The following is a 72,089-nucleotide window of genomic DNA, read 5'->3' as shown; positions in this document are numbered from 1 at the left end:
GCTGGATGTCAAAGTTGAAGAACGAGGACAATCATCAACTCAAATGCCCATGAGAGAAGGCTTTAAGAGGCATTGTATGTGGTGCGACAGCCAACAACATGACAAGAGGGAGTGTTCTGCCCTTCGTGAGGCTGAAGCACAGAAGCTCGTCTTTTGGAAAGATGGAAAAATTCATGTAGCTAAAACTGGTATTCCGCGGGAGCAAAATTTTGGCAATGGTGAAATGAAGAAAATATTAGAAGATTTAGCTGTAATGAATGTCTACACGGCAATTGATACAGCTATCTATGGGTTGCAAATTGAGCCAACCAAATCAAGTTTGAAAGTATGTAAAGATATTGTGCAATCTAAAGTATGGATGTAGGTACTAGATCAAATGGAACGTGGTAAAGCAACCAAAGAAGATTTGGCTAATGCTAGTCAGTGCATTAGAGGAATAACTAGTTGAAAAGAACTGGTGGATTCTTTTTCCACCTTTGTACATTTGGCTAACATCAATCATAAATAAATTTTAATTGAAGAAAAGAGAAGAAGAGAATATGAACCAGGGCCTTCCTCTTCTGGCCCTCCAAAAAATGGGTAACTAGAAGAATGCCTGAATAACCAAAGCTTGTTGAAAATATAACCCCAGATCAAGAGATGGAAGATGCGCCACAAACAAAGAAGATCGAAGGAAAGAAGAAAGGCAAGCAGCCAGGCTACAAATTGCAGTCTGACATAGAATCTACAATCAATCTCAAACAAGTCCTAGAAGAACGAATTCTAGGAAGAAAAATTGAATTCACCTTAGGCGAAATTCTTGGCATTGCCAAATGTGAATTCCATGATGTAATTATTAATGTAATCAAAAGGAAAAGAAAATATGTTGATGATGAAGCTGAAGAAACAGTGTATTCTTCGAGTTTTTGTGCAGGATGAAGAGAAGCTAACTTCACAAGGAATTCATCTTGAAGAAGTTAAAGAATTAATTACAGCAATTGAAGTAGAAGATAAAGAGATCATGAATGCAAAAATTAAAGAAGTGAAAGCTGAAAATGTAATGGTCGGCTGGTCCAAACCAGTTGGGCAGTCCACCTCTCAAAAAGAAGGCTATCTACAACACATACATGAGGAGGAAGAGGCTCGGTTCATTCCAAGTAGTCACTACTCCCATACGCATTGGGCAAGAGCAACAACGGAGAGAGTCATCAAAATTGGAGAAAAAGAAACACCATGTATTGCACTCTTAGATCATGGCTCGGAGATAAACGTCATGGCAAGGAGTCTCTATGAAAGTGGTGAATGGCCCATAGATGTTGATCTAGGATGGAAAATGAGAGCTGCATATAACTCTTTTGGAGAGTTATATGCTGCATGTCCTAATGTGCAGGTAACTATTGGAGACATAAAATACAATTTTCACTTTTTTATTCAAGACTCTTGTAGTTACCCTATCATTCTTGGGGAACCTTACATTTCTGAAGCCCACGTGGAAACAAAATCTCTTGATGATGGTTCTTCCTATACTCGAATTCGAAGCAAGGATAATGAAAGAGCTATCCAATTTCTTACTGTGTGTGTTAACCATCATCGAAACAGAGATCGATTGCATGATTATCATGTGCCTCTTAATGCCCGAGAATTCAAGGGTTTTCGGGTTGCACTACTATAAAAGGAGGCTATGGTAGTGCGTCATGTGAAAAGATTGAACGTCCTTATGCTACAGAGATCGACTACGTGATTATCCTGTGCCTCCTAATGCCCGAGAATTCAAGGGTTTTCGAGTTGTAGTACTATAAAAGGAGGCTATGGTAGTGCGTCATGTAAAAAGATTGAACCTCCTTATGCTACAAAAACTGTGTCTCTAGCAAATTTGTATGTATGTACAACCAATAGTATGGGTTGTTATAAGCCTTTTCCGACCATGACTAAAGCGAAAAGAAAATATTTATGTCATGTAAAAGGGGAGCTGAAAACTTATGACATGATGGTTGAAAATGAAGACATTTCAAGCATTTTTTTGGGACTGATTACTACTGACACATTGGTTGAAATATATGCAACTACTCATGCAAAAAATCAGGCTAAAAATTAGTCCATAGAAGTATGTACATTGGATTTTTATCAAACAGTTCAAGAATTTGTTGAGCAGGAAGACATTGGTTTACTCAACAAGGTTGAAGTGCAAGTGGAGACAAAATACAAGATAGTAGATAAGAAGTCAAACTTGTGGCAGTCCCACTGCTTGAAGGGCTTGCTGATAGGGTAACAAATCAGCAAAGTCTTTGTGATCCTTCCAACATTGGTCACAAGTTCACATCTAAAAGTATAAAATAACTCAAAATAGGTGAAAATTCTTTCCTTTCGTCGGCTAAAAAACACTCTTTTATGCAAATGCTAATGAAACATGGAAAAGCTTTTGCATTTCAACCAAGTGAAATAGGATGTGTGGATCCAAATATTGTGGCTCCTATGGTCATTTTTATGATCCCACATGTCACTTGGAACCTCAAGCCCATTCCCATTCCAAAGGATGCATTTGCCCAAATTATTGAAACTCCTAAATGAGAAGATCAGAATGAAGATTTTAGAACCTTCTTCAGCACCTTACTCAAATTGGTGGTTTACCGTATCCAAAAAAAAAGGATCTTTATGATTCATCCAAGATTTAGATCCTGTTAATTGTGTCACAAACCCCAAATTTTGGTTCGGGTCCAATTGTTGATGAGTTTGCTGAAGCTTTTGCAGGTAGAGCAATTTATTCTATGAGCGACCTATATTCAGGATATGTCCAATTTCAGCTTTCATTAGAAAGGCAAGACATTACCACAATGAAGACACCTCTTGGATTGGTCCGCATGTGCACTCTACCACAAGGTGCAAGAAACTCGATAGCCCATATGATGAATGCCATGCACAAAGTCTTAAGGGACTTTATTCCACAACTTACTCTTCCATTTCTTGATGATGTACCTATCAAGGGATGTAAAGTCAATGAAAAGAATGAGGAGCTTGACAAAGATGGTTGCAAGACATTTGTAGTTAACCATATTCATGCTTGTGATAGGATTTCGACAAGGCTAGAAGAGGTACATCTTACCCTTTCTGGAGCTAAGTTGATTTTTGGAGTAGAAGAAGTCCTAGTGGTCGGTCATCTATGTGCCCCCTATGAATGCAAACCTTCACCAATCAAGATAGATGCCATTAGTAGAATGAAAGAAAAATGCACAAATGCTTCAGAAGTAAGAAGATTTCTTGGCGCATGCATATTCTATCTCATATGGATACCACATTTTGCTCATGTAGCAGAAAATATTTATCAATTATTAAGAAAAGGCCAAATATTCTCTTGGGGTAATGAGCATACTCTCACTATACAAAAATTAAAGAAGATGTTAATTTCAGCCCCCACTCTCAAGGGCTGATTATTCAAATGGTCAACCCATCATCCTTATTGTGGATACAAGTCCCATTGGGATAGGATGGTTGGCCAAGAGGATCTTCAAGGTAATAGGTATGCAATTTGTTTTGGAGCAAAAGTTCTCAATGAACTTTTGAACGGCAAAGAAGGTAATAGGTATGCAATTCACTTTGGAGCAAAAGTTCTCAATGAACGTCAAAGAAGGTATGCACAAGTAAAAATGGAATTGTGGGGAGTTGTAACAGCATTCAAGTGTGATTGTGAATACTTTATAGGTGCTTCTGTAGTGGTAGAAATTGATTGTCTTCCACTCTTGGGCACGATTGCCAACTACTCTACACCTGACATTGCTATGCTAAGATGGATTGCATATATTAAATCTCTCAACCCCAAATTAAAGCATGTTTCAAGAAAGAAAAATCTAGTTACTGACATGCTATCACGTGCAAGATATGACAATGAAGAAGAGCTGATGGAAGAATATGAAGTTGAAGAATCTATACTTGCTGAATTTCATTCCATGGCTGCTAAAAATACATTTTCAGTTATAGCATATAGTGGTCCAAAGATGAAAACAATAGGGTGGTCAACTAGAAGCCAGCATGCTCATTGCATTGCTCAAGTTCTAGTTCATTTCCTTGAAGAAGATTATGAAGAAGATTGGCGGCCAATATTTGAGCACAATAAAGAAGAAGGAGACTTGGACTGATGAGGAGTTCAAGCATATCAAGAGGAAAGCTTATGGTTTTTTTCTTAAAGAAGGACATCTATGGAAGCATGAAAAGAAGAAGAAAGGAGTACCTGTCCAAGTTGTAGGTATCAAAAGGTTGCAACAATAGATAATGAAGGAATTTCATGAAAGCTTGTGGGTAGGACATAGAGGCGTATGGGGAACCTTTATTAAAGTCAAAGAAAAATATTGGTGGCAAAACATGTATCGGGACACATCACATTTTTTTGAAACATGTTATGTGTGACAGATGTATTCTATGGTTAAGCATCGAGATGGGTTACAACCGACTTATGCCTTGTCTATACATTATAGATGGGTTATTGATCTTGTAACCATGCCTACAAGAATATGGAATATGCGATATTTAGTGCTTGCAAGAGAGGATCTAACCAATCAAGTTGAGGGAAAATCCTTAACAACCAAATCCACTCAAGCTGCTTGTTGTTTTTTACTTGAAGAAGTGTTTTGTAGATATGGTTGTGTGGGTAAAGTAACTGCAGATAGAGGAGAGTTGGATGCTGATGAGGCACACAACTTCTTTGCTCAATTGGGTATTAAGTTGGCTTTAACATCAACCTACAACCCTGAAGGAAATGGGAAAAGTGAAAGAGGGCACCAGTGTATTCTCAAAGCTCTAGCAAAGTCTTGTAGAGCAAAGATCAAAGAATGGCCTAAAATGCTACCTTTTGCATTATGGGTTGAGTAAACTACTCATAGTACAATGACTGGCTATATGCAAGCTGAACTTATGCATGGACAACAACCAATTATGCAAATTGAAGAATCTATTCTCACATGGAGTCTTCTACCTTGGGAGGAAGGCATCAATAGAGAAGAGTTGCTGACTTTGCGCATATGGTAGCTAGAAAGAAGGCCTGAAGATGTTCAAGAAGCTATTGAGAAGCTAAAGATAGCAAGACTAAAGAACAAAAGAAGATTTGATAAGCGACATCGACTTCAACCAAGAGCAATTCAAGAAAATGACTGGGTGCTTGTCTATGACATTAGCCTAGCCAATCAATATAGTGCTTCTAAGGAGTTAGTAAAGCGTTGGTTTGGCCCATATGTGGTAAAGGTCGTTCATGACAATGCCACATATTCATTGGCTGAATTGGATGGAACAAGCATGAAGATACCCATAGCTGGAAAAAGAATCAAGCTCTTCAAATGAAGAGAAAGTTGAGCATATGAGCTAGAAAACTTTAATATAATTCAAGAGCATGAAGACATAGAGAAAGAAGAAGAGGCAAAGGATGAAGACATTGACATGGCAGAAGATACTTCTTTTGACACTACAAATTTGTAAGACTTTGGCACATGCCAAAGGATGTGCAGGTTAGGAGGGGGCGGATGCCGTGCCACTACGTGCACACTGTGTAAAAAAAATCTAGGAGTGTGGCTTCCTTTTAGATTTAGAGAGCCAATGACACTTTAGGCATTAGTGTTAATGTCCATGGTTCAAAATATTAGATTTTTTTGGACAAGTTTTTAGTCAATTTTTGATATTATCTCTTGTAAAAAATCCATAAAACTATAGACAACTAGATTAGAATGACATGTAAAAGAAAGCATGTAGCTTTCAGCCAATTTGAGAGGATTTTATGTAAAAAGAGAGATTGACAAAATCGTGTGACACGTGATCGCTGTTTTCAAGCAGTAAATAATACTCCGAAGTGGGAGATGAAAAAGGAATGATCTAGCTGAATTTTGGCCAGGTGACCTGGTATTTAACCCTCCTTTTGGAGCTAGTGGAGGCATCAAATTAGTGATCTGAGCAACATAGAGGAAGGTATTATTTTGTACACGTTTTTGCCTATTAGAGTTATATTTTCTCATAATGTTGAAAGAAACTAACAGGCTTCATCTCCGTTAGTATTCTTCTATATTTTCTAATTATTTTTAGGAGTATTCTTCTACATCTTCAATATCTTCAAACCCCTTCTCTTCCGTCTATTCCTCTCCCTAAATCTACATTCACCCTACTGTCTCTTATCTTGAATAACTTGGCTTGAAACCTTCAACCCTTCTCTTATCTCTACCATCTTTGGAGTAAAAGCTCTTGAACCCCCATACATTCTTCTCTTGCCAAAGCCCTGTGGTGACCTTCAACCCTATGCACTGTGATAAGGCAGTCAAATATTTGGATTTGTCATAACTTGAACACTATAACTTCAAATCAAGCACTTTATAGCTCAATATATTCCATTTTTCAAGCGCTTTCCAATGATAGGTCACATCATATGTTTTGAGAAACTTATGGGCATGTTATTTGGGTGCAACCTCTTTAGTATTTAAAAAATGGGAATTGGGAGATTTCCAAACTCACTAATATTGTGTTGAATGGTTTTTGTGGTCATCTATGTTGGTGATATCATCATTATAGGTACTTCAAAGAGAGATCTTAATGAAGTAAAGCATGGGCTAAATAAAAAGTTTGACATAAGGACCTTGGTTTACTGAGGTACTTTCTTGGCATTGAGATGATTGACATTCCATAGGAGTTTGACAAGACAATAATCATTTGAGATGCTAGAGAAGTATGAAATGAAAACATGTAAGTCAAGGGATACACCATTGGATCAAAACATTAAGATGATGGATCATGGAGAGTATGTGGAGGATGCTACTATGTTTAGAAATATGATTGGTAGCTTGATCTAACTAACCATAACAAGACCATACTTGAGTTATTTAGTGGAAATTATTAGTACCTTCATGCCAAAACCATGCAAGTCATATTTGGATGCAATGAGGAGAGTCTTGAGATATGTGAAGAAGACAATCAACTTTGGCTTGTTCTATGAGAAAGGGATCAAGCCTACAACTGACATTTTTCTGGATTGACAAGGACTATAGTCATCCGTCACAGAAGTTACCGTGTGAATGAGAGTTGTGAGCCATAAGTCAATTTTGACCAAACACGTTTAAAGCTTGACAAGTAAAATAAATCACAAAGCTTTAAGCTTTAAAGCTTAAAAATATTGAAAAAAAATAGGAGGAGGATAGGAAGACGTCACGAATAGGCCGCCATCCCCTCCCCCCTCCCCCCCGTTCTTCTTTAATTTAGCTATAAATATGAGGCATAGGGAGCCATTGAAGAGGGCAGAATAAGAGAGGAGAGGCCCTTCTTAGGAGTATAGAGAGAGTGGAAGTGGGGCAAGAGAAACTCGAGGATGGAAACCCTCGTCATGAAGACAAGGAGGTTACTTCGCAAGCTCTTGAATTCGAATCCTCCATCCATTCTATCCTATTTCTATGTGGAATCAAGACTCTCCTAGATTTTTCTGAATTCCTAATTATCACCTTCCCCCATCAATCAAAAATTCTGTGAATCTAGTTACCCCCAAGCTCGTTCGCCAAAAATTTCCTTTTCAATACTTGCAATTAAAGACCATGGCCCTGAAGAAGAAAGTTACAAAGGTTGCAAAGATAGGAGCTGCTAATAACGCTGCGGATACAATTACTACAAACGGAATGGTGAGTACGGGATTAGAAATGAAGCTGCGGATACCATCAACCAAGCACCTATCATGGATCTTCAAGTACTATTTTTTAAAATAAAAATAGCTAGTAGGCTTTCATCCCATGAATGGGCAACAAAAGCTACATTCATGAAATACGATTTTATTCAATTCCTACATATAATCTTTTTCAAAGAATTCTTAACCACAAATTCCAAGGGATAACTTGGGTTTGTACAAGATGAACCTAAGTGAGTACAATGAAGGTACTATGTCCCTAAAAGATTTAATGTTTTTGATTTGTGTTGATTGAACAAAACCTCTGATGGGTAATCACGGACGCTAATCCTTGGCATATATGAGACCTTGAGATGAAATTGACAAAGGATATTGTTTTATAATTAGACTGACCAAGATTTTTTTTCTTTTGTAGGCAAGGACCTAGGACCCAGGAAACTCCAAGGGAGTTATTCTCAAGTATGAAATTCTTGTTTAGATTCAGTCCAAACTAGACCTTGAGGAAGATAGAATCTAGTAGGACTATTGGAAGGTATTGCCACTTATGCTAATTTTGTCACTTATGCTAATTTTTCTTAATGTTATTATTTTTGGAAAGAAAATATTTGTCTTGGAAATAAACTTGTTAAAATTTTATGTATAATGCATTCGAAAGAAGATGTTTGTGATTTCAAGCTAGGTACTGATGTTTTCTAAAATCATTAGGCTAAAAGATGGATGACTGAGTACAGATCACCAACTGAGGCAGTATTTCGATGAGCATAGAACACCCAGCTGAGGTAGTGTTCTTGATGGTGTTAGACCTCCCCAAGGCCAGCGTGAATAAAACCTACTCCAAGGTGTTTTCTTTTTTGTTTCGCATTAGTGAGTATAGACCAATCTTGATGCCGAAGGTCTTGTTGTGTAGGGAACTCTAGTTGGCAAGAGGAGGTAAGGATATCAGGGGCTCTTGTCATAAACTCCTTAGGCTCTTACAAACTGGTAACTATCATTTGATTTCCAGACTGCACCCTAGAAGTTCCAATACTAGTTGGAGAATAGAACTTGGAGAAAATAATACCTTAGAACAAGAAAATATTTGTAAAAAGCCATTTTTCTTAAAGGAACTATTAAGAAGAAATTGCTTTACTCTATTTTTGTGTTGTGAATTAAAGGCATGTAATGAATTTGTATCAGTGGATAATTCAAAGAAGTTGTTTTTATATGTTGAACCTAAAGTGGTAGGTAATTAGGTAGCTAAAATTACTCTCTCGAGGGAAGCGAGAGGATGGACCCCGGAAACCCATGGTTGGGTGGTCTAGGTAAGCCAAGAGCTTTCTTAAAAAGGAATAAAAATCACATTTTTTTTGATAGACCATTAGAGATTAGGGCACTAGACTCACATCACATTAGAACCCTAGGTAGAAGGAATTAAGGTGTTACACATCTCCCATTCTCTTGAACCTAGTGCAACGTAAGTCCGTTTCAATCTCAGCAATTCCTATAAGGAATGGAATTTGGAACTACTAATACTAACCAACCATTAGTAATAGATTTGGCCAAAAAGATTCAGGTTGATCCTCATGGGAATGGCCAAAACTTCCACTACAGGGTAGACTCAAGCAAGCCTAGTTAGCAAACTTCGAGGGTTTTCATCAAAATCGCAGACAATGCTTTTCCTATGACATCTCTTAATGGGCTACTAAGAATGTACCACTTAGGAAAGCTTGGGCTGGCACGTTATAGTTGGTATCAGAGCGTACATTGATGTAGGACATGATGCAAGTAAATAAAACTAGTTATATTTATAGCATTACATATATTTTCCTTAAATAGTGAAAATGTTCTTTTGTTAATATATGTTCTTGATTTCTGACAGAAAGACGAACCTTGGAAACGATTCTTGATTTTCCAAGTTATGTTTATGTCAACAGTGCACTCCTCTAGTTTCACATGGAGAAACTGGATGATGTGAATATTAGATCAGATATACAATATTTCATCCTTGTATTATGAAAGACGATGGATATTAAGTAGAGGGTATTGTTACATTGATGCAAACCATCTTGCTTACCTCCAAAATAATATAAAGAGGTTAAGGTGGATGGAAGCCCTTAAGGTTGCCAAGATTTATCTCTTCTATGAGGCCAGGATAACATGTTCACTAGAGGGCGACATGCCAAATTAAATTGATACATGTTTGAGGAGGTTACAAGGGTTATATCGACTGATCGAGTCATGGTTGTGGGACACTCCAGTTTCTGCAACTACAAGAAAGATGGATTACCTAATCTTCCTCTCGAAACTATAGATTTTTGTATATCTATTCTCAAAATCCTAATTACTATGCGATGGATGTATCGCAATGCCATGCCTAGATTGTGGTAGAAGAACCTTTTCCAAGAATAATATGAGCTTATGAACTACTCGAATAATGTGTTCTATTGCTATTGATGTAAAGAATTATTTTTGTCCATCCGTTTGTCTCCTTGATTTAGAAATAGTGGAAATATATTACCCGTTTGATGAGGTTTTTAAAAAATATTTAAAACTTGTTCTTGTAGTGTAAACCCTGATCATTATCAAAAGGACAAGTAGTACTTAATTTCCTTTCTAAATTAATGAGGTAGATTAAGTAAGTAAACATGGTTGGAGAGAAATTTGATCATAAAATTGCATAATTCCTTTGAACATCACCCCGAATTTCAACATTATAGAAGCTCAAGAGAAGAAATATATTCTCAATTAGTACAAGCCACCGGAGTTTGACGGTAAAGGGAGGGACATTCCAATTGAAGTAAAAACATGGATAGAATCTATGAAAGACTATTTCAATGCTGGAAGAACTGCATCCTCAAATCAAGCCATGATTGTCAAACTAAAACTGACACGAGATGCTCGTCTTTGGAAATAGTGGTGCAAGGACCAAAGAACATCTGAAAGTGCTATCACTTAGGATAAGATTAAGGACGATGTGCATGGGAGATATATTCTGCCCACATATCAAGCCCAGAAGATGAATGTCTTCTACAATCTAAAGCAGTCAAGCCTAAGCCTAGAAGCCTACTACTCCAAATTTGTAACACTTCTAAAATATGCACCTACGATGGATGTTTCACAAAAAGTATCCAAATTTTGCAATGGTCTAAATCCGCCCCTGAATACACGTCTTGAATCAATGAGGCCATCGAATTTACAAGATGCATTGATTTGAGTAGCTCCAATAGTTCAGGAGATTGAATAAATGCCAAGGAATGCAAAAATTTGGAACAAAAATAGTTAGAATAAGGGCAACTTCCAAGGTTATACAAAAAGAGCCCAGGGGTAGTACCAACCAAACAAGATGAAGAAGGCCAAATCAAATGCAGTGGGAAGCTTTATACCTATAAGGAGGAACAACCAATCTCCAAGGTGTTTCTATTGCAAGGAACCAGGACATTTCAAGAGGCAATGCCCGAAGCTTGGCCAATGTTAGTTTCGCGTGCAAAGCCACGATGCCAAGGGAAATGTTGCTGGAATAAACCTAAATGAGGTCAGTAATGATAAAGATCCCACAATGGAATCCGATATGGAAAAATCCAGAGTATATACCACTTTCAATAAGAAGGGTCCAAATCGCCAATTCTTAGTAATTCAAATACTGGCAAATCATCAAGGTAAACCCTTTTGAATTTTAATCAACTATGGAAGTACCCACTCTTTTGTATCACCAAAATGTGTGAAAAGGCTAGGCATAAACACTACTCTTGCACTTAGATTGCTTGTGGAGTTAGCACACGACAAAGAAGTTCTATCAACACAAAAAACTAGCAAGGTCAAATTTAGCTTGTGGGTGGCAATTCTTCCAAAATGAACTTTTGAATTATGAACCTCGGGGCTTACGAATGTCTGCTAGGAATGGATTGGTTAATTCCAAATAATGCCCATATCCATTGCGGAAAAGGCCAAATCACATTCCAAAACTCAAAGGGAGAACAAGTAACCACTCAAGGAGAAGCAGGAAACCCTAAGGTTCAACTAGGTGAAGCCTTTTGAATAGTAAAAGGACTGAAGAAAGGATTACTGGTCTATCTAATTAAACTCAACAGGGCCGAGCATGATAGTGAAGCCAAGGATCAACCATCTTGGCTAAAAGAATATGCAGATGTTTTTCCGGAAGACCTGACTAGCAAAGGAAGTAGATCACGAAATTCAATTCATTCCAGGCACTGCCCCGCCCTACCGAACGTCAATTCCTAAAGCCATTGAGCTAAAAGAACAACTCAAGCAACTATTAGACTAGGGATACATCTGGCCAAGTAATTCACCATGGGGAGCCCCAGTACTATTTCAAAAAAAGAAAGACGGAACACTCCGCCTTTGTATCGATTACTGTGGATTAAACCAAGTGATAGTGAAAGACAAATATCCCAAGATATAGACGAGTTGCTTGACCGACTCCAAGGAGCAAAGGTCTTTTCGAAGATCGATCTCAGATTAGGATATTATCAAATAAGAATTAGGGAGGAAGATATCCATAAAACTGCTTTTAACACAAGGTATGGGCATTATGAGCTTATTGTGATGTCATTTGGGTTAACAAATGCTCTTGCCACCTTCAACATGTTGATACAAGAGATTTTTCGACCCTACCTTGATGACTTGTCCTCATCTTCTTTGATGATATCTTAATATATTCCAAGAATGAAGAAGACCATGGGCCACAACTATGAATAGTTCTTGAAACAATGAGATCCCACATAAGACTATGCCTCAATCGCCGCACCTCTCATCGACCTTCTCAAAAGTGGGTGTGTTATTTTTGTGAGCTTTTGATTTCGTGCTTTTGCAATTGAAATTGATTTTTAGAGCTTTTTGAAACAACCTTGGATGCTTTCTACAAATGACATGTCAAACATATATTGCGCATCATGCATTACTAACCCATTCACAATAAAGGGAGCAATGGTGTTGAATAATCACAACAAATAATAACATTCCAAGGTTTTGCATTACCCAAAAGGAGTACAATATCTAGAAAGGTTCCAAGATCTTCATGTAACAAAAAGGACATGTCACACCCTAATGAAGTGCATGATGATGAGTCCTCCAGAACAATGAATGAGCCATTCTTACGTTGGGCTTCCTACATAATAGGGCATATCTTACGTGTTTGCCCTAACACAAAGGCAAGGTTAGTGGGGGTTAGTGCAGGCTGATGTATGACCATGTGCTCCTTGGGTTGAAGGCCAAGTATGTGCATGTACACATAATACATATGTTTGCAAGCAAGAAATGCCTTTTGGGTAGATTCTCTTTTTTGAAAATCAGGACAAGTGGACCTAGGCTCTTCTTTGATGTGCACATCATAACAACTCTCTATCAAGACTCGAAATACTAATGTTGTCTCTCAAGTTGCACTACCTCCTCCAAGAATGTCACAACCATGCAACCAACTGCCTCTATTCTCTTTTGTGCATCTTTGGAAATTCCATGTCTCCACTTGCGTCTTCTCCCGCTTGAACCACATTCTGTAGAAATAGGAGGTTTGCTCTTCTCGTTCCTTGGTGGTGCTGTAAAGCAGGCAAACTTGAAACCAGCCTGTCTTAGGCTGCTACACTCTTCCTTCGATATATTTGTTCCTATATCAACTGGCCACAAAGATGGAAGAATTGGTGATGCTATCACTTGTTTTTGCACAGCGTTTGTATGCTTGACATCATGATTACAGAACCATATCCATTGTGCAATGGCCTTGTTCTTATAGGCTCTCTCAGACCAAAAGCATGGTGCAACTAACCCCACTTGCCGACTCTGTAATTTGCTGCTGCAATTCTTTCTACCCTCCATACCAAAACACTTTCTCACACAGTTAGGTGGTGTCCTTCATAAAGCCCACTCCTCCTATGCCACTTCTACCTCTTCTACGTGGGTTGACGTTTCCGCATTTGGTGCACATACTCCACTTGCAAAGGGCTTGATTGGTATCTCCTCATCCTCTTGGATACATATCTCTTCCATCATTCCATCGTCAAACTGTATACTCCACGGCCTGCCCCTGATTTTCCTTTGCCTTGACTCCATCACGTATCCTGGTCTATGAGAACTTACAGTTGCTCCACCTCCCTTCTTTTTTCTTTGCACAGTCTCCCTATCACCTTGCATTATAGGCTCCTCGTACAAAGGACTTCCAGCTACAACACCTTGCAACGCACGTGCAACAGAGGAGGGATTTGGGGATTCCCTTTTGCTGGCACTAACCAACAAAGACTCCATAGAAGGCCCAGATCAAATAAACCTCCTTGTGGTATAGCCCAACCTCTTTGCACATTGAAGATATGCATTCAAAACATCACTAACACATGCATCATAAAGTGATATCTTTCGTTTTCCACCCTCACCTGCTAACCAACTAGCACGGACACTTTCTGATAAGTTTATGCTTGGAATTTGAGCATGTTCCCAAGGACTTTTGTTAGCCTGCGGAGTCAAATCCAAAAATAGAATCAGTAGCTCTCCCCATTGCTACATTGTGTAACAAATCTTAATGAGTTGGAAAAAATGTCACACTTACATGAGATTCAATTCCTCCCCAGTGGGCAATTCTTTGCTCCCACCATTTCAACCACCTATCCAAAGCCTTGATGTGTTCCTTGTTTACATTTCATGCCCACCAATCTCGGATAGCATAGGCCTGAAGTGAGGCTAGTTGAGTTGTCGTTGCTAGCCTCCATGCTTCACACAATTCAATGTGGTGCATTTGTTTATCCACAGTGACTAATTTCTTGGTATGCTTTTGCAAACTTTGCTCCCAATGAAAAAGACAAGAACGCTCCCTCCCTTCCATTATGTTATGAGGCCCTCCATTGTACACAGCCCTTATTGCCATCCAATTCGCACTTGCCTCATCGGACATAAATCCAGCAAAGTCAGGTGGATCATGGCCACATTGAACCATGATAGAATTCAAATTTCTCCAAAACAGGATTTGAGACTCTTCGTCCTCCTCTTTAAATTCACATATTGCAATTACCTGTAATGCTCTCATGCTAGTTCATGATTGATACATTAGTATAGTGTTCATTAACAACAATTTAATTTCAATAAAAGCTTTCATTATGTTGCCACATACCCGTGATCATAAACTGAACAAGACATAGTTGCCCACCCATCAATCCTATGGGTATGATCAAAGTGCACCCATGCACGTCGTAAATCTCCAGTCCCAATTCACCTCATACGATTCACTAAGTCCACCCCTGATGCTAGTCCCTTGGTGGACATTTTAAACAAGTAGCACTTCTCCTTGGCATCACCTTGTCCTCAAAATCTACTTCCATGGAAAAATGGGAAGACACAACGTTTTTGCAAAAGAAGTATGTTGTCATACCCATCACCAACCACCTGACCTTGTTTGGCTCTCTCTTGTGAAACAATGCCTTTGAACCTATGTGTTTATTAGAGGGTTATTTCAAATGCAGGACATGCATTGTAAGCAGAAAATAATAATGCACAAGCCTATCCTTTATTCTGCACAAGTGGCATCATTTCTTCTAGAAAATGATTAAGGTCCACCTCTGTCGCCTCCGAATTGTCTTCTTTTGTTAAAGATTCAAACAACATCTGCCGAGCGACTAGTATCTGTATTTTTCGTGGGCCTCCCTTTTCGATCTTTAGGACCGTGCTCACAAGCCTTCGCACCTTGTCAAGGGTTGCCCTCTTAGTGCCATGTTGAACACTGTGAGCATGCTCCCCAACATGGATCACCAAACGTGTCATTGTAGGATCCAGTGGCAACACATAATAGATCATGCATTTGCAAATGGCTGCACAAGTAGCAACATTAAGACAATAGTGACACGTTATCTTGGAGTTTCTGCAAACCATGCTCACGGTTCTATCCAAGTGACCATGGAAAAAAACATCATTGTATTTTCCCTCTGTTATGTAGTAAGGGCAAGTGATCCTAAGACATTGAAGACTTCCAAGACAATAGCTCAAGCGCACAGTGCACTGAATTGCCATATTTGTCTGTGAGGGCCGCGACCACAGGTGACCATCATATTTTTGTTCCATACCCATCATTCGTTTCTTCCTATCTGTGGCTGGAAGCTCAAAAGCAATTGTGCCATTATACTCGACTGGGAGCTCATCCACCCTTCGTGGAGGTCCACAGAGCGCTAGTGTTTTTTTCAATCTACCCGTTCTAGCTTTCTCCTCAATGAAGGCTGCAATCGAGTTATCATAAGAAGATAAGTCCTCGCTTTGGCTGCCCACACATAGGTCCTCCCCGACATTTGTGTCATCAACATCCTTCTTGTTATCTGAGGGCACGTCAAGACACACTGGAGTTGATTTGCTACAACCAGGAGTACAATCAATGTAGTTGTCAATCTCATCTTCTATTGACTCAATACTGTTAGAGATGCACACATAGTTACTTGAGTGCATGATAGAGTAGGTGGCTGATAATGTACTATCAATCAGATAGTGCGCATGCCCTTGATGATCCCATCTTGGAGACACAGTGACGTTGTTTGCTCCACCATCATTCTCTATGACGGCTTGCAACCCCTGGAATTTTTGTGTTGGATGCAATGGATTCTGTAGGTAGTACTCACTCAAAAGAATCTCCCCATTTCTTAATGAAACCCTGTGCTCTAAGCAATCACTGGCTAGTCTCCATGTCAAAATAGCAAAACTCGACATGTTGTGCCCTCTGGTGGGTTAGCATTTGATGAAGAGAAGAAAACTCTGAATATAGCTCACAGTGTGTATTTCATGAAGAGAAGGCAACAGTTCATCGTCACTACAAGCAGAGATCACTAAATAATGAATATTTAAGAGTCATTCATCAACATTTAAGAGTAATAACAAACAAGCATAATCATCAGAAATCAATAGAAAAATTTACAACTCAACCACCCACCATCCTTCACCTTTATGCACTCATAATTTATTTATGTTGTATTAATTATTTAATTATTTAACAGCTAACTAGTTACCTAATTATGTAATCAATGGCTAACTTCTTTATTAGGGTTATTAAGTCTCTCCTCAACTCTCTCCTCTCTTTCTCAACTCTCTCCTCTCTTTGCTCCCTTCTCTCTTTCTCTCTTTCTCCCTTCTCTTTCAGTCTTCTCTCCCTTCTCTCTTTCTCCCTTCTCTTTCTCCCTTCTCTTTCTCTCTCTCTCCCTTCTCTCCCTTCTCTCTTTCTCCCTTCTCCCTTCTCCCTTCTCTTTCTCCCTTCTCTTTCTCTTTCTTCGTTCTTTCTCCCTTCTCCCTTCTCTTTCTCCCTTCTCCCTTCTCCCTTCTCCCTTCTCTTTCTCCCTTCTCTGTTTCTCCCTTCTCCTTCTCTCCCTCTCTCCGTCTCTCTCTCTCGCCACACAACTCATGCCCCACAACTCCTGCGCGACAGCTCCTATGGCTTTGTGCCCCACAACTCTCGCGACGGTGCCCCACAACTCCTGCGCGACAGCTCCTACGGCTTCGTGCCCCACAACTCTCGCGACAGTGCCAACTCCGACGGCTTCGTGCCCCACAACTCTGACGGTCCCAACTCCGACTGTGATTCGTGCCCCACAACTTTGACGGCTTTGTGCCCCACAACTCGCGACGGTGTCAACTCCGACGCGGTGCCAACTCCGACGGTGCCAACTCAACGGCTTCGTGCGTCTCCTATGGCTTCGTGCGGCCTCCCGGGTAACACCTTGAAGTCCCCCAATCATCCGCATCCGCGCGGACGATGGGTGGGCTTAAGATTCATCGTGTGGGCTACGCTTCGTCATTTGGTTATGCTTCGTCATTTGGTTATGCTTCGTCGTTTGGTTATGCTTCGTCGTGTGGGCTACGCTTCGTCATGTGGGCTTACGCTTCGTCATGCCGTCCCGTATGCCGTTCGATGGGCCTCCAAGGTAACACATTGAAGCCCCCCAATTGTCTGCATCCACACGGACGATGGGTGGGCTTATGCCTCGTCCCGTGGCTTATGCTTCGTCCCATGGCAACCGTCCCGTATGCCATCCCGTATGCCGTCCGATGGGCCTCCAAGGTAAGAGATCGAAGCCCCCCAATCGTCCGCGTTCGCGCGGACGATGGGTGGGCTTATGATCACGTCCGCGCAACCGTTGGGTGGGCTTATGCTTCGTCCCATGGCTACAAGCGTGTGGCTTTGTCCCATATGCTTCGTGAGAACAAGAGATTGAAGCCCCCCAATCGTCCGCGTCCGCGCGGACGATCCGTGGGCTTATGCACAAGCGTGTGGCTTCGTCCGTGGCTTCGTCCCGTGGCCTAAAGAGGTTGATTATGTTATTAATCTTAAAGAGATTGATTGTGTTGTTAATCTTTAACCTTAAAGAGATTGATTGTGTTGCTAATCTTAAAGAGATTGATTGTGTTGTTAATCTTAAAGAGGTTGATTGTGTATCTATTTGTAAGTGTGTAGAGAAAGTTATGGCACCTAAAAGAGTGCTTAGAAAGAGAAAGAAATGTGTGTCACCTCATAGTAGCCGTGAAGTCTGTATGAAGCTACGTTCAGGATGTGTTCCTGGGCGGATCTTAGAGCAAGAAGCATCATGGCATTTGAGATTAGTGGACACTCCTTCAACAAAGAAAGGATGTGGTCCAAAAAGATGTATCTACATTGATGACAAAGCACAAGTGGATGGGGACTCTAATACAATTGACGGGGTTGCGGAGCACACAGGTAGTCATGTGTCCATTTCATTTACATATGACTCTTTGTTCAGTGTTATGTATTAAATATGATTGGTTTAATGCTATTGTTTTTTATTGTTACTTATTAATATCTGCTCCTATAGAGACTAATGTGTAGCATGATAGCCTAGATGACAAAGAAGAGGTGAGTGGTGATAGTGATCAAGGGGAGAATGATGATGAAAAATAAAAGAAGCACTCAAGGAACTTAGGCAAGCAAGTCTCTCTAGGACTGATGAAGGATGTGCTGAGTCAATTTTATATAAAAAAGAGGACGCTGCCTCCTCTTGTGCCTCTTTGCAGATTAGTGGCTCATGAGGCAGTCAGATTTGCTACGGATGATGCCCAGTGGTTGATTCCTTCCTTTGATTCCACTGGTTATCTTGAGACTATGGGACACTTCCTTGTGTCAGTTGAAGGTCCGAGAGGGGAGACCATGTCTGTGACAGCCAGCAATCTAGATGAATGGGGTCCAATATGGCGTCAAAGAAATGAGGATTTTGAGAGGGCTCTTGGAAGAGAGTGGCAAGACCTTAAGGGTAAAAAGTTCTTGGTTTGGGATGGAAATCACAAGCTTAAAACATGGTGGAAACGCATCAAAGAAAGTAAGTTGTCCACTATACATGCAAGTATTGAATGTTTGTATCCCATTCTTATGTTTGTTGGTTTTCAATTATAGAGTACTCCGACTGTGCTCACTACCATGATAGTGTACGATGCCAATTCATTGAGGTGCAAAAGGCGAAGGAAGCAGAGCTACTACTCGCACTAGACACCACCAACACGTAAGTCTTCTTCCTTTAACTATGCTCCTCTTTGTAATATGTTACACTTACATTCTCATATTATGCTTTTTTTTGTTTTCAATAGTATTTCCAGAGCTCATGTTACTCCAAATATTGCACATGAGGTGTATATGTTTCAAAAGTTTGGTATTGCAAACAAAGACTCCATTCTAGATAGATTGAGTCCGGCCATGAGGAAGTGGGCTGAGGTTGAGATGAGTATAAAGGCAAGGTATTATCATGGTGTTGCTCCATGGTATAACTCTCCTTGCGGTTTAATATCTCAGCTTGTATGGAAGGTGATTTTCTTTCTATGGCTCACTTGTATGAGATGTGCTTTTCTATCTCTAATTTAGTTTTTTTTTTGGAATGATAGGATGAATTTCATGTCTTCATCTCAAAAGAAACTGCTAAGCTTGAGGCTCTTGGTCTAGATGAGGTAGAGAGGAAGAAACGTTTGGAGAAGGCTATAAGGGTGGAAGAGGAGCGCCTTAAGGATAGGGGTTACAAATACCTATCCATTGCTAATCCCCAAAATGGTGATGAGTTCTTTAAGTTGTTATTTGGGCTAAAGTGGGATGATGCAAGCATGCTCAAGATCACAAGAGACAAGCTGTATTGTCTCACAAGCTCAAAAATCCCTGCGGAAAGGTAATTTGTATATATAACGCAAGGTGTGTGTATGTGATGCTTTTTTCTTCAATGCTTTCTATTTGCGTATATTGTTGTGCATCACAGGAAAAAAATATTGTTGCATCTTATGAGTCTCACAAAGGCCAAAGACCCCCAATACCCGCATTTTGGTGATTATAAGCTCTTTCGGGTTTACATGAAGAAAGAGACATATTGGGCTCACTTGCATTCGGAGGCACTACTTCAAATTGATAGGATACAAGTAGAAGGTCCACAACTACCAGATTCATTTGAGGATTTCTTTAAGCTTAACATGAAGAATCATGTCATGCAGGTTGACTCAATGTAGTGCATTCATATTGCTTTCTTAAGTTCTTTCTTAAAATGTATATGTGCTAATGTTAAGCACTTGTGAAACTTGTGTAGGCTTTTGTACACCTCTTGGATGGAGTGAAATCTTCAGATGTTGTAGAGAAGATGCCAGAGCTTACGTTTTCAGCCAAACATGTGATTTATAGGTTAGCATGCATTTTCATATTAGATTGTGTGTCTGATTTTCATATTAGATTGCATGCATTTGCTTGCATAATTGGCAAGAATGTTGCAGGTGGATACTACAATGTGTAGAAGAGAAGAGGCTGGATGCAGCTCCGCAATTCACAAGAGAGTGGATTGATGTTCGTGACAAGAACACTATGTATTCTCCATCATTACGTGAGAGAAAATTGACGGCATGGGAGGCAAGTGTTTGCCCTTGGTGGCTGGATTACCCTGTGGGGGTTATCCCTAAGCAAGAGAAAGATCTGCATGAGAGTAAGTACTTCAATCTATGTAAACATCTCGTCGCTTTTGTAGCAATAGTTTTTGTGCTCATGCATGGGAATCTAAGGGTGAATGATACTATGTAGGATTCAAGGAGGGAGTTGATACTCATGAACCGCTTACCGTACCCACCACTGTAGAGGAGCAAGCAACCAAGGCTACCAAAGGTGCCACCCAAGGTACTCAAGGTAATCCAAGGAGAAAAAATGTGCCAGAGTCCTCTATGGCGCCCACCACCTCCTTTGTTGCAGATTCATCTCTTGGTCGAGAGAATTGGGAGAGGCGACCTATGACCCGTTTAGTAGGTGAGAAGTCTTATATTAACTTGAAATTCGTGTATGATTATTAAAAATAAATTACTTTGAAATAATTGTTGCAGGGTTCCAGTATCAAACATATGTCGATGCTCTATTAGTGGATGTGACCCAAATTGATAGATTTGCCCTTGATAGGTAGACATGACAACTACATATTGCAAGAACATCAATTTACATGTTGCATATAGCATTGCATCATCGTTTACTTTGCATTAATGACTATGTTGTTTTGTGTATAGCATCAACAAGTTTTTTGCAACACAAAAGATGTCAAGATTGTGGGAGAGAAGGAAGGAGTCTCGCTTGAAGCTTTCTTGCTTACACAATGGGGGAAGACACACAAGGGTGGAGGCTGAAAAACAGTTTTCCTCTTCTTAGTTGTGTAAGCCAAAAGAACTCTAGTACAAAGAAATAGAAGAACCCTATATATGGGTCTCAAACCAAACTCAACTAACTAAGGTGGCATACTAACTAAGCCACGAACTAGAGTAGATAAGGATAGCTATCATGTAGCTATTATTCATGGGCGGTGTACCAACCGCGTCTGCAACTGACAAGTCGGTGACATAAATATACAACGGTCACCCTGGCGTATCACGAGTGGAGCTCGATATCTCAACACTCCCCCTCGAGCTCAATCCCAATTCCTGCACACCAAGCAGGTCTCTGAACTTGCGCAGCTTCTCTGCGCCCAATGCCTTCGTAAATATGTCAGCTACCTGATCTTCTGTGCTGACATAAACTAGATCAATAAGACCTAGTAAAACCCTCTCTCGCACATAGTGATAATGCACCTCAATGTGCTTTGTTCTAGCATGATAGACTGGGTTATTTGCCAAGTGTATACTACTCATGTTGTCACAATAAATGACAACTGGCCCATCTGTAGACTGATGCATATCATAAAGTAGCTTATGCAACCAAGCTACCTCACATGCAGCCATTGCTGCACCCCTGTACTCAGCCTCTGTGCTCGACAAGGCAACTGTAGGCTGTTTCTTGCTGCTCCAAGTGACTGCAGCACTCCCAAAAGAGAACACATATCCACTGGTAGATCGTCTATCAGAAATACTACCAGCCCAATCAGCATCAGTGTATCCATGCAGCTGTATCTGAACCCCAGTCTCATAAAATAGTCCATACTGCAATGTGGACTTCACATACCTGAGTATGCGTCTAGCCGCATCCAAATGTGGTTTCCTTGGAGCCTGCATAAACTGACTTACCAATCCAACAGCATAGCTCAAATCTGGCCTGGTAATAGTCATATAAATCAAGCTTCCTACTATGCGTCTGTACATAGTAGGGTCTTCTAGAAGCTCACCTGCATCTGCGCTCAGCTTCACATTCTGCTCCAAAGGAACTGAAATAGGCTTACAGCCTGTCATCCCATATTTGGACAGCATGTCCAATCCATACTGCCTCTGCAAGAGCTGTATCCCACTTGGTGACCTAATCACCTCAATGCCCAAGAAATAACGCAGCTCTCCCAAATCCTTCATCTCAAACTTCTGCTTCAATAGCATTTTCACATGAAGGATATCTTCATCACTGTCACCTGTCATAATCAAATCATCAACATAAATGACAAGTAGCATAATACCTTTCTCTGTTTTTCTCACATAAAGTGAGAAATCTGCCTTGGAAATCTGAAAGCCAATAGTGACAAGATACTGTCCTATCTTGTCAGACCATGCTCTAGGTGCTTGCTTCAAGCCATACAAGGCTTTCTTCAACCTGCAAACAAACTCAGGATGAACAGCATGCACATAACCTGGTGGCTGCTCCATATAGACCTCTTCTTGCAAATCACCATGCAAGAAGGCATTCTTTACATCCATCTGATGTAAAGACCATCCCTTTGATGCAGCCATAGCAATGACTGCTCTTACGGTTGCCATCCTTGCAACCGGACTAAATGTTTCTTCATAGTCAATGCCATATGTTTGTGCATACCCCTTGACTACTAATCTTGCCTTGTATCTGTTCACAGAACCATCAGCATTGTGCTTCACCTTATAAACCCACTTACAGCCAATTGCATTCTTACCTTTAGGCAAAGGTACTAACTCCCATGTAGCATTTGCTTCCAAGGCATCCATTTCTTCATCCATGGCTTTCTCCCATTTTTCTTTTCCCATGGCTTGCTCAAAAGATGTGGGTTCTGGTTCCTGTATCACTTTGACCATATATGCATAGTGAATGGCTGTAAATCCATCATATTTCAGCCTATCCACAGGATACCTAGCTCTTGTAGACCTGCGCAAAGTAGGTTCACTCCCAGGTGCTCTCAAAACATCCCTGGTCTTCCTTACTCCAGGTGTAACAATAGAAGGAATACCCAACTCATCATCAATGCTCTGTTCTGAGCCACTGGATTCACCATCCACATAAGAGTGACCTGCATTCACATCAAACATGGGCTGATCAACCTTCTCTTTTCCTTTTCGTGATACCTGCATACCACTATCTGCATTGCTTTGAGAAGATTCTCCTGATCTCAATCTGCCTGTCCATGGCGAAGAATGTGAACCACTGCTAGAGGACGCTCCAGGTCCACTAATATTTTGTGACTGCTGCTGTGAATTCTGTGTAGCATTACCATTTTGTGCATCTTCATCATCAATCACATTTACTGGTCTATACCAGCTACTCATCTCATCAAAAACAACATCTCTGCTCACTGTAAACTTACGAGTAGAAGGGTTATAGCATCTATACCCTTTTTGCTGCAGAGAGTAACCAATAAAGATGCACTTCTCAGCTTTTGGATCCAACTTGGATCTCAGCTCATCTGGCACATGTACATAGGCAATGCAACCAAAAATTTTCAAATGAGAAATATCTGGTTTCCTACCAGTATACCTCTCCTCTGGAGTCATTCCATGTATTGCTGCAGTGGGAGTCCTGTTCACTATGTAGACTGCTGTAGCAACTGCTTCAGCCCAATAAAAATCTGGCAAGTCTTTTTCATTGAGCATGGCACGAGATACCTCTCCAATATGCCTGTTTTTCCTTTCTGCAATTCCATTTTGTTGTGGGGTATAACTGCATGAATATTGCTGCTTTATGCCATGCTCCTGCAAGAACTTTGCAAACTCATTTGAGAGGTACTCTCCCCCTCCATCTGACCTTAGGTATTTTATCTGCAAGCCTGTTTCTTTTTCAACCATAGCTTTAAGAGTTTTGAAATGCCCAAAAACTTCACTTTTCTTTTTCATAAAATACACCCAAACTTTTCTGCTATAGTCATCAATAAAACTGACAAAATAATGACAGCCTCCAAGAGATGCAGCTTTAGTTGTCCACACATCAGAGTGAATTAATTCCAATGGCTTCTCACTCTCTTGAACATGTCTAGGAAATGGTTTCCTTGCCTGTTTTCCAAACTGACAGGCTTCACATACCTTATGCATTTCTGCAACCTTGAATTTGGGCAATCCTGCAACAATATTTTGGGCCTGCATTGATTTAAGTCGCTGTACATTAACATGACCAATGCGTTTATGCTAGATATCAATATCTGCAACTACACCGGTCCCATGTGCAAACATTGCTGCACTCAATTCAGACATGTCTGCATCCAATGTAAACATTCTGCCCTTCTTCTTTCCTTTTGCTATCAAGCGACCTTTATTTTTCATATCCTCAACAAAGCATCCATGAGGATTAAATCTGACCTGCAAGCCCTGTTCAACCATTTGACCAACTGAAACCAGATTCTTGGTAATATTCGGGACATGAAATACATCGGACAGGTATTTCTTTTTCCCACCCTGCATAGACAAGGGAATTTTTCCAATCTGCACAATAGGATGTGCAGTATCATCACCAGTCTCCACAAATCCTGGTTTTTCCATTTTCCTTGCATCCTCCATCCATTCTGCATGACCTGTCATGTGGTTTGATGCACCTGAGTCAACATACCATACATCATTGCTTTCTTCTGCACTTGTCATAGAATTGTTCATGTGCTGCACCATGAACAAATGCTCATTTCTGTCATCACCCTGTCTACTAGAAGATGCATAATTCCCTTGTTGCAGTTTTCCATTCATGATGTCATTCTGCTTTTTAGAGCAGTCTTTAGCCATATGACCCATTTTACCACAATAGTAGCATTCAACATTACTGTTTGCATTTTGGCCTCTTTGCCATCCACCACGACCTCTTTGGCTCCCCCTGCCTCTAGAGTTACCACGTCCTCCTCCATAGGACTGGTTTTCTTGAGTTTGCTGCATATTCTGATTTCTGCCACGGCCTCCAAATCGGCCTCCTCTACCTCTGCCTCTACCTCTTCCAGCATTTGAGTAGAAGACAGCTTCTTTTGAAGTTCCTCCTGAAGAAGATGCACCACCATTTCTCTGTTCCTCAGAAATTAGAAGAGCAATCAACTCCTCAAAATCAGGAAATCTTTCACGAACTGAAATGGATGTCCGAAACTGTGCATAATCCTTTCCTAGACCATTCAAGGTCACGGAAACTAAATCATCATCTTCCACTGGCGACCCAATGGAAGCAAGTGCATCTGCAATCTTCTTCACCTTCATGTGGTAGTCGTTGATGCTCATACTTTCTCTTTGCACATTATGCAACTCTTGCTTGAGTTGCATTTTCCTGGCTTGCGTATTTGTGCTATACATTTTTGACAAAGTATCCCATGCCTCCTTTGGCGTACTTGCATCCTGAATATGCACAATCATAGAGTCTGAAATACTGATAGACAGCCAATACATAACTTTCCTGGCTCTCTCATGCCATGTTTTAAATGCCTGCATTTGTTGTTGATTGGGAACATCAGGAAGAACTGGTTCTTCTTCATTTCCTGCAACAAATTCCCAATATCCTTTTCCCATAAGGAAATTCGTCATTCTAAACTTCCATGCCTGGAAGTTGTTCTTGTCAAGCTTTTCAGTGACAATCTGTGAAAGAGAATCAGACGCCATTACAGAATACTGCAAGAAATTCTGTCACTGCAAAAAACACAGCTTCACCCTCACAAGGGCAAATCTGCAAAACTGGCGAAAGTGGTATTTGACCACACAGTCACTTCCTAGTGACGATTTTTCATAAACAGGAACCAAGGATGATTCTGAAACTCCCAATGTCTCTGCGCACAAGCATACGATGCAATTTCTACAGTAACTTTTCACCGACCTGTAGAACAGTGGTCGCACAGCATAAAACTGAGCCTTTTCTTGAGTGCGTGCAGAAAACTTCCGTCTGCAAAACAGGCCCCGAAATGGCCTCAAATAAAAAAAACAAGGTCCTCAAAACAGGCCCTCTCCCGCAGCATATACTGCCCTCTTGCTTCACCGTGAAGGGCGTCTCAACCTGAGACAATGCACTCCTGCAATTTCCGGCTGTGCTACCTGCAGAGATCTGCTCCCAAAACAGGAAATGAAAGCAACACTGCTCCTCTTACCAGACCACCGCGAGCTTGGCTTGCTTTCTTGAGCTCCTTACCACGAACAAGGCTCTGATACCATGTCAAGATTGTGGGAGAGAAGGAAGGAGTCTCGCTTGAAGCTTTCTTGCTTGCACAATGGGGGAAGACACACAAGGGTGGAGGCTGAAAAACAGTTTTCCTCTTCTTAGTTGTGTAAGCCAAAAGAACTCTAGTACAAAGAAATAGAAGAACCCTATATATGGGTCTCAAACCAAACTCAACTAACTAAGGTGGCATACTAACTAAGCCACGAACTAGAGTAGATAAGGATAGCTATCATGTAGCTATTATTCATGGGCGGTGTACCAACCGCGTCTGCAACTGACAAGTCGGTGACATAAATATACAACGGTCACCCTGGCGTATCACGAGTGGAGCTCGATATCTCAACAAAAGATGCATCTTTATGGCTAAGATGGAGTTCCATGTCAAGAGGTGGCTCGATTGATATTTGTGGATTTTCCTACGAGCTTGCTTGTGGATGCTCTAGGTCCCATCCCATTGGGTAAGTTATGCTTTCTATCACACAAGGTTTACATCAAACTCACTTCTCATATATCATAATGCCAATGTTGTTTGTAGAGGGCATGACTATTCCCAAGTGGAACATGTTCTCAAAGGGTCTAGTTATGGGTTGTATGGACCTTGCTCGCGAGTATTTGGCCGACCAGGGATTCTTAGTCACTATGTGCTTAGCAGAGCATATAGGTGAGTTTATTACGGATGCGGCAAGAGTGGGGCTTGTGCTTCACCGCACTTGGACACTCATGTGTGACTCCAAGGCTTATCGACATCCCGTTACTAGAGAGGCGGTAAGATAACAAAGTTGGATACGTTGAACGTATGGTTGTATGTTCTAAATAAAGTTTGTGTTACATGCTTTAAATAAAAACATGGATCACTTATTCTATTTCCACTCGTGAATAGGTACTTGATCTTACTGTGTGTCTTTGGCATCGTGCTGGTCATGTTGTGCCTTGCTACGACAGAGAGGCTGGGGAGAAGATTTCAGAGAGATTGTTTCCAGCGTATCGTAGCTACATGATGGATGATTGTGTCTTTCCCATGGACGTTGATGGTGTCATTGTCAGAGGCGGAGCAGAGAGGTCTCATCTTTTCTTTCGGTAAGTAGTCTTGCATGTTTTTGCTCTCAGGTTACCTTGTATGGTATTTTCATTGTTTCTACTTGCATGGCCGCAAAGATTCTGTATCTTGATTGGTGATATGTGATTGGTGAAATGGTTAGGTGGTTACTAGCTACATTTACGAAACGCTACGACTATGTTTTGGTGTGTTTGCGGGGTGTGGTGGTTTGGCGTGGGCCAGTGTAGAGGAGATGAGACATTGCATGTGTCTAGAAATAGATGATGTGCTCTATGGGGAGTGTTTGTCCACCATAGTGTGTGGACCGGTACCATGCTGAGAGAGAGTGTGTTTTTTTTTTTCGAGAGACTCTAGACATTTCATTTTGTTACTACTTTTATATGTTTATTATACACTTCGTCATGTGACTATGCCCGATTTTGTCTAAGAGATTACATGCATTGGGATCTTTGATTTGTTTTTAGGAAGAGTGTACCTTGCGACTATTTGACACGAATATATTTTACTAGTTTTCCGTTGGTTTTGTTTTCTTGATGTGTGTTCATGTAAATGCAACATGTCATACTCCTTAAGTAAGACTATTTATATGCAACATGGATATGTTGCACGAAAAAGCTCGAAAAAAAGAGATTGATTAGAAAAGTACAAAAATGAAAGCCCGAAAAATAAAATCCCCCTCAAAAGTAGGTCTCTATTACATGGACATCCATTGAACAATCTAGCTTTGAGAAGCTTAAGCAAAGTTTGGTAACCACCCCTATCTTAAGGCTACCCGACCTAAGCAAAGAATTTGAAGTCATAATTGACGCAAGCTCTCTTGCTTTGGGTTGTGTGCTTATGCAAGAAGGACATCGAGTGGTCTATGCTTCAAGAAATTTAAAGATCCACGAAAGAAACTATGCCACACATGACCTAGAATTACTTGCTGTAATTTATGCCTTTAAATTATGGAGACATTGTCTGCTTGTCTAGTCACTGATCATAAAAGCCTAAAGTGGAATTTTACTCAACCGGATCTCAATATGAGACAACGCCGATGGATTGAGACATTGCAGGAATTTGACTTTGAAATCAAGTATAGACCAAGCAAGGAGAATGTGATTGTGGATGCCTTAAGCAGTAAATCATTGCTCTAATCCTAGAGGAACCCTCTAGGGTTGGAATTCTTCTACAATGATTTCAATGCTCAATAACCCTTTCATAGAAACGGCTAAAGAAGAGGCACTGAAGGATCCAAGCTATCAAAGATTTTTAAGAGAAATTTCCTTCAAGGATTCAAATCCAAAACTCAAGACTACGTATCAAGATTTTTCCATAAACGAGGAGCTTGCCTATTACAGGACAAGATTATGTATTCTTGCAAACTAGGAACTCAAAAGGAAAATACTCTAGGAAGCTCACGATTCTCCATTTTTGGTTCATCCAGCTTATGCTAAGACTCTTAATGCAATTAGAAGAAGCTTGTATTGGGAAAGACTCAAGCGTGATGTACTCAGGTATGTCACCGAATGCCTAAATTGCCAAACGAATTAAGGCCAAACATGTCAAGTTGCCAGGAAAGCTCCAGTCACTTGACATCCCTTAAATGAAATGGGAGTATATCAGCATAGACTTCATAGTTGGATTACCCCTGATATAAGGAGGATATAACTCCATAATGGTATTCATTGATATGCTAACAAAATTTACCCACCTTATTCCTGTAAAAACCAGTTACAAGGCTTTTGATGTCGCCAAACTTTTCATTAAGGAAATTTTCAGGTTACATGGATTACCCCAAAGAATCATCAGCAGACCACGATTCTCTTTTCACCTCAAGATTTTGGAAGAGTTTGTTTGAAGCTCTAGGAACCTAGCTTTTCTTCAATACTGCTTACCATCCCCAAACTGATGGTCAAATAGAGTGTGTGAACCAGGTTATTGATGACATATTGAGAGCTTATTGTAATAGGGAACCCAAACAATGGATCCAATACCTACAATGCATCATACAATCAAAGTATTCAAATGACTCATTTTCAGGTGCTATATGGGCAAGATTGTATTACACCATTAAAGTTTTCCGATCCTACCCTATGGGTAGAAGCATGTAGGCAAATGTTAGAAGAAATGAATCACAAGTGAAAGCTATGAGGAAATATATTTAAGCTGCCAAGGATTGATAGAAGGCATATGCCAATCAACGAAGGCAAGAACTCATCTTCAAAGAAGGTGATATGGTTTTCCTACAAGTTCTCCCAAAGAAAAGTTCCTTATCTTTGGGGGAATTCAAGAAGCTAAGTCCCAAGTATTGTGGGCCATATAAGGTGCTAAAGTGTCTAGGGCCAAATGCGTACAAGCTACAATTTCTTAATAACTTGAAAATACATAATGTGTCTCATGTCACTCTATTGAAAGCATATGTTCCTAACCCAAACCATGTACTAAACGACCAAGAAATTGTAATGCCCATTCAAGGAATCCTTGAACTTCAACAAAAAAAGATACTTGACATGGGAGAGAAGACTCTAAGAAGCAAAACCCTTAGAGAATATCTCATCCAGTGGAGACACTACCTTGAAGAGGATGCCACTTGGATTGACCACAAATCACTATGTAACCAATATCCCCAGTTTCATTCGAGATGAGGACATCTCAATTCCTCCAAGGAGGAGAGGATGTGATATCGTGCCTTTAATTTAAATCTTCATGACTTCTCACAGAATGGACTTGAAGGACTCTAAATCATTAAATAGAGAAGTTCTCGAGCAAAATGACCAAGGATCGTAACCTGATATTTTTTCAAATTAACAAGGACTGTAACAATCCATCATGAAAGTTACTGCGTAAACGAGATTTGTGAGCCATAAGTCAAAATTGACCAAACACGTTTAAAACTTGGCAATTAAAATATATCACAAAGATTTAAGCTTTAAAGCTTTAAAAATCTTGAAAAAAATAGAAGAAGGAGAGGAAGATGTTGTGAATAGGCCCCCCTTTTTTATTGAAAAAAAAACACCCTCATCATCCCCAAATTTGGCAAATAAAAACAGGAAAAAAATCTTGAAATCTCCCTTCTTAATCTCGACCAAAAAGCTCCAACAATCTCCCCCTCTTCTCATCCGATGAGAGGCTTGGATTGAAGCAACATCATCCAAGAGCTAGAAGAATTAGTCGTGGAATCTCTAGCAGCCTCTTTGGACCTCAAAGATCAAATCGCTACTATCAGATTGCATCTAGAAAGCTTCCAAATTTTCTGATTTGCCAAGATACCCTCCATAAAGAGCTCTTCTTCTTGGCCACAACCCTTGTTCTTCAATTTACCTATAAATACAAGGCATGGGGAGCCATTGAAGAGGCCAGAACAAGAGAGGAGAGGCCCTTCTCAAGAGTATAGAGCAAGAGAAAGTGGGGCAACAGAAGTGTGAGGATCGAAATCCTCGTCATAAAGACAAGGAGGATACTTTGCAAGCTCTTGAATTCGAATACTCCATCCCTTCTATCCTATTTCTCTATGGAATCAATAATCTTCTCGATTTTCCTAAATTCTTAATGATCACCTTTCCCAACAATAAAAAGTTCCATCAATCTAGTTATTCCCAAGCTCCATCACCAAAAATTCCATTTTCAATACTTGCAATTAAAGACCATGTCCCCGAAGAAGAAAGTTACGAAGATCGGAGAGATAGGAGATGCCCTATAACACTACAAATACAATTACTACAAACAGAATGGCGAGTATGGGGATTACAAGCAAAGCTACAAATACCATCAACCAACGAACTATCATGGATCTTCAAGTCCTATTTTTTAAAATTAAAACAGCTAACTTTGTTTGTTTGTAATTCTGCATTTGTGAAATAAGATTTTATTCAATTCCTATATATAATCTTTTTAAAAGAATTCTTAACCGCAAATTCCAAGGGATAACTTGGGTTTGTACAAGATGAACCTAAGTGAATACAATGAAGGTACTTTGTCCCTAAAAGATTTAATATTTTTTATTTGTGTTGATCGAACGAAACCTTTGATGGATAATCACGCACACTAATCCTTGGTATATATGAGACCTTGAGATGAAATTGCATGTAATGAAAGAAGTTGAGAGGAGAGAGAAGGAGAGTTGAGGAGAGAGAAAGAGAACAAGAAGAAGAAGGAAGAAGACTAGAAGAGGAGAGAGAAAGAGAGAAAAGAGGAGAGAAGGGAGAAGGGAGAAGGAAGCCATGGAAGCTGGAGATGAAGGTGAAGAGTATGATCTTGATAATAACTGATTGCCCTAATCTGGGGCTCTCACACCTTAAATACCCCAATCAGTGTGAAGGGGTGTTTAAACCCTAGTCGATGTGTATCCCACTTTGTTACAATCCATCCCCACTCGAAAGTTTTTTGCCCTGAAAGACAACAAGAAATAGAGAGGAGTGATGGGTGGGCTAAGGGAGGATTGTAGAGTACTACTCATAGCCCTTTGACAATGAAGAATAGGTGTGGAGAGACTAGGGATAGCATGTAGTCCTAAATTGGTCTGCTGAAGTAAACTGGTCATAACTTTTGATAGGCTGCTCCAAATAGGGCGTACCTATGTCGAAATAGAGCTTGTGATGAGTACTTTCAGCCTATGTAGAATGCACATGCATGTGATTTGAGTAAGTACAAAACTGTTCTAAAATAGTGTGCAGTCTGCGGGCAGGAAGTGGGCAGTTTGGGGCATGACTAGCTAGTCTTCCAACCGTTGGGGTTCACGGAGGTATGAAAATTCATTGAGGATGGTTACTGGGTGCCAAGAGGATTCTTCCAAGGGTAGGCATTGCCATTTGATGAGGTATTCTTTGATGGATCGGGATTGTAAGTGCTTATCTCGCTGCCTTATGATTGCTTCAGGAACATATTGAGTGATGCCCTCATCTATGGGGGAAAGTTCTTCCACATAGTCCATTAAGGAGCCTACAAAGGGTTTCAGCTGACTGACATGAAACACATTGTGGATTTTGGTGGTAGGGGGAGTTCTAAGCAGTAGGCCAAGTCTCCAACTCTCTTCAAGATTCGATATGGGCCATACAAGCAATGGGCTAGCTTGTTACTGTTGCCTTCTTTGAGAGTGGAGTAGCGGGACTTGGGCACTTTCAAAAGGGCTAGTTCCCCCTCTTGGAATTCCAAATGCTTCGTTTTTCATCAGCATAGAGTTTCATGTGTGTTTGGGCCTTCTGAAGATTCATTTTGCATTGCTGAAGTAAAGCTTGCATGCGATCTAATTCAGCTTGACTCCGAGGATTGATCTTATCAGTAAACAAGACTGTAGGAAGGGGAACCTTATACCCGTATAAGGCCTCAAAAGGGGAAACTCCACCAATGCTAGAGTGTGTGGAGTTATTATATGCAAACTCAATCAAGTGAAGCCACGTATCCCAACTGTGCTATACATCATGGCAAAAGTGCCTCAAATATGTCTCAAGCCATTTGATCACTCTCTCAGTTTGGCCATCAGTGTGAGGGTGGTATACAATGGATGGAGCAAGCTTGGTCCCCATGGAGGTGAAAATTGTCTGCCAGAAGTTGCTCATAAACTTTGCATCCTGATCATGTACTATGACTTGTGGTAAGCTTTGCAACTTGAAGACATTTTCCATAAACTGAGTGGCTACCTGAGAGGTAGTATATTGGACCTTAGTGGGGATAAAGTGGGTAGCTTTGGTGAGGCGATCAACTACCACATAGATACTGTTCCATCCTTTCTTAGGAATAGGAAGGCCAGTGATAAAGTCCATTGTGATGTGAATCCATTTCCCTTCAGGGATAGGGAGGGGCTGCAAGAGGCCAATGGGCCTCAGTGTACTATCCTTGTTCTGTTGGCATGGAACACATTTGGTCACAAAGTCCTTGACATCCCTCCATAATCCTTTCCAATGAAAGCTCTTGGAAATCCTGTCATATGTTTTGAAAACACCCAAGTGACCAAAAGTGGGGCAAGAATGCATTTCTTCCATGATCTTCTGCATGAAGGGGGAAGTGTGTGGGATGACAATCTTGCCATGGGACCAAATAAGGCCATGCTTGAGCTGATATTGGGAGTTTTCAGCCATAACCCCATGCTATAATTTCTGAAATATGTGGTTGAAATGATCATCTAACAAGTAAGCCTCTTGGAGCTCTTCAATCCAATCACTGTGCAATTCTGAGATAGATGACACTCTCCATGCCCACATTCGAGAGAGAGAATCAGCCACAATATTATCCTTGCCCCGTGTGTGTGAGATGTCGAAGTCATAGTTTTGTAAGGTTACCACCCACCATCGCCTTTTCTTAGGAGTCAAAGTAGACTGAGTCAAGAAGTATTGGAGGACTCGGTGATCGCTTTTTACTTGGAAGTGGCTGCCATACAAATAGTGGTGCCATTTCTTGATGGCATGGAGGATGGCCAACATCTCTTGGTCATATACATTCATTTGCATCTCCTTCTCATCAAGCTTGTGGCTTTCAAATGCAATCACACCACGCTCTTGCAACAAGACTGCACCAATATCCTGGCCACTAGCATCACAATGAGTGGTAAATAGCTTAGAGAAGTTAGGGCAAACAAGGATGGGGGCTGAAGTAAGCGCGTCCTTTAACTGTTTGAAGCTATGATCTATAGTGGCATCCCAAAAGAATGACTCTTTTTTCAAGCGTTAGTCAAAGGTGCTGCAATGGTGGCATAGTGGTTAATGAAGCATCTGTAGAATGAAGAGATACCAAGGAAGCCACGCAAGAAAGTGGTGGTGGAAGGAGTGGGCCAATCCTTAACACATTGCACCTTTTTGGGGTTAGCCTGTATATCATTTTTGCTCACAATGTGTCCCAAGTACTCCACAGATGTCTGCATGAATATACATTTGCTCTCCTTAGCAAAGAGTCGATGCTATGTCAATATGTCAAACACCCTCCGAATGTGTGTCAAGTGCTCCTTAGAGGACTTGCTGTAAATGAGGATGTCATCAAAGAATACAAGCATGAACTTAAACAGAAAGGGTTGTAGGATTTTGTTCATGAGACTTTGGAAGGTAACAGGGGAGCCAGTCAACCCAAAAGGCATCAGAAGAAAATGGTAAAGTCCACGATCAGTCCTGAAGACCGTTTTGAACTCATCTCCTACCCGCATACAAATCTGACGGTACCTAGAGCACAAGTCAATCTTAGTGAAAAATCATGCCCCTTTTAACTCATCCAGAAAATCATCAATCTGTGGGATAGGGTAGCAATTCTTCACTGTAATTTTGTTTAAATATCTGTAGTTAATGCACATTTGAAAGGAGCCATCTTTCTTTTTGACTAAGAGGACAGGGGATGCATAGGGGGAAGAACTCGGTTCAATGAAACCCATCTCCAACAACTCCTTGATTTGCTTTGCAACCTCTTCACGTTCACACTTGGAGAGTCTATAGAGGGATTTTTTCACTGGCTTGGAATGGAGCTTTAGGTCAAGTGGGTGGTCCACTTTTCTCTTGGGAGGGAGGGATGTAGGCATATAAAATAAGTCATTGTATTTCTCAAGTAAGGCTTGCAAGGTAGAGTCATGTGATACTGCGGAGGGCTGATCAGAAGTGTCCTTATTTAATTGCAAAATAAAGATCTGTGAGCATTTCTTAAACTCCCATTTGAGTTGCTTTGCTGTAATGAGCTGAAATTCAGTATGATCTCAAACTCCCTCTAGGTGGATAGGTTGTTCATGCATCATAAACTCCATATAAAGCTGAGAGAAGTCCACGACAATTTTTCCCAATTGTTTAAGCCAATCATAGCCCAAGACAATATCAATGGGGCCCATATCTAGGGCAATCAGATCACCCAGTGCCACATAATTTTCAGCCAAGCATAAAGGAACTGCGGGACAAACATGTGTGCTGATTTCTTCTTCTCTATTTGCTATTTGGACCTTCAAGGGGTGATGTAATTCCATAGGGGTACATTTCAACCAATCAATGGTTGATTTATTGACAAAACTATGAGTGCTTCCACTATCCATAAGGATAAAAACATGCTTCCCATTGATACTGCCTTGAATGCGAAGGGTACTGGGGCTGCAGGAACCTGTCCAAGCATCCAAGGAGATCGAGCAAAGGGAAGTGGGAGGTGGGTGGGATGTTAAATCAAGTATTTGTGAGGGAGCATTGCCTGGGTCAAAGGGAAACCCATCCTCTAGGTCATAGAACTGCTCATGATCAACATCCTCCATGGGCTCAGTCTGATCAATGGCCAGGTCATCCTCCTCATTGTGGCAATCTTCATTGACATACATGCTATGAACTTTGACCTTAGCTGTCCTGTATGGACATTTGGAGGCATGATCAGTAGTGTACTTATCTCCACATTTAAAGCACAGGCCCTTTTCTTTCCGTTCCTTCACAACATCTGGGGAGATGAATCGTTGACTACTGGATCCATCGGAAGGTGATGCAGTGGACTATTTATTTTCAGCATACCTATTTTCAGCAATAGAGCCTGATGCCATCCCAAAAGTGCCCATTTTTCTTTTATCATGGAAGGTGGGGTAAGTGGGTACTTTGGGGCTGTTATTAGGCATAGAAGAGCCTCAAAAACCACCTCTGTATGGGGCTGATCGTGAAGGGATGTGGGGAGGTCCAACACCTTGCTGAAAATGCTCATTCTTACGGTACTTTCTTACATATCTCTCAGCCAGTTTGATTGCATCAAACAATGTGGTGGGTTTTTGGGCCATGACATCAGCCGATAGACTCGGTTCCAACCCATAGATGTACTTGTGCAATTTAGCATCGTCACTAATGCTTTCCACATACATAGTCAAGTTTATGAATTGATTGTTGTCGCCACGTACAGTGAGGTTATGTTGGTCAAGAGTGTACCATCATCTTGCCAACCATTCTTTTTCCACAGGGGACACAAAAACTTAGACCATATGCATTTTGAAATCTTCCCAATCAATGAATTGTTGATTCTCTTGATTGATATAGCACCACCAAGTGTGGGCAAAACCTTCCAAATGGAGAGAAGCAAAAATTATTTTTTGATCATCAGTGCGGGGGTAGATGTTGAAGTAGGACTCCAACTTGGATGTCCATTCTTCCAGCTTAGATGGTGAGGGGGATTGCCCATTATAATTTCTAAGGATGACCTTGTCACGCAGATCATAGGGGCCATGCTACCCATGAAATCCTTCTTGTCCATGCATCCCGTGGTCGCCATACATGCCCTGCTGGATATCCATACATCCGTTGTGGTGCATTTAGCCCATGTTGTCCACTATAGCCATGTTGTCCATGATTGCCAAGCTAGCCATTTGTACCATATGTTCCTTGATGGGGCTGATTCATATGTGGTGCATGGGGGCTCCTAGGTAGAGTAGGTGAAATTCAACCCAAGGTGGGAGAAGGCCTCAAGTGAATGTTGTCGGCATGGCAGATAGGGGGAATTCAATATGGGCCCATCATGCGTATGAGAGGTTTCCCCGATCTCATAAGTAGAAGGGGAAATTCCCTTAGCGCGAAGTATACCCTATGGGCCATGTGACGATTCCTGATGTAGAGGACGTCTAGACTCATGTCTAGAGTCATTGGTCTTCTCTTGGGATGAATCGGTCGCTAACTGAGCAACAAGAGTAGTGAGCTGTTCCAAGATCTGTTGGGTCTTTGAGTTTGAGATGGCCATGTGCTCGATCACTTCATCAAACTTGGACATCATCTGGCGGTGGTTGGTGACCATATCATTGTGGCGTTCCATATGACAGAGCTCATGTTAGCAGAGGGTGTGATTGAGAAGGGCATACGGGTCCATTTCAGGCATTTCCTTCTATATATCACCATGGTAATCTTGCATTGAGCTTGGTTCCTCATTCATGGAGGTCTGGGAGTCTCTAATATCCCTCTAGAGCTCCTCTTGGGCCTTGATTTTGCCATTCTAGCAAGCCATCTGGGTACAGTCCACAGGACCTGCTGTCACTAAAAGGGGCATAACTCTTTGTAGAAAACTCCGATTGGTGAGATTTTGGGCTCAAGTTGGAGGGGAAGATGGCCTCTTTAAGATGAGCTATTAACATTTATAACATAAAATGATCAGAATTTTCTGTAGGGGTTTTACAGTGCCTGTCCTGGAGAGGTCTGCAACCTATCCACAGTGACCCTAGTGCACAAAAGTGGGCATAACTTTCACATCGTAACTCCGATTGGGGATATTTTTTATTCAAACCGGAGGGGAAAAATCCCTCTTCGATATGAGCTATAGGGTTCACCCCCAAATTTAGGATAGAATTTTCTACAATGGGATCTTTGTGACAGTCGTGTAGGACTGTGACCAAAAACACTACATGTCCCTTAGTACCAAAGTCTTACATGGGTAGTGCATAGAGCAAGGGGACTGATCTGCCACATCAATAGCATCTTGAGCATACTGAACATAATCCCAAGCATCATTGCATACCCATCAACTTTGCCATTCATGCATAAGTACATTCATTGCCATACATCTCCATTGACTGCATGTACCTCAAGTGCCATGCATGGGTGCCATTAGCATTGTGGGGTATCCAAGAGGGATAATTGGGGCAGGGAAGTGGGGCTTATGGAAGTACCTACACCTGCAAACAAGTATTGGCCTCCTGATCACCAGGAGGTGGGCAAAGTTTCCCCCGGGCCGGGTTGTGCACCCCTTCAAGAAGGTCTTAAGTGGTAAGGGAGGGTCACCTCTCTTTTTTCTTACCACCTCACCTGGCATCGGCCTTTTTCCTCAGCTGGAGTATACATGGTAGACATTTTTAATTAGCAATCAGCATGAGATGCATTGGAAAGAAGACATTGGGTCTTTTCATGAGATGCAAGGAATGATGAAGGTTGGGGTAGGGGTTACCTTGGTAGTCTAGTGACTCACTGACTGCTACTTACCCAATTTACAATGGCTAATATTCATCCAAGATCATAAGACAAGGTGGGGGTTAATGTCGGCCATTACAATGAAATTCGGGAAGAGGTATGATGCTTGTATACAATCTTGAATCTCTCCAACAATGGATTAAGCTCAGCAAGTGGCTAAATTGAGAGATTAAGATCAGAATGGCATACCTCTTTAATTCTTGTGACGACAGTTGAAGCCCGAATCATCATGATGCCGCTTGCTCCATTGATCAAGTCTAGTTGTTGGTTGGGAATCTGTGGAAGAGTGCTTCAGCATTTGAGTGCTCTTGTTGATGAAAGAGGCTCCCAAGCTTATCCCCAAGCTTGAGCTTCAAGAATGGGAAGCTTCAAGTGAAGCTTTCATGGCTATTCCCAAAGCTCCCATGCATGCTGAGCTCAATGGCTTCATCCGGGCAAGAGAAATCCTTCACGAGCTGAAGGGGTTGTGGGGTTGAGCTCTCTGGGTTAGAGGAAGCTTCAGTTAGAAGAATCCATGGTTTCTCCAAACTATTTCAAACAGTCCCAGCTACTGTCCACCATGGGAGTTGTTTCCTGGGAGAAAAAAAGCCAAGGGGGGAAAGGCCAATGTGCTGGAGCAGTGCCCTGGAGTGGCAGGGAGGGGAGGGCAGCAAGAGGAGGAGTGGCAGGAGGGCTGGAGAGGAGTAGGACAACCATCGCAAAATGCACCAAAAATTGCGGGGCTGTCTTGTAGGCCTCTTGGATAGCAAATCCCCCCAATCCACCCCTTGATCAGGAGCTTGGGGGGTCAGGAAAGAAGTCTCAGGGATGGTTGATGATGGGGAGCACCCTCCAGTCAGATTTCTTGGGGTCTTTTTAGGCTGGCAGCCATGGCAGCTTGTAGAAGAAGAGAGAGGAAGAGGGCTGATGCAAAAAGCAATTGAGGTTTTTCCCTCTTCCAACTCTTGGGACTCTAAACTTGGTCTGGAGCCCTTAAAATTTGCATGAAAAGAAGTGAGGACCTAATATTTTAATTGTTTTACCTCCAGATGTGTCTGAATCTCTAGCCATAGCTCCTGCTTGCTCCAAAAAGCTGAAGTTAACTGCAGTCCTTCTTACTATGCCTGTACCTGTAAGCTGAGTAACTAGGGGTTTTGGGATTTGAAAAGGGAGAAAGGGGAAAGAAATGAAAGAATTTGAGAGGAGAGAGAAGGAGAGTTGAGGAGAGAGAAAGAGAACAAGAAGAAGAAAGAAGACTAGAAGAGGAGAGAGAAAGAGAGAAAAGAGGAGACAAGGGAGAAGGAAGCCATGGAAGCTGGAGATGAAGGTGAAGAGTGTGATCTTGATAATAATTGGTTGCCCTAATCTGGGGCTCTTACACCTTAAATACCCCAATCAGTGTGACAGGGTGTCTAAACCCTAGTCGATGTGTATCGTGCTTATTACATTGCCAAAGGATATTGTTTTGTAATTAGACTAACTAAGATTTTTTTCTTTTGCATGCAAGGACCCACGAAACTCCAAGGGAGTTATTCTCAAGTATGAAATTCTTGTTTAGATTCAGTCCAAACTAGACCCTGAGGAAGGGGGAATCTAGGAAGACTATTGGAAGGTATTTCCACTTATGCTAATTTGTCTTGATGCTATATTTTTGGAAAGAAAAGATTTGTCTTAGAAATAAACTTGTTAGAAATTTATGTATGATGCATTCGAAATAAGATGTTTGTGATTGCAAGCTAGGTATTGATGTTTCCTAAAATCATCAGGCTAAAAGATAGATGACCGAGTATAGATCGCCAAGTGAGGTAGTATTCCGATGAGCACAGAACGCCCGACTGAGGCTGTGTTCTTGATGGCGCTAGACCTCCCCAAGGCCAACATGAATAAAACCTACTCCAAGGGGTTTTCTTTTCTATTTTGCGTTAGTGAGTATAAACCAATCGTGACATGAAAGGTCTTGTCGTAGGGAACTCTAGTCGACAAGAGGAGGTAAGGATACCAGGGGACCCTGTTCATAAACTCCTTAGGCTCTTACAAACTACGAACCACCCTTTGATTTCCAAACTGTGTCCTAGAAGTTCCCATACTAGTTAGGGAACAGAACTTGGAGAGAATAATACATTCAAATAAGAAAATATTTGTAAAAAATCATTTTTTTTGAAAGGAACTATTAATAATGAATTGCTTTACTTTATTTTGTGTTGTGAATTAAAGACGTGTAACAAATTTGTATCAGGAGATAATTCAAAGAAGCTGTTTTATATGTTGAACCTAAAGTGGTAGGTAATTAGGTAACTAAAACTACTCTCTCGAGGGAAGCGGGAGGATGGACCCCAATGGATCCAGACCTATGGTTGGGTGGTCTCGGTAAGCTAAGATCTTTCCTAATGTAAGGGGCATAGGAACCCTCCCCTTAAATATTAAAGGAAAATATATTTTTTTTCTTTCAGGAAAGAGAAGAAGGTGAGAAGAAGGAGTGGAATAAAGAGTGAGAAAAGAAGGAGGAGGTGGAAGAGCAAGAAGGAGGGCGAGGGAGAAGAGAAGGAGAAGGAGTGAAGGAGAAGGAGTAAAGAGAGAGAAGAAGGAGGAGAGGGTATGAAGTAGAGGAAGGGGAGGATAAGAGGTAGAGGAGGAGAGAATAAGAAGTAGGAGGGAAGAAACAAAAAGAGGGAGAGAAGAGGAAAGAAGAAGTGGGTAGAGAAGAAGAAGGAGGTAGAAGAGCAAGAAGGAGGGAGAGAGAGAAGAGAAGGAGCAGGAGTGAAGGAGGAGTGAAGGAGAAGGAGGGAGAAAAAGAAGGTAGAGGAAGAGGGAAGTAGAGGGAGAGCAGTAGAAGAAAAGAAGGAGTAGGAGAGGGGTAGAGGAAGAGAAAGAAGAGGGAGAGAAGAAGGAGAGGAGAAGAAGAAGGGAAAGGAGAGAGGTAGAGGAAGAAGAAGAAGAGGTGGAGGAAGAGAGGTGAGAAGTGGTAAAGGAAGGAAAAGAGGAAGGAGTAAAAGGAGAAAAAAAGTGGGAGAAGGACAATAAGAGAGGTAGAGGAAGAAGAGAGAGAAAAGGGGTAACCGCTACGAGTCACCAAACCACTCTCCTGGCAAGGAACCACATCCGGTGGTCTTCCCAACCAATCGTGTCTAACCGAAATCGTTAAGGTCCAGACTGCCCCAATCTCTGCGAGGTGAATGGCTCCCAAGAAGAAAGTCGCGGGAAGCATAGGTGCCCAAGCCATTGGTAATGCTGGAGGGACGAGCGGAACGACCAACGCAACACAAAAATCAAGCCCAGGTTCCAAGCATTAAAAAAAGTTAATTTAGGACTTAGTTCTCATGGAAGGATTAATGTTGTGCATAAAGTTTATACTAAAAACTAAGTTGCATGCAACGGTAGGGTTGAATTCGCATAAGTTTTTACTCACCTAAAATGATAAGGTTATCACCTTAGCTCACATGAAATGATAATTTCTACACACAAAAAATGATGGGGCTATCGCCTTATTTCACATAAAATGATAGCTTTTTAACCAGTTCAGTGCATGAATAGTCGCTTAGAATTCACATTGCACAATTATGGTTAAAAGAAACACATGAAATGTTAATTTCTGTTCATAAGATACATTTGCTTCATTAGGAACAAAACCCTAGGACTTTCATAGACACAATTCACATGTGACCTGGTGCATTAGAAATAAGTACTCATTGCCAGGAATAAAGGGAGATAAAAGATGTTTAGGGGCCAACTATACTAAACACACAACGTGCATGATGGTTGGGACTCCTGCATAGAACCTCTCTAAGAGAATTGGAAGGATCGCATGCATCTAAACCGCACCTTGAAAATTTAAATGGGGAATCATGTGTTGCCATGTGTGTTAACTGAGCTTGGCTGGAATTAGAGATTATAAGACCCTTAGTTGGGTTGAGAATAAGGCATGTCCACTACCTTGACTAACCAGCTAGTGCTTCAGTTAGGGACTAAGATACCCTAAGAGAGTATAAGTCAACTTACCAAGACCATTTGCTCTTGTTGAAATTATTGGGACTTCGCCAAGTCGCCGAAAGACCCAAGATCGGGTGCTGGGCATCCGAAAAAAAGGAGTCACACCTTAGCAGTCAGTCGCACAAACTACCTCCGAAATGTTTGTGCTTGTACTTAGATACATTATTTGATCTATTTGCTCAAGGAACTAATTCAAGGAAAACACTTAATGCTTCAAGTTGAAAGCCTAGAGGGAGAGGCAGGAACAGTTACCTCCGATTGTCTGCCTAGCCCTATCCAATGGGGTGTTAACCGCGCCGAGTATATGGACCTAACCCCCGCGAGAGGTCTCTCTGTGGGTACTGCTTGGAGCGGGAGGACACTTGGGTGCCAGGGGAGGCTCTGGCTGTAAATCCCTTGCCTTTGGATCCCATTCAAGAGGCCGACGTGACTCAAGATGGGATCTCGAGGTCCGTGTGCTAGTCTACGGGTGGAACTTGGAACAACGATCTTGTAGATTGCTGGGGATGGCCTTCGGACATGATGTTGGATGTAATCCGGAATTTTGATAAATAAAGAAAAGATGCTTGAGAAAAAAGAACTTGCTTGACATTATTTTTGTGTCAGTGCCTAAGTTACGTGAAGGAACTCGTGATTAAATTGTTTAATTAAGGGAGCTGATTTTGCATATCAAAACATAATGTGTTAGGTAATTAGATAACTAAAGAAATCTGAGGAAAGTGCGATGGACATGAGTCAGGTCCGTCCTACGGAAGGGTGGTCCCAATTAGCTGGGAACTTTTCTCAAATGATGAGATGATAAGACAATGAGGACCTAAAGACTTGCTAGTAGGAAAGGATCCCTGACCTTAGGTCGATCCCAAGTGGGAACGGCTGGACTCTTCCACTCGGGGCAGACTCGGGAAGACCTAGATCGCAAACCTTGTGTCATTCCCTGCGAGTGCCAGGCGGAGCCTTCTAGACCCTCCTCTCGACGTGCTGCTAAGACGTGTCCCGCAAACAGGCACGTTGCACCTAAGAAGTAATAAAAATTGCATTTTTTTAAATAGACCATTAGAGATCATGGAACCTGACTCGCATCACTTTATAACCTTCGCAGAAGGGATTAAGGTGTCATACATCTCCCATTCTCTTGAACCTAGTGCAACGTAAGTCCGTTTCAGTTAGCAATTCCTATAAGGAATGGAATTTGGAATTGCTAATACTAACCAACCATTGGTAATAGATTTGGCCAAAAGGTCTCAAGTTGATCCTTGTGGGAACGGTCAAAACTTCCACTACAGGGTAGACTCAAGCGAGCCTAATTAGCAAACTCCGAGGGTTTTCATCAAAATCTTAGATGGCACTTCCTAGGACATCTCTTGATGGGCTATTAAGAACGTATTGCTAAGGAAAACTTAGGCATGGGCACATTACACTTCTCCCCATCAAGAAATTCTACATACAGTAGGACCATATACTGTAATTGTGCTTAGTCAAATTTTCACCCACAATTTGTGCAATCTATGCAATTTTTTATATTATGATGGCTAGAAATTTAGTAAAGCTAGTACATTGTAATGTGCAAAATCAATTTCCCAGCATGTAAGTAAGTTTGAGCATCAATCACTCAAAATCGAGACAAAAAATCATTCAAAAAATGCCCAAGAAAGTGCATATAAATTGAGTTTCATTGCTATGGCTATCATACATGTGCCCAACTACTATCACATGTATCCATACATCATGGCCATGTGTCAACCATTGATTATCCAATAAGAAACAATGAAACCGGGGCTCAAATGGTGCCCATATAACCTAAAAAGCATCAGAATAAAGTCTAAAATTGACCAATTTCCATGCTATTTTTCTATAGTTTTTCATGCCAAGAATGAAGTCTTTGAAAGCTTAATCTATAATGATTTTTGTGGAGTTTTTTTTACACTTTTTCCCCTCCAAAACGGCACCCAAAAATGGTAGAAAATCAACCTTTAACCCACAAAATAACTAGATCAATCTTTTGTAGAGTGTGAATAGTGAACATGTGAACCAGTTTTTGCAAAATAACTAGTTCAAGCTCTTGCTAGTGTAAACATAGAGATGTCAAAATAACCAATTCACCTTTTCTTAGCGCGAGCATATAAATTGGAACTAGTTCAAAGCCATGATAGTGTGAAAATGGTTTGGGGGGGTTAATTTAGTAAGGCTTTAATAAAAGAAATCTTGAGCTTATAGTATTAGTCTAGTGACCATTCATAGGATGATGCAAATCTACAAGGTCTCTTACATGGATTGATTGCAATAATTTTGGATCCAACATACTTATGTATCACTTGATTGAACATTGAGCTCAAGGCTCTCTCTAATGGCCACAATTAATCCTTCATTCTCTTCTTTGTCTGGTAGTGATAAGCCCCTTGCTTTCTTTGACAAGCAAACCCTATGCTTTCTCGCAAGCAAGCCCTTACATTAAGTAGCCCCTTTTCTTGCGACCAATGATACATGAGCCAATTAAAAGTTGAAAGCTCATTAACCCTTGCTATGATACATCATTCCCAGTCCCCTTTGGCTAGCATCAATGCTCAAAATCTGAGCTCCAATGGCTCTAGAATGCAATGTATATGTTTTGGGTGGATTAGATGAGGATTTGTACCTGATTTCATGGAGAATAGCAAGCTTTAAATTCGATGTAGACCTCACTTGTCGCACTCCTCAATCCGAGATTTTGATCCCACACTCCTACTATTATACCAATTGAAAAGAATAGAAGTGGATGTGCAACAAAAGGAGCAATGACACAAGATATGAAGGTTTAAGAGACTTTCTTCTTCTTCTTCTTCATTCTTCTCTCATTCTCACATTATCAACTAAGTACACACAAAGTATCCTTAAAGTGATAGATACCTTTTGACCTTTAAGTCACTTCACACAATCTTTGCTTTATGAACATAGGATATAGGCTTAGCCTATGTCTTATTTCTCAACACTTAGGATTTATTGGAATTATGTGGTCTAGTGATGATTGAGAATTTTTGTCCTCAATCCACTAGGTGAACTTAAGGACCCTATGACCTAATAGCCTTTAATAGCAATTTAGTACCCACCCAAGAAATATCACTTTAAAATCGGTTAAAGATGAGAGCAGACTATCACCACACTTGTTGATTCAAAGAGAGTTAGAGACAAATGAGATCTAAGCTCAACCCCTTTTCCCACAAGGTATAATCTGAATTGTAATTTCCTAAAATAGTGGTAGTGGAGTTGCAAGATGTGACCTTAGCAAGCATCAATTAGCTTTGTTCCTATTTCCATCCTTTTGAAAGCACTCAACTAATCAAGTCCACCTATCCATTAGGCAACGTTGTTGTGATGGCCATCTACCCACTTTTCATGCATGCACCAAGATACTTAATTTTTTAATTAGGCCCTACCATTCTATGAGACATATAAAAATTGACTTCATTAATTAGCTCGTGTAGAGAGAGAGAGAGAGAGAGAGAGAGAGAGAGAGAGAGAGAGAGAGAGAGAGAGAGAATGGGAAGATAAAGGATAGAGAAGATACAATCGAATTGAAGCCCCACCTCAATCTTTCCAACAAGCCCTCCTTTGCATGGTTCCATTCAGCTCATATAATTGTCCTCACTTATCTATATATCTCTCTAGCATACCCATCAATTTATCCGTCTATGTCCCCAATATTTAGATTCACTCAATCAAGCTTACTTATTTATAATCAAGACTTGCATATTCTCCATCCCAAACCTTCTTATCAATCCTCATTTGCATGTATTTCTCATCATTTACCTTATCATCCATAAACTCAAGGGCAATTCCCATCCTAAGAATAACTTGAAGTTAAACCATACCCATCACTTAAACTCCAACCTCTACTCTATCCTATATTGGAGTCAGCCCAAAAACCTCTCTCTGTAACCCAAGTATCATCTATGTTTTTACTCTTATTCATAACTATCTGTCAAGTTTCTTTGACAAGCCAAATATCTCTTCTAATCTTGCCAAGTCCACTTCAAAGATCATATGTGTATCAAGTTAAAGAGTACTACAAAGAGAGACAAGGATCAATGAAGAAGCTAAGCAAGGAGAATGTTAAAGATAGTTTATGTGTATGTGATGGCTCCCAAGAAAAGAAGTGTTGGAACTTAAGAAGAGGTTGCACAAGAAAATGAGGTTCCACTAGCACCAATCCAATCAAGTGCCCCACATAAAATCTAAATGAAGTGTTCTTTGTTAGAAGATAATTGAAGTAGAGAAATATTAATGATAGAGTCAAAGTAGGAATTATTATTATAAGTACACATGAATCAAGTGCCCCTCATAGAATATAAATGAAGTGTTCTTTGTTAGAAGATAATTGAAGTAGAAAAATATTAATGATAGAGTCAAATTAGGAATTACTCTTATAAGTACACATGGTTAGAGTAGAGGAACAAAAAAGTAGATTGCCTAGGAGGGAAATTCCTACAAGAAACACTCCCCTCTTGCAAATGAAACCTAGTCCATACATAGAATACAATTTGATCTATCAATTTAAATGCAAAATTATAGGAACAATTATGGTTTGCATATAAACTCATTTCTTTAGGACTATGAATTAGAAAAAAGAAATGCTACTCTAAAATTCTTGTAAGAATAGCTAGTAGAACAAAAGTATGTATAAATGCTTGTAATTATCCCATATCTAATAACAATCAAGAAGGCTAGACCTAACTAGAGTAGGATGATCTTGAGGATTGTACTTGAAATTTCCTTTTGTGTAGGGAATTGGGTTGTCAAGACATTATCTTCTTGATAGGATCTAAGATTTGATCACTTAGAGAAATATCGAGTCTACAGTATAAGAATACTTTATTCCAAGTTTCCACCACAAGGGAAAAACTTTTAACCCTAGAAAAAATCCTTGAAATAGATTTTAGTTGATTTAAATTCAAAATTAATTAAAGTTGAGAAATGATCCTAGACCTCGAGGAAGCAAGAGATTTAAAATGAATAAGCTCCAAGAGGAGATCTAGATAAATTAAGATAGTCAGGATGATTCCAAGGATTACTCCCTCATAAGAGGGATAGGCTAAAGGCCTACCTCAAGTTCATGACTTCAATGAAGTTTTAAAAAAGTGTGCCATAGGGCAAAAAACTTAGATGAATTCAATGCATGGAATTGTATTTGCAAGAACTTCTTCATACATGGGAAAGAATTGTTTGATTATTTGTATACTTGAAGTTAAATTGTACTAACACAAGTTGATTTTGAGGAGCATGACCTCCTCCAAAGTTTGTTCCTAGCCTCTCTCACTAAGAAGCCAATTGTCTGTCAAGATTGTGGGAGAGAAGGAAGGAGTCTCACTTGAAGCTTTCTTGCTTGCACAATGGGGGAAGACACACAAGGGTGGAGGCTGAAAACAGTTTTCCTCTTCTTAGTTGTGTAAGCCAAAAGAACTCTAGTACAAAGAAATAGAAGAACCCTATATATGGGTCTCAAACCAAACTCAACTAACTAAGGTGGCATACTAACTGAGCCACGAACTAGAGTAGATAAGGATAGCTATCATGTTGCTATTATTCATGGGCGGTGTACCAACCGCGTCTGCAACTGACAAGTCGGTGACATAAATACACAACGATCACCCTGGCATATCACGAGTGGAGCTCGATATCTCAACACTCCCCCTCGAGCTCAATCCCAATTCCTGCACACCAAGCAGGTCTCTGAACTTGCGCAGCTTCTCTGCGCCCAATGCCTTTGTGAATATGTCAGCTACCTGATCCTCTATGCTGACATAAACTAGATCAATAAGACCTAGTAAAACCCTCTCTCGCACATAGTGATAATGCACCTCAATGTGCTTTGTTCTAGCATGATAGACTCGGTTATTTGCCAAGTGTATACTACTCATGTTGTCACAATAAATGACAAAAGGTCCATCTGTAGACTGATGCATATCATAAAGTAGCTTATGCAACCAAGCTACCTCACATGCAGCCATTGTTGCACCCCTGTACTCAGCCTCTGTGCTCGACAAGGCAACTGTAGGCTGTTTCTTGCTGCTCCAAGTGACTGCAGCACTCCCAAAAGAGAACACATATCCATTGGTAGATCGTCTATCAGAAATACTACCAGCCCAGTCAGCATCAGTGTATCCATGCAACTGTATCTGAACCCTAGTCTCATAAAATAGTCCATACTGCAATGTGGACTTCACATACCTGAGTATGCGTCTAGCCGCATCCAAATGTGGTTTCCTTGGAGCCTACATAAACTGACTTACCAATCCAACAGCATAGCTCAAATCTGGCCTGGTAATAGTCATATAAATCAAACTTCCTACTATGCGTCTGTACATAGTAGGGTCTTCTAGAAGCTCACCTGCATCTGTGCTCAGCTTCACATTCTGCTCCAAAGGAACTGAAATAGGCTTACAGCCTGTCATCCCATATTTGGACAGCATGTCCAATCCATACTGCCTCTGCAAGAGCTGTATCCCACTTGGTGATCTAATCACCTCAATGCCCTAGAAATAACGCAGCTCTCCCAAATCCTTCATCTCAAACTTCTGCTTCAATAGCATTTTCACATGAAGGATATCTTCATCACTGTCACCTGTCATAATCAAATCATCAACATAAATGACAAGTAGCATAATACCTTTCTCTGTTTTTCTCACATAAAGTGAGAAATCTGCCTTGGAAATCTGAAAGCCAATAGTGACAAGATACTGTCCTATCTTGTCAGACCATGCTCTAGGTGCTTGCTTCAAGCCATACAAGGCTTTCTTCAACCTGCAAACAAACTCAGGATGAATAATATGCACATAACCTGGTGGCTGCTCCATATAGACCTCTTCTTGCAAATCACCATGCAAGAAGGCATTCTTTACATCCATCTGATGTAAAGACCATCCCTTTGATGCAGCCATAGCAATGACTGCTCTTACGGTTGCCATCCTTGCAACCGGACTGAATGTTTCTTCATAGTCAATGCCATATGTTTGTGCATACCCATTGACTACTAATCTTGCCTTGTATCTGTTCACAGAACCATCTGCATTGTGCTTCACCTTATAAACCCAGTTACAGCCAATTGCATTTTTACCTTTAGGCAAAGGTATCAATTCCCATGTAGCATTTGCTTCCAAGGCATCCATTTCTTCATCCATGGCTTTCTCCCATTTTTCTTTTCCCATGGCTTGCTCAAAAGAAGTGGGTTCTAGTTCCTGTATCACTTTGACCATATATGCATAGTGAATGGCTGTAAATCCATCATATTTCAGCCTATCCACAGGATACCTAGCTCTTGTAGACCTGCGCAAAGTAGGTTCACTCCCAGGTGCTCTCAAAACATCCCTGGTCTTCCTTACTCCAGGTGTAACAATAGAAGGAATACCCAACTCATCATCAATGCTCTGTTCTGAGCCACTGGATTCACCATCCACATAAGAGTGACCTGCATTCACATCAAACATGGGCTGATCAACCTTCTCTTTTCCTTTTCGTGATACCTGCATACCACTATCTGCATTACTTTGAGAAGATTCTCCTGATCTCAATCTGCCTGTCCATGGCGAAGAATGTGAACCACTGCTAGAGGATGCTCCAGGTCCACTAATATTTTGTGACTGCTGCTGTGAATTCTGTGCAGCATTACCATTTTGTGCATCTACATCATCAATCACATTTACTGGTTTATACCAGCTACTCATCTCATCAAAAACAACATCTCTGCTCACTGTAAACTTACGAGTAGAAGGGTTATAGCATCTATACCCTTTTTGCTGCAGAGAGTAACCAATAAAGATGCACTTCTCAGCTTTTGGATCTAACTTGGATCTCAACTCATCTGGCACATGTACATAGGCAATGCAACCAAAAATTTTCAAATGAGAAATATCTGGTTTCCTACCAGTATACCTCTCCTCTGGAGTCATTCCATGTATTGCTACAGTGGGAGTCCTGTTCATTATGTAGACTGCTGTAGCAACTGCTTCAGCCCAATAAAAATCTGGCAAGTCTTTTTCATTGAGCATGGCACGAGATACCTCTCCAATATGCCTGTTTTTCCTTTCTGCAATTCCATTTTGTTGTGGTGTATGACTGCATGAATATTGCTGCTTTATGCCATGCTCCTGTAGGAACCTTGCAAACTCATTTGAGAGGTACTCTCCCCCTCCATCTGACCTTAGGCATTTTATCTGTAGGCCTGTTTCTTTTTCAACCATCGCTTTAAGAGTTTTGAAATGCCCAAAAACTTCACTTTTCTTTTTCATAAAATACACCCAAACTTTTCTGCTATAGTCATCAATAAAACTGACAAAATAATGACAGCCTCCAAGAGATGCAGCTTTAGTTGTCCACACATCAGAGTGGATTAATTCCAATGGCTTCTTACTCTTTTGAACATGTCTAGGAAATGGTTTCCTTGCCTGTTTTCCAAACTGACAGGCTTCACATACCTTATGCATTTCTGCAACCTTGAATTTTGGCAAACCTGCAACAATATTTTGGGCCTGCATTGATTTAAGTCGCTGTACATTAACATGACCAATGCGTTTATGCCAGATATCAATATCTGCAACTACACTGGTCCCATGTGCAAACATTGCTGCACTCAATTCAGACATGTCTGCATCCAATGTAAACATTCTGCCCTTCTTCTTTCCTTTTGCTATCAAGCGACCTTTATTTTTCATATCCTCAACAAAGCATCCATGAGGATTAAATCTGACCTGCAAGCCCTGCTCAACCATTTGACCAACAGAAACCAGATTCTTGGTGATATTCGGGACATGAAATACATCGGACAGGTATTTCTTTTTCCCATCCTGCATAGACAAAGGAATTTTTCCAATCTGCACAATAGGATGTGCAGTATCATCACCAGTCTCCACAAATCCTGGTTTTTCCATTTTCCTTGCATCCTCCATCCATTCTGCATGACCTGTCATATGGTTTGATGCACTTGAGTCAGCATACCATACATCGTTGCTTTCTTCTGCACTTGTCACAGAATTGTTCATGTGCTGCACCATAAACAGATGCTCATTTCTGTCATCACCCTGTCTACTAGAGGAAGCATAATTTCCTTGTTGCAATTTTCCATTCATGATGTCATTCTGCTTTTTATAGCAGTCTTTAGCCATATGACCCATTTTACCACAATAGTAGCATTCAACATTACTGTTTGCATTTTGGCCTCTTTGCCATCCACCACGACCTCTTTGGCTCCCCCTGCCTCTAGAGTTACCACGTCCTCCTCCATAGGACTGGTTTTCTTGAGTTTGCTGCATATTCTGATTTCTATCACGGCCTCCGTATCGGCCTCCTCTACCTCTGCCTCTACCTCTTTCAGCATTTGAGTAGAAGATAGCTTCTTTTGAAGTTCCTCCTGAGGAAGATGCACCACCATTTCTTTGCTCCTCAGAAATTAGAAGAGCAATCAGCTCCTCAAAATCAGGAAATCTTTCACGAACTGAAATGGATGTCCGAAACTGTGCATAATCCTTTCCTAGACCATTCAAGGTCACAGAAACTAAATCATCATCTTCCACTGGTGACCCAATGGAAGCAAGTGCATCTGCAATCTTCTTCACCTTCATGTGGTAGTCGTTGATGCTCATATTTTCTCTTTGCACATTGTGCAACTCTTGCTTGAGCTGCATTTTCCTGGCTTGCGTATTTGCGCTATACATTTTTGACAAAGTATCCCATGCCTCCTTTGGCGTACTTGCATCCTGAATATGCACAATCATAGAGTCTGAAATGCTGATAGACAGCCAATACATAACTTTCCTGGCTCTCTCATGCCATGCTTTAAATGCATGCATTTGCTGTTGATTGGGAATATCAGGAAGAACTGGTTCTTCTTCATTTCCTGCAACAAATTCCCAATATCCTTTTCCCATAAGGAAATTCGTCATTCTAAACTCCATGCTTGGAAGTTGTTCTTGTCAAGCTTTTCAGTGACAATCTATGAAAGAGAATCAGATGCCATTACACAAGACTGCAAAAAATTCTGTCACTGCAAAAACCACAGCTTCACCCTCACAAGGGAAAATCTGCAAAACTGGCGAAAGTGGTATTTGACCACATAGTCACTTCCTAGTGACGATTTTGCATCAACAGGCAACAAGGATGATTCTGTAACTCCCAATGTCTCTGCGCACAAGCATACAATGCAATTTTTACAGTAACTATTCACCGACCTATAGAACAGTGGTTGCACAGCATAAAACTAGGCCTTTTCCTGAGTGCGTGCAGAAAACTTCCGCCTCCAAAACAGGCCCCGAAATGGCCTCAAATCAAAAAAACAAGGTCGCATGACTGCTAAAGCCCTCTCCCGCAGCATATACTGCCCTCTTGCTTCACCGCGAAGGGCGTCTCAACCTGAGACAATACACTCCTACACTTTTCGGTTGTGCTACCTGCAGAGATCTGCTCCCAAAACAGAAAATGAAAGCAACACTGCTCCTCTTACCAGAACACCGCGAGCTTGGCTTGCTTTCTTGAGCTCCTTACCACGAACAAGGCTCTGATACCATGTCAAGATTGTGGGAGAGAAGGAAGGAGTCTCACTTGAAGCTTTCTTGCTTGCACAATGGGGGACTACACACAAGGGTGGAGGCTGAAAACAGTTTTCCTCTTCTTAGTTGTGTAAGCCAAAAGAACTCTAGTACAAAGAAAGAGAAGAACCCTATATATGGGTCTCAAACCAAACTCAACTAACTAAGGTGGCATACTAACTGAGCCACGAACTAGAGTAGATAAGGATAGCTATCATGTAGCTATTATTCATGGGCGGTGTACCAACCGCGTCTGCAACTGACAAGTCGGTGACATAAATACGCAACGATCACCCTGGCATATCACGAGTGGAGCTCGATATCTCAACATTGTCTACTCTAGATTTTAAGATTCACATTAGATATTAGAGGTATCTTTGTAGGTCCTTGTAGTTATCTAGGAGGTATTGAGGAATGAAGGGGTCTATGTCCCTAATTCCTTGGGTGTACTAAGACTAGTTTAATCCCCTAAAATCATGGGATAGGTCTCCAAGAAGGCCGTGGTACTAGTTGAGGGTGGATTTGTGGTTTGGATTTTGATTTAGGAACTAGGAATTGATGGAATAAAGCAATGGTTGTACAAAATTTTTGGAATAAAAATCATGTTTTCTTAAAGATAATTTTTACTTGTATTCTTGTTTGTGCTAATATTACATAAAGGAAAATATTCTAATGGGTTAATTAAGGAAGCTATTTATATCTGTCAAATATAATATGATATATATTGTTTCATCAACAACAATTATGTTTCTTACATTTGGAGCATCTCCTCCTTGTGGGGCCATCCCCTTTTTGGTCTGGCCGATTGAGAAAATTGAGAAAATTAGCTTACTCTACAAAAGGACCTTCAAGGATCTATAATACATCTCGAAACAATTTACTAGCAACCTAGAAAAGAGCATATCTAAGACCCGCTTGGTGACTCTCAAGACTAACTAAGGGGTATGCATCACAGATCTGCATGATGTGGCCGAGTATTGCAAAGACTTCTATGCCACCCTTTATAGAAGCAATGGAAACGAAAACATAGAAGCCACAATGTCTTTACTATAGTCTGTTAAAAAGGTCATTACTGATCAAGATAATGCAACTCTCACTAGGGGATTCATTGTTGCTAAAGAGCTGGAGGCAGCCCTACACAGCTTCGGGAAAAACCCATTCCTCCATTCTCTTTCCTCCTTCTTCCTATCAGCATTGACCTTAACCCATGTCTCTCATTCTTTACAACTTGCATGGGAGAGAGCCTGGCACTCTTTACAAAACAAATTACAATGTGCCTAGTGCTCTTCTTGCAAAAATATAAAGGTGCACTTATTCTTGTGCACCTTCCTCTTACATTTAGAAATTTTCCCTATGCTTTGTGCCTTCACATTTTCCTTACTACACATTGGATGTTGAGATTTGCATTTTGAAAATTTACCTAAGGTGTTTTAAGTTGTTGATGGATAGTGCCTCTAGGTGTAGATGTGAGATGTTAGTTGTAATGCTAGCTGCACTTCTTGTATACCAACTCGAATTCCATCCTAGTGCACTCCACGTGCACAACACACTAACCCTTGCATACCATGCACATGCACTAGTGCACACGTGCACTTTTGTGCCCATCCACAAGTATTGAGCTAGATCCATAAGTATTACCTAGTGCAATTGTCCATCTCCACCCTAGTAGACTCACCATGCACTATACCCTTGCATTGTAGTCCACATGCATAGTGCACATGTGGATAGTGGACACACACAATGCACACATGCATAATATACTAGTACCAACCCTTGCATCAACCCAACTAGTGGACTCACCTCTTACTACACATGTGCATAATACACACATAGTACAATATATGTGCATATGTGAGAGAGAGAGAGAGAGGGAGAGAGAGAGAGAGAGAGAGAGAGTGTGTGTGTGTGTGTGTGTGAGTGAGTGAGAGTGGTCACTCTTAACTTAAATAAATTTTGGATCACAATTTGTGCTTGAATATAGGTGTTACTCATTTCATACATTTTATCTCATGTATGTGTCAATTAATTGTGCTCTTTGTTGTGGGTCTTGGAAGACATGCTATCCCATTATGCATTGTGAAGAGAGTCCCATTTCATCACCTCCATTAACGCACTCTAAAGGGTCCTAAACATACTATAAGGATGTTTATATTTCAATGTCTCTCAACACCTCCACATATGATATTCAAAGGTCCCATAAATGTGCACTTGATAAGCCTCATGACTCAAAAGCCTCCTATCTTTTCCACCCATTGACAATAGCTACTTCTTTTATGCCAAAACTTTTATTTTCTAATCCACCCATGGTCTTAGGGATATGTGGACATGTATCTTGAGCTTCACATGTCAAGCCTCCTCTATGCATGCCTTATCATACGGCATTTAATCTTCCTAAGACCACATGCATGGCACAATGTCAACATGATCCCTATCTTCATAAACCCATGCCAAACTTTCTCAATAGTCTTTACCTCCTTAGCTAAGGTAGGGAGTTGGAAGAGATCAATGTGCTATTAGCAACTAGTATAAATATAATCCATTCTCAAACCTGAATATAGGTGGCCATAAGAATATCAACTCTACAAAGTGAGAAAATAGTGTGCTTAGTGATCAGCCCTAACAAGTGACGCAGACAAAATATATGGCCACATGGCATGCAAAATCACCATATCATATCAAAATCCTTATCATATAAAGCACATGTGGAATCACAAAGGGAATTCATTACATTACTCTCTAGTGACCACATCAAGTAGGCACATCTACAAGGTGTAGAATAAAGGAAAACACTAGGTTCTATGTAGTGGGATGAAAGTTACTTTTCCACTATTTTAGTAGTTTTAATAAAACCAATTTTAGAATATTCTTAGGATATTGTATTCTCTAAAACATATCCCTAGAAGTATCAAAACAACCAATATTAATTGATATAATTGAAAAGTACTTTAGTTTAAATATAACATTGAGTCAACTAGCCTATTTCATGAATAAATTGGGTTAGAAAGGTGTTGTCAATGACACTACTTTTGATACCATCTAACCATACTTTTACCCAATGATGAGATGAATCATGTGCAACATGGCCACTCAATTGTAGGTAGTGCTTTGCTTGGTGGCTTGAGATATGTGCATATAACACCTCTATCTACCAAGCTAGACCTACATGTCTCAATCCTATTCATTAGTAAATACATATGTTAATGAGAGGTACATGCAATAATAGAAATATACATAAGCAACACATAATTTAAGCACTATATTAATACTTGTGCATGTAACACTATCAGCTCATGCTATTGCTCATTCAAAGTAAACCCATGTCTCTCATTAATCTTTGGCTAGCTTAGATCACTTATTTGATGTGTTGTATGTGTTGGAGATGGAAACTACAAAATTAGTTGAAGTTTTTGAGTAGGTGTGACTATTTTGGATAAAAGACAAAAGAAATTTGAATTTTATGAAGCTTTCAATAATACTCGGATAGCTCTTGAAAAGGTAGAGAGATTGTATCATGTAAGAAGGTGGTCCCGTGGCATGCACCTCCCCTACCATGCATCCTCCGACAACTCTTACTGTGGGGATTGGGATCATATGGAATATCAACGCATCATGTTGTCAATGATACCCTTGTCTTATTCTACCTTGCCTAGCTCCTAAACCATGATGTGCACTAAGGTAGTCTGCCTAATTAGCCAAGAACAAACTCAATCAATGTACAACTACATAATGAATGAATGTGGAATCTAGCATGCTTTTGAAAATACCATCTACACATATGATCTAGAATCTTATTTGCATCCTTCTTGTCCATATCCTTTCTTGCCAAACGACCATCTACCATTAGTAGCAATATATATATGATAAATATCTATTACCATGGCAAGGTGCCTACAATGTAAGATGGAAAATGACTATCCTCATTGAGGTCATGTAATCTCTCTTTGATCATCCTAGAAGTAGTCCTCCATGGCCTAATGGTGACCTGAATCATTTGCAAATATGTCTCAAACCTCACTTTGCTATAGGCCTCAACCTTAGATGTATTTGAAATGGGTCTTGTAGATCCTTACATGCAATAGCTATCTCAATGCTCTGTCAACAATCTCTAAGCTTACAACTAGGTGCAGAGATTCCAATCTTCTGTAGTGAATGAAATCTAAGCACTCAAGGTCTCAATCTACTATTGCATAATAATGGAATATCCTAGCTACCTAAACACCTAAAGGTGGCAACTAAAATGACATGATAATATAAATGCATCCATTATCTTTTGTCTTATAATAGTTTCCTACTCACAAGGTTTTTGATTTGTCGTTTAGGCTATAGGGTTTATATTTAGAGTTTAGCCTATAGGATTTAGGGGCTATGGATTGTCATTTTGGCTATAGGGCTTATATTTAGAGTTTAACCTATAGGATTTAGGGGCTATGGATTATGGTTTAGGATATAAAGTTTATGGTTTAGGAATTTTAAAGTTTTGTTGGGGGTAAAGGTGCTCTATAGCCGCTCCTGTATTACTACACTAATAGTACCCACCATTGCATACTAGATGTGGCGGGTACCCATCACCGACACTTTATTATTTATTCTTTTAGTGATAGTTTGAATAAAGGAAGCCCCAGTGACACATTGTGACTGTTGGAGTTCCCATTTGGTCTCTCTCTCTTTCTTTCTCTTGCTCTCCCGCCATAGCTCTTCCAAGAAAGCTTCGATCCATCTCACCTTTCAACTGTTATCAGAGTTGGTCCTTTTCGCAAGCGCTTCCAAGCATCGACACAAGGTACATGTGATGGTAATTTGATGCATGATTATGCATGCCCAATTGGTACCTATACATATGGGAAATTATGCCCATGGTTTGGATGAGTAGAAGGCCGAGATGGCCAAGATCCCTTATGCATTAGCCATGGGCAGTTTGATGTATGCCATGATATCCACTCATCTAGATATTGCCTTTGTAGTTGGTGTTGTGGCACACTATATGGCTATACTTGGCAAGAAACATTGGGATGTTGTGAATGGTATTATGAGATAACTGAAAGGCACAACAGATATGTGTATTTGCTATGGCAGCCAGGATACAAGAGTTGTGGGGTACATAGACTCCGATTATGCAGGACATGAAGATAGTAGGAAGTCCACGTTTGGCTATGTATTCACCTATACTGGAGGTGATGTCTCTTCGATGTCCAAGGTTCAAAAGTATAGGGATCTCTCTACCACTGAGGTCGAGTATGTTGCAGCCATTGAGGCTTGCAAGGATGCCATATGGTTGGGCCATTTGGTTCATGACCTTAGAATTGATACTATACCTACACTGCATTCGGATTCTATGAGTGCTATTCAGCTAGCCAAGAATCCGGTCTTCCATGCAAAGACAAAACACATTGAGGTGAGATATCACTTCATACGTGGGGTCATGGAGGACATGTCTGTTGATCTTGTCAAAGATATCCATTGACAAAAATCCTGCAAATTAACTCATGACAAGCCTCACTACTGAGTGCTTTGCCTTCCTCATGAGATTGATGGGCGTTGGATGAGATGATGTTTTTCCTCATCTCGTTGTACATGTCTACATTGTATTGTCTTTTCATTTTTCTTTTCACTCCTCACTGAGGTAGATTTGCCTTTAAGTGGGAGGTTGTTGGGGGTAAAGGTGCCTCCGCCTAGCCACCCATGTATTATTACACTGACAGTACTCGCCACTGCATGCTGCAGGTGGCAGGAGCCCATCATTTTCACTTTATTCTTTATTCTTTTAGTGACAATTTGAATAAAGGAAGGCCATATCACACATTGTGTCTGTTGGAGTTCCCATTTGGTCTCTCTCTCTCTGCTCTTGCTCTCCCACCATAGCTCTTCCAAGAAAGCTTCGATCCTTCTCTCCTTTCAAGTTTAATATGCGAGGTTTATTTAAGGCTTATAGTATAGGATTTAGGATCTAGTGGTATATGGATTAGCATTTGAGATTAGTTAGCTATGTTTCGAGTTAATGGAATGTTTAGGGTTTAGGATTTAGGCTATAGTGTATAAGGTTTAGGGTTTAGACTAAAGGATTTAAGGTTTAGCTTTTAGGATCTTGAGTTTAGGGTTTAGCATTTAGGATTGAGGGTTTAGGGCTTAGGGCCAATGGTACCTAAACCCTAAACCCTAAACTTTAAACCCAAAAAGAGTTGTGATGGTATAGACACTAGAGCTTAGGGATACATATCAAGGATTTAGAGTATAGACACTAGGGTCTAGGATAGAGTTTAGGACATACACACTAGGGTCTAAGGTTTGGGGTATAGACACTAGGGTTTAGGGTATACACAGTAAGGTCTAGGGTATACACACCAAGGTCTAGGATTTATGGTATACACAATAGGGTTTAGGATAGATTTTATGGTATATGTACATTACGGGTCTAGGGTATGCACACTAAGGTCTTGGATTTAGGATTAAAGATTTAGGCTTAAGGATTTCGGGTTTAGGATTTAGTGGCTAGGTTTTAGAATGTAGGCTCTAGGGCTTAGGATTTAGAATTTAGGGTTTAGGGTCCAGGATATATAAATCCTAAAAAGTAGTTATGAGAACATTAGTATTTAGGGCTACATATATAAGGCTTATGATGTGTGTGTGTGTGTGTGTGTGTGTGTGTGTGTGTGTGTGTGTGTGTGTGTGTGTGTGTGTGTGTGTGTGTGTGTGTGTGTGTGTGTGTGTGTGTGTGTGTGTGTGTGTGTGTGTGTGTGTGTGTGTGTGTGTGTGTGTGTGTGTGTGTGTGTGTGTGTGTGTGTGTGTGTGTGTGTGTGTGTGTGTAGAGTTAAGCTTAAGGATTTAGAGACTAGGGTCTAAGATTTACAAAATGAATAGTAGGTATTTAGGATCTTGGTTTAGGCTAAGAGGGTTAGGGTATAGGGTCTAGGGTCTAGGGTTTAGGCTTTAAGGTTTAGGTTTTGGGTTTATGGTTTAGGACCTATGGTTTAGGATTTAAGTTCTAGGATTTAGGATTTCTAGGATCTAAGGTTTAGGCTTTAAGTTTTAGGATTTAGGATTTAGGGTTTAGGGTTTATGATTTATGGTTTGGGGAACCTAAACACTAAAACCCTATATCCTAGACTAGTGGTAAGGGTACAAACACTAATGTTTAGGAGTATGTATTTAGAATTTAGGGTATAAACACTAGGGAAACAACTTCTTGCAATGCAACATGATATTACATTGTTGTTTATAAGAGAATTGCTCATGCACAACCACTCTTTAGGTTATTTTATGGGATGCATATGAGATAGGCATTACATTTAGTATCACTATGAGAAAATGGCACAAATTCTAAAAAAGTTCTACCAAATTCAATACTATAATTCAAACTAAGAGGAACATGTATAAGGTTATGTTGTGAGCTTTTATGCTACCTCTTTGGAAGTATGCAGCCATTAAGATAAAGATATGTAATAATGTAAATTTAGTCTTACCCTAGCTTGAGATAATTAGGACCCCCTATAAAAAGTTAAGATCCTACCATTGTAAGAAGTTCTTGATTATTTTTCAATTTGAGAAATCTAGCTCTATTGTCACCATCATGAACTTATGATCCTGTATTGAACATGATATTGAGACACTTTTGGTGAATACACTAATGAGAACTTTTTTCGTGGCTTTTGCCTTGCCATTTTCTTGGGGATAGCAAGGACTAGGATACAACGAAGTCTCTTGGTGTAATATTTCCACACAATAAAAGTTAGTTGGTTAGTTTGAAAGCTAATTAGTCAATTAATAAGTTAGTAAGATTACTAACTAAAGACTAAGGTGAAAACTAACTAACATTAATTATTAATAATTTTTATTTAATTTAAAATATTTTATTTAAAAAAATTGAGAGTCATAAATTCGATATTTTTCTCGGATTGAAAAGGACCGTAGCCACCTTTCACGTAAATTACAACGTGAACGAGACTTATGAGTTACATTAATCACTAGGATAATGTGTATAGTTTGGATGGTCCAAAAATATTAGATTTTGGGCAAAACTAGTATATTTTAGATATTTTAGATATTATCCTAAAAAAAGATATGGAGATTTTTAGAACTGGATGCCATTTAAAAGAAAAGACAAGTGATATTTTAGTTAGTTTTGGAGAATTTATAAAAAGAAAAATAAAGAGAGGATTTACGAAATCGCGCGTGCCGAGATCGCAGTACACAGACAGTGGACAACACTTTGAACAGAGAAAAGAAGAAGGAGTGAACTAAGAGCTTTCTAACCAAGTGTCTTGGCAAGTGCCTTGGGGTTTTATCCCCCTTTTGGAGCCAATGGAACCATCAGATTTATGATATGAGCATCAGATCACTCATCTTTCCAAGATCCCCCTCCACAAAGAGCTCCACTTCTCAACCACAAGCCCTCTTTTCTAATTCACTATAAATATGAGGCATGGAAGAGGCATAAAAAAGCATAAGGAGACCTCGAGAGGTTGTGAGAGAGAGGTAGAGAGATGGATACTCCTCCAAGAGATTGTGAGGAAGAGCTTGAAAGAGAGCTTGAGAGAGAGAGAGAGAGAGAGAGAAGAGTCACCTTGAGAGGCTACGAGGAAGAGAATTAACTCAATTCCCTCTATCTCGATCCTCAACTTAACCATCTTCTCTTACGCTATCCCATCTTGAATCTATTCCACCTTCTTAATCTCTTGAGTCTACCTGCGGACGATGGCCTCCAAGAGAAGAATGCTACGTGCAGATGACAATCCTGCAACTAGCAACAAGGTTTCGGGAAAAGGCATCACTGTCAATCCAGCTGCGGTTCCGATCATAAGTAATGTATTTTCAAATTGAAAGATGCTTGCTTTGATTCTCGTATGAGATACTTTAGTCCCCATACTACGATGCACAAGTATAGGTCATGGGAAAGGATAAATTTCATCTCACCTACTCGGAAGATGGAGTTTGTTAAGTGCATATATCAAGGGAAGATAATTGCACCTAGTTACATATGACTTATTTGCTAGTAGAGCAATTACAAGGAAGAATTAGTCAAGGGTTACAAATAGCATAATTACTAAAAGAATATGACATTGAGAATCATGAATAGAAAGTACTAGTTTAAAGTTTAGATACTTCAAAAGTACTTAGCCTAAGAGCCCAAATATTAAGAAAAACTAGATTCTAGCTCAATGCAAGGCCTGTTGGAGTCTAATTACTTGAGATCATCTCACATTTATCTTATTAAGTATTCACACGTTATGCCTATAACATGTTTGATATATGAGGATAATTTTCTAGTTGCCTCATGACTTGACTAAGAGCTAGTACAAGAAAGTACAAGAAATTAATCATAAGGGTTAAAACTAAGATGCCTTGAGTTCCGTCGGATAACGATGACTTTTGCCAATCCAAATTCAGGGTTGGGTTATCAATCACGATAAGTGACCTATAGAAATTATATCATGAAAAGTGTTTGAACCCTTAACATATGCCCTAGCCGAAGGAAGGAAGTGTTAAGAAACATTTTTGCATAGTATTGCTCTTAGATCCCAAGGGGGAGAGCAAATATATGATGGAAATGTTATATCGTCCATTCTTGCATTGGTTGGAAAGAATACAATTGGTTTTGTTGGTTGATCGAACAACATCCTAAATGCTTTTACATTCAACTGGTTGTTAGTTGTTGTTTGGATGATTATTTCAAGTGCATGTGATTTATGGTAAATGCATGGCAAGGGTCTCTGATGACAAGTCGCCATTGGAATAAAGGAATGTTTTCTTGGAAAATGATATTAAGATTAAATGCCTTGTTTGTGCTTGATTCTTAAAGGATTTAATTAAGGAAGGATATATTGCGTGGTTGGATCACCTCCATGATCGCACTGTGGATTAACCCGAGAGGGCAGTGCATGCTCGATTCATGGGCCGAAGGTCGAGTGGTGAAAAGGCCAACCACAGGAATGATGTTTTTCTCGTAGATAGCTTGCGGGTCAGTTGGAACTCTAGACACCCCTTGCTAGGTCTAGAATGGAGTTGAAGATCTCCGTGGCCCCCAACATCTGGGCATGTTGGGAGATCCTATTCTAGATAAAGGATTGAGTTTGTGGTGCCATGTGAATTGGCAGTTACTTCGGCAGGGTAGAAGGGAAACTTCTATTGGACAAAAGCGATACATAATTTCTCCTATATGGGTGGGAGACAAATATTAACTTGAAGATAAGTTAAGGAACTTGTTTGAACTTGTTTGTCAATAGATTGCTTTGCTCTGTTTTTGTGTATGTGCTATAAGTTATGTGAACAAACTTTGTTCCCTAAAAGGCTTAATTAATGAAGCTGACTTTAAGTGTCACACATAAATGTGGTAAGACCTAATTAGAAAATTAAAGCTATTAAGGGAAGCGGGTGGGCGGAACCCCCGATGGGTCCATCCTACGGCAGGGTGGTCCTAGAAAGTTGGGAGGCTTCTCACAAGGTTTACCGTCTTCGACCTTAGAAATTGTTAAGATAGAACCTCAATTCATGCCGTTATAGGGGACCGGAATGCGACTATGCCCTATGGGCAGAGAGGTTGAGCAGCGAATCCCTCTCGTTTTCCATTCTCTTTGAACCAAGTGCGGCATGCATTTGCTTCGGATTGGGTAACTCTGCGTAAAGTAGGATGTCCAAAACCCGACGCTAAAATACTATCAGGAGACCTTGACAACTAGGAACCCGAATTTTAGGTTGATCCTAGTGGGTTTGGTCGTGGACATTGCGTTGCGAGGCGGATTCGAGAAACCCTAGGCGACAAAACTCGGAACATTCCCTGAGAGTGTCGGGCAACGACACTTAGATTCATTTCTCGATAGACTGCTAAAAGAGTGCCTGGAAATCCGATGGGTGGGCACCTCACAATTGGTATTAGAGTGAAATTTTGTAATGATACGCGATTGATTAATGTATGGTTTGTAGACATATCCTAAACAAAATAATCTAAGCAGTATGGCTTGATTGTTAGGCACCTTCTGCACCCACGAATGTTGACATGCAAGAGAAGAAATTCTTTCTCAAGCAAATTAAGGCACCCGAGTTTGATGGAGAAGGGACAGACATCACAGTAGAGGCAGAGATATGGATTGAGTCAATGGATGACTATTTCTTTGCTTCGGGAACTGCCTCTACCAATCAAGCAATGATAGCCAAACTTAAGTTAGTTGGCCAGGCTCGATTATGGTGGAAGCAATGGTGCAAAGATGAAGGTGTTTTTGAAGCTGATGTTACATGGGTTCAGCTAAAAGATGTTGTACGCGGATGATACCTTCTGCCAACCTACCAGACTTTGAAGATGAATGAATTCTTCAAGCTAAAGCAACTAGAATTAACTTTGGAAGCTTACTACTCAAAATTTGTAACCCTACTAAAATATGCACCACCTATGGATATTGCGCAGCAAGTATCCAAGTTTTGCCATGGCCTAAACACTCCTCTGAACCACTGTCTTGAAGCAATGCATCCAACGGACTTGCAAGACGCATTACTCCGAGCGAATCCAATCGTATAGATTGGGTCTTACCAGAATGTCGAAGCTTGGAAGTATTCTTTAGTATTACAAGCAAAGCCAATTGTCCATGGAGCTCAATCCCGAACTAAGGACATGACAATTTGGGAATGTAGTTTCCAAGATAAAGGACCACTCCAATCTGCTAAAAGAATCCTAGGACACTTTGGTCTAAAGAAGAAAATTCTGCCAAGGACAACCAATAACCTTGTGACCACAAGTGATAAAGCTCCACGTTGTTTCTATTGCTGGGAGTTAGGTCATTTCAAAAGGGAATGTCTAAAGCACCCTAAACATCGATGCTCCAAGTGCCACAACATTGGACATAACTATATCGATTGTCCCAACGGAACTCAAAGAGAACTTGAGCTTACAAGAAATAAAGTTGTACAAGCTCTCATGATCTAGAATATACCAAGTGCTTAGGAAAAACTTAGAAGATATCCATGAGATGTAACTACAATAAATTTTCTATTGTAACCAAGACTCGGATATATCAAATACCATAGGTTGTTGTTTCAAAAGACCGCATGCCTGTGAGTGATCAGAGTAGCACAGCAAAAGCATGGTGGTCCATATCCCACAGGTTCCAAGATGATAACCCCCCGTTTCTCTCGAGATGAGGACATCTCGATTTCTCTAAGGGGAGGAGGATGTAATATTTCCACAATAAAAGTTAGTTGGTTAGTTTGAAAGTTAGTTAGTCAATTAATAAGTTATTAAGATTACTAACTAAAGACTAACTAAGGTGAAAACTAACTAACATTAATTATTAATAATTTTTATTTAATTTAAAATATTTTATTTAGAAAAATTGAGAGTCATAAATCTGATATTTTTCTCAAATTGAAAAGGACCATAGCCACCTTTCATGTAAATTACAACGTGAACGAGACTTATGAGTTATATTAATCACTCGGTTAATGTATATAGTTTGGATGGTCCAAAAATATTAGATTTTGGGCAAAACTAGTATATTTTAGATATTTTAGATACTATCCTAAAAAAAGATGTGGAGATTTTAAGAACTAGATGTCATTTAAAAGAAAAGACAAGTGATATTTTAGTTAGTTCTGGAGAATTTATAAAAAAAAAAATAAAGAGAGGATTTGCGAAATCACGCGCCTCGCGATCGCAATACATAGGCAGTGGACAACACTTTGAACAGAGAAAAGAAGGAGTGAACTAAGAGCTTTCTAACCAAGTGTCTTGAGGTTTTACCCCCCTTTCCCGAAGCCAATGGAACCATCAGATTTATGATCTGAGCATCAGATCACTGATCTTTCCAAGATCCCCCTCCACAAAGAGCTCCACTTCTCAACCACAACCCCTCTTCTCTAATTCACTATAAATATGAGGCACGGGAGAGGCATAAAAAAGAATAAGGAGACCCCAAGAGGCTGTGAGAGAGAGGTAGAGAGAAGGATACTCCTCCAAGAGATTGTGAGGAAGAGCTTGAAAGAGAGCTTGAGAGAGAGAGAGAGAGAGAGAGAGAGAGAGAGAGAGAGAGAGAGAGAGAAGAGTCACCTCAAGAGGCTACAAGGAAGAGAATTAACTCAATTCCCTCTATCTCGATCCTCGACTTAACCATCTTCTCTTACGCTCTACCATCTTGAATCTATTCCACCTTCTTAATCTCTTGAGTCTACCTACGGATGATAACCTCCAAGCGAAGAATGTTGCGTGTGGATGACAATCCTGCAAACCAGCAACAAGGTTTCGGGCAAAGGCATCACTGTCAATCCAACTGCGATTCCGGTCGTAAGTAATGTATTTTCAAATTGATAGATGCTTGTTTTGATTCTCGTATGAGATACTTTAGGCCCCATACTACGATGCACGAGTATAGGTCATGGGAAAGGATAAATTTCATCTCACCTACTCGGAAGATGGAGTTTGTGAAGTACATATATTAAGGGAAGATAATTGCACCTAGTTACATACGACTTATTTGCTGGTAGAGAAATTACAAGGAAGAATTAGTCAAGGGTTACAAATAGCATAATTACTAAAAGAATATGACATTGAGAATCATGAATAGAAAGTACTAGTTTAAAGTTTAGATACTTCAAAAGTACTTAGCCTAAGAGCCCAAATATTAAGAAAAACTAGATTCTAGCTCAATGCAAGGCCTGTTGGAGTCTAATTACTTGAGATCATCTCGCACTTATCTTATTAAGTATTCACACGTTATGCCTATAACATGTTTGATATATGAGGATAATTTTATAGTTGCCTCATGACTTGACTAAGAGAGCTAGTACAAGAAGTACAAGAAATTAATCATAAGGGTTAAAACTAAGATGTCTTGAGTTCCGTCGGGGATAACGATGACTTTTGCCAATCCAAATTCAGGGTTGGGTTATCAATCAAGGTAAGTGACCTATAGAACTTATATCATGAAAAGTGTTTGATTCCTTAACATATGCCCTAGCCGAAGAAAGGAAGTGTTAAGAAACATTTTTGCATAGTATTGCTCTTAGATCCCAAGGGGAGAGCAAATATACGATGGAAATGTTATATCGTCTATTATTGCATTGGTTGGAAAGAATTCAATTGGTTTTGTTGGTTGATCGAACAACATCCTAAATGCTTTTACATTCAACTGGTTGTTAGTTGTTGTTTGGATGATTATTCCAAGTGCTTGTGATTTATGGTAAATGCATCGCAAGGGTCTGTGATGACAAGTCGCCATGGGAATAAAGGAATGTTTTCTTGGAAAATGATATTAGGGCTGAATGCCTTGTTTGTGCTTGATTCTTAAAGGATTTAATTAAGGAATGATATATTGCGCGGGTGGATCACATCCATGATCGCACCGCGGATTAACCCGAGAGAGCACTGCTCGATTCATGGGCCGAAGGTCGAGTGGTGAAAAGGCCAACCACAGGAATGATGTTTCACTCCTAGACAGCTTGCGGGTCGGTTGGAGCTCTGGACACCCCTTGCTAGGTCTAGAATGGAGTTGAAGACCTCCGTGGCCCCCAACATCTGGGCATGTTGGGAGATCCTATTCTAGATAAAGGATTGAGTTTATGGTGCCATGTGAATTGGAACAATTACTTCTGCAAGGCAGAAGGGATACTTCTGTTGGACAAAAGCGATACATAATTTCTCCTGTATGGGTGGGAGACAAAGATTAACTTGAAGATAAGTTAAGGAACTTGTTTGAACTTGTTTGTCAATAGATTGCTTTGCTCTGTTTTTGTGTATGTGCTATAAGTTATATGAACGAACTCTATTCCCTAAAAGGCTTAATTAATGAAGCTGACTTTAAGTGTCACACATAAATGTGGTAAGAGCTAATTAGAAAACTAAAGCTATTAAGGGAAGCGGGTGGGTGGAACCCCTGATGGGTCCATCCTACGGCAGGGTGGTCCCAGAAAGCTGGGAGGCTTCTCACAAGGTTTACCGTCTTCGACCTTAGAAATTGTTAGGATAGAACCTCGATTCATGCCATTATAGGGGACCAGAATGGGACTATGCCCTATGAGCAAAGAGGTTGAGCAGTGCATCCCTCTCGTTTCCCATTCTCTTTAAACCAAGTGCGGCATAGCTCTGCTTTGGATTGGGTATCTTTGCGTAAAGTAGCATGTCCAAAACCCGACGCTAGAATTCTATCAGGAGACCTTGACAACTAGGAACCCGAATTTCAGGTCGATCCTAGTGGGTTTGGTCATGGACATTGCATTGCGAGGCGGATTCGGGAAACCCTAGGCGACAAAACTTGGAACATTCCCTGGGAGTGTCGGGCAATGACGATTAGATTCATTTCTTGATAGACTGCTAAAAGAGTGCCTGGAAAGCCGATGGGCGGGCACCTTACACTTGGAGATATGATATCAAGGGCAATGTTTGCTTGAGGAGCTAGAAGTATCTATATCCTTGATAGTATCCTTGGGCATATATAGACAAGCCTTGGAGACCCAACAAGGTGTGGTGTGTGGCCCACAATGATGGTGCATGTATGTATTACTTTTTTGTGAAGGGAAGGTCATTGCTTGATTAGAGCTAGATTCTATGCATGATAAATTGGACTTTGGTCTCCATTGGAGTTAAGTTGGTGAGATGAAGATGCTTAGAAGTAGTTTATTTTGAGCCTATATGATTATTAGTTTTGAGAGGAGAACGGATTCAATTATGGGGGTATTTTATGGAGGTTGTGGTATTGTCCCTTTTAGGAGAGGGCATAAAGTCAATCCCTTAAGGTTGAAATTTGAGATAACCCTCGCACCTAGAAATCTCTGATATATGTACTTGTCAATATAGTTGACATGGAAATTTGTGATGAATTTAAATTAGCGTCCTAAGAGGATGTCAGTTTCCACTTCTTCTATGCTTGTAAAAACATAAAAGGAGAAAGGAAAGATCTCTTTTTCATAGTTAGTTGTATTTTACATATCCCCAATAGTGAGTAAAGTTAGCCTCTATAGGATTGAACACTATATTAGGGAATTTGGGAATTCTCATATAGTTTGGGAATTCCCAATATAGTTAGTATTTGGCCACATGATCAAATCTTGTCCCCTTGAAAGTGGAGTCTACCCTAATTACTACATAGGTTGTATTTCCAAGTCACACTTTGAAGCTTGGGTTAAGATTTAGCCACACCCTTTATTTGAAAGTGGGACTTGGGGAGATTCCCAAATTCTCTAGATGATATTATTGTATGTTTATATCAATGGTTGTAATGTTGGTTAGCCGAATGCTTTCTAGTAACAATATGGAAGGGTGTTGTAATCAACAAATTCATTATATGAGTGTATCCATTGTAAGATCTTTGCTACTAGCCAATCAGATTAGGAGGTAAGTAGGTAGAATGATAATTCCATCCTCCATTATGAGGTCACTAATAGTGGTAACTCTGATATTAAAGGTTCTAGATATAGTCATGGACTAGTGGGTGAGCTATATATATTGCTCCATTTTTTCATACCAAGTTGACTCAATTGCATGATGGCTCATATGAGAATGATGATGTCTTTCATAATTGGCTCATGCAAATAATTGCCAAGAGGATAATGCTATTTAATATGACTGCCATTGAAATGGCAAATGCCTTGGCTATCCAAGATCTCTAACTCCATTTCACCAAATCTACTGATGATGCAAATGTGGTAGGGATTGAGGCCTTGGAGCTTCAATTTTCACATATAAAGTTTGATGGAATGTAATAACATGAAGTAACCTTTCCCAATGCACCACCACTTGACATACTTATCAAACTAGGCCTTTTGTTTGGCTTTTTTAGCCAAGAGGACATGAGTTACACAAGGAGGTCTTTCCAGCTCTTTTGAATTGCAATATGAAGACTCATGATAAGGAATTCAAGTGGTGTAACTACCTCAAACCTATAGGTTAGCTTGAAGGGAATTTTCCCCTCGGGGGGTTCACTATATATATATTCTCTATATAACGTGCATTCATGGCCTATTTATAAATATCCTAATCTGTGAATTTTTCTTGAATAAAAAACAACCCTTTTCTATTGAATCTGTAAGTAACCCCTTTATATGACACCCTTATGTATGTAAAAAATGTATAAAAATGGTGTTTTAAAAACCCCTTATTTTGAACTCACGTTATATATACATCTATTCATGAGTGACCCCCCGAGATTTGCCCTATGGCTGTCTTGTATGTTGTGTGATAGGCCCATAGTGCTGCCATGAGCTAATGATCCCAATCTAAGTATGAGACTGATACTATTTATAAACTCATTTAAGAAATGGTATCCTTGATCACATAATCTTGATGATGCAGCCAACAAAACGTGAGATGACCTGCTTCCATAAGAACTTTGACATGGTTCTAACATCATTCTTCTTAGTGGCGCTAGCCTTTGTCTACTTAGTCATATAATATGTAGCCAACATAATAATGTAGTGTGCTTGAAAATGTTGCATAGTAGGGCTTATTGATCCCAAGAAATCTATTTCCCACTTCTTGAAGAGTTAATTGGATGATGACAAGTGAGAGTTATGATTTTGTCCTTCTTGATGGGGAGTTCGTGTAACGTGCCCACTTGTCTGCTTGTGGGACACGTCTTAGCAGCCCATCAAGAAGAGGGTCTAGAAAGCTCCGCTGGCACTCGCAAGGAATGTCATAGGGTTTGCAATCTAGGTATTCCCAAGTCTTCCTCGAGCGGAAGTGTTCGACCGTTCCCACTTAGGATCGACCTGAAGTTAGGGTTCCTTTCCTATCAGCAAGGTCTCTAGGAAGTAGCTAGCATCGAGCTCTAGATGACCCACTTTGAGTAGGAGAAAAAGAGTCGAAGAGGATTTATGCTGCACTTGGTTCATAGAGAATGGGAAACGAGAGGGATGCGAAGCTCAACCTCTCTACCATGAGGCATAGTCCCATTCCTTTCCCCTAAAATAGTATAAATCGGGATTCTAAATCTACTGATGCTAGGTCTTCATAGTCTTGTTATCTCATCTTTTGAGAAAATTTCCCAGCTAACTGGGATCACCCCTCCGTAGGACGGCAGACCCAAGTCATGTCCACCGCACTTTCCTCACTTTGCTTAGTTATCTAACTACCTACCACATTATGTTTGACATGCAAAAGCAGCTTCCTTAATTAATCAATTTAATCACTGGTTCCTTCACGTAACTTAGGCATTGACACAAAAACAATGTCAAGCAAGTTCCTTTTTCTCAAATATCTGTTCTTTATTTAACATAATCCCGGAGTACATCAAGTATCCTGCCCGAAGGTTATCCTAGCAATCTACAAGATTGTTGCTTCAAGTTCCACCCGTAGACTGATACACGGGCCTCAAGATCCCATCTCGAGTCACGTCGGCCTCTTGTGCGGAATCCGGAGGCAAGGAATTTACAGCCAGAGCCTCCCCTGGCACCCAAGCGTCCTCCCGCTCCAAGCAACACCCACAAAGAGACCTCTCGGGGTGGGTTAGGTCCATATCCCCGGCGCGGCTAACAACCCCCTTGGATAGGGCACGGCAGACAGTCGGAGGTAACTGTTCCTACCTCTCCCTCCAGGCTTTTAACCTGAAGCATTAAGTGTTTCTCATTGAATTAGTTCCTTGAGAAAAGGAGATCAAATAATGTACCTAAGTGTACAATCACGAACATTTCGGAGGCCATTTGTACGACCAACTATTAATGTGTGATTCCTTTTTCTCGGATGCTCCCAGCATCTGATCCTGGATCCTTTTTCCCAGATGCTCCTAGCATCCGATCCTGGATTGTTTACGACTTTGCGAGATCCCAATAATCTCAAACAAGATCATGCAAGAAAATGTTCTTGGTAAGTTAACTTATTTTGACTTGCTCTTTCCCTTGGGTTTTACCTTATGGTATCTTAACCCTAACCCAAAGCATTAACTGGTCAACCAAGGCAACGTACATGCCTTACTCGCAACCCAACCAAGGGTCTTTTACTCTTCCAGTTCTAACCAAGTTTAGTTAACACACTTGGCAATGAAAGATTCATCATCCAGGCCTTCAGGATACAGTCTAGATGCATGCGTCCCTTCCATCTCTCTTAGTGCGGTACTATGTAGAGTTTTCCAATCAACCTTGCCCATCATGCACATGGTGCGTTTAATATATTTCTACATCCTAAAAAGCCTTTAACTCTCATTATACCTTGCAACAAATACTTATTCCTAATGCATCGGATCTCATGTGGCTTGCGTATATGAAAGTCTAGGTTTCTATCCATCGGTTCAATTGCATCCTATGAATGGAAACTAACATTCCATGTGTTTATTTTAATTGTGATTGCGAAGCATGAATTGTAGATGACTATTCATGCACTGAACTGGATTAAAAAATATTATTATATGTGAAATAATGT

At 40.4% G+C, this 72,089-nt stretch overlaps 1 protein-coding gene across 1 annotated transcript; it reads left to right on the top strand.

Moving 5' to 3' along the window:
- Nucleotides 1-17,315: 17,315 nt before the first annotated feature.
- LOC148038691 (uncharacterized) lies at nt 17,316-20,666 on the top strand. The gene is made up of 5 exons (XM_087675272.1): nt 17,316-17,459; nt 19,215-19,370; nt 19,448-19,722; nt 19,810-19,966; nt 20,613-20,666. Exons 1-5 carry the CDS (start codon nt 17,316-17,318, stop codon nt 20,664-20,666), a joined length of 786 nt encoding a protein of 261 aa, XP_087531398.1.
- Nucleotides 20,667-72,089: the final 51,423 nt, after the last annotated feature.

This window comes from Lygodium microphyllum, chromosome 3 (genome assembly GCF_053477565.2).
Source record: "Lygodium microphyllum isolate KBCC chromosome 3, Lygodium_microphyllum_v1.1.10, whole genome shotgun sequence".
Taxonomy (NCBI): domain Eukaryota; kingdom Viridiplantae; phylum Streptophyta; class Polypodiopsida; order Schizaeales; family Lygodiaceae; genus Lygodium; species Lygodium microphyllum.
The sequence above is the reverse complement of the archived record's forward strand: the minus strand, read 5'-3'. Positions and strand labels throughout refer to the sequence as shown.

Bases quoted from the DNA above. Each gene is read 5' to 3' on its own strand.
- LOC148038691 (XM_087675272.1), top strand. From the start codon at position 17,316: ATGGGTGGGCTTAAGATTCATCGTGTGGGCTACGCTTCGTCATTTGGT. The intron at 17,460-19,214 runs GTATGCCGTTCG...ATGTTTCAAAAG, and splicing joins ACGCTTCGTCATGCCGTCCC to TTTGGTATTGCAAACAAAGA. The intron at 19,723-19,809 runs GTAATTTGTATA...TGTGCATCACAG, and splicing joins TCAAAAATCCCTGCGGAAAG to GAAAAAAATATTGTTGCATC.